Below are 72,089 nucleotides of genomic sequence, written 5' to 3' on the forward strand. Positions count from 1 at the left end.
ATAATTTTGCCTCTTTATATGTCTCTGGAAAGGCCTCACCTTGAGTATGCAGTGCAGTTTTGGGCTCCAGTCCTTAAGAGGGATATTAATGAGCTGGAGAGAGTACAGAGACGTTCAATTAAACTGGTAAAGGGGACGGAAGATTTAAACTATGAGGTTAGACTGTCGAGGTTGGGGTTGTTTTCTCTGTAAAAAAAAAGCACTTGCGAGGGGATATGATTACTCTGTACAAGTACATTAGAGGGGATTATAGGCAGATAGGGGATGTTCATTTTTTCCCATAAAAACGATGAGCGCACCAGAGGCCACCCCTTTAGATTGGAGGAACGGAACTTTCATTTGAAGCAGCATAAGTGTTTTTTCATGGTGAGGGCTGTGAGGTTGTGGAAAGCCCTTCCTAGTGATGTTGTAATGGCAGATTCTGTAAATGCATTTAAAAGGGGGCCTGGATGAGTTCTTGGACAAGCATTGTATCCAAGGCTATTGTAATACTAAAATCTACAGTTATTATTATTGATGTTCGTATATATGGTTTATGTATGTGAGTGTACTCACTATAGGTTTGTGTGTGCTGGGTTTACATGGAAGGGTTGAACTTGATGGACTCTGGTCTTTTGTCAACCCTATGTAACTATGTAACACCATGAGCAGTTGGCAATTTCAGGAAACTTGAGAAAAAAAAACAAGAATAACCTGATGTGTCATAGACTGATTGATTTAGCAAAACTAACGATAACATCCTATTTCCTCTTACTTTGTAAGTCCACTTAAGGAAGATAATTCTTTTGTGTACTGTCTGGACTAACATGCACTTCTTTCAAAAATATTGAGAACACAGAAATCATTTCTGCCACTGACTGTATCTATTGTTGCCCAAAAATTTTTAATTCTCAAACTGATTGTTTCTGTATACAGCTATAAAGAGTGCAGACAAATCAAAATTAAAAAAAGGATAAATACTCTTGATATGGGGACCAGATGTGAAAAAAGATGGGCACAACAAGAGATATAGATTGTGAGCATCAGGAGCAAAGCAATGATTTATAAACTTCTAAGGTGCTGTCCAGGTTTTTGTGTTAGTCACATTTTTCCACACAGAACCATCTTTAGTAGTGCTTTCTACATACCACAGGTCAGGATATCAAAATACCATAAGGATATAAACTAGCAATCCTGAGCCCTGCAAATTTGGCATTTAGGTGCTTGATGTTATCAGTTTACCTTTATGCTTCATATTCTGTGCTTACCAACTATATACCAACATTGCTTGTGTTCCGGCAGTAAAAACAGGTTCAGGTCAGGATATCAAAATACCATCAGGATATAAACTAGCAATCCTGAGCCCTGCAGAATTTGGCATTTAGGTGCTTTATGTTATCAGTTTACCTTTATGCTTCATATTCTGTGCTTACCAACTATATACCAACATTGCAGTGAAAACAGGTTCAGGTCAGGATATCAAAATACCATCAGGATATAAACTAGCAATCCTGAGCCCTGCAGAATTTGGCATTTAGGTGCTTTATGTTATCAGTTTACCTTTATGCTTCATATTCTGTGCTTACCAACTATATACCAACATTGCTTGTGTTCCGGCAGTGAAAACAGGTTCTTAAGTCAATAGTTGTTATCTAATATATATATATATGTAACCCTTTCTTGGCTGTAACAAGCCAACAGCACGGCTAGATAGGCCTTGAGCATGGGGTACACGTGACTCAATCCTTCAGGATGGGCCTTCGCTATGTGGAAGTAACCAAACGGAGCTATGGTGTAGTGCAACTACAACCCACTGTAGCTGTGTGCAGTGCAGAATAACAAATGGGCGCCAGAAGGTTCTTGCAGTTTAACAGTAGAACTGGTTTATTTTCAGCAACAAGCAACTTGCAGGGTTATGCAATATACTCACACACATCAGTTAGCATAGCTTTCTCTGAGGACAGCACAGAGAGGGTGCACACCCGCTCCTCCCAACTCCCCTTGAGCCAGGCAGGATCAGTGCCACCGGTTCAGTTGCTCACTCTGTGGAACAGCTAGCTGGATACCACACTCCTCAGGCCCCACGGCAACTTTGGATTAGGGTTCAATCTACCTGCCTCCTAGGTCTAAACCGTGGCCCTACACTAAGGCTACAGTGCCTGTCTGGAAGGGTACTCCCACAGCTACTTTCCTCTGAGCCAAACTGCTCGTGCTCTCTTCCCTCACTATCTCACTTTCCTAGAAAGTGCTCCACAAAACTTGCTATCTAACTGGTCCTCATTCACGGGGTCCCTGTCCCCGACTTCACCAGAGTGGCTGACCACACTCTGGGGCACATGGCTTTACTGGAGGCCTAGTTCCTTTGCCTCCAGCACAGTGCTCCTTCCCCTGTGAACACAGGCAGCCAAAGAGGCAGACCCACCCCCCTGCTAAACACTATATCAGAGTGCCAAGGGAGTGGTCTCCCTGTGAACCAATAATCACACATCTGAACTCAAAACTGATACAGGGGTCTTTGCCCAGTAACAGCACAAAACCAGGAAGCTGCAGGGTTTAAAGCCATAGGGACTAGTTAACCCTATGGATCCCTACATTCACCCGGGGGAAAACCCATTCCGTCCCGGCAATGGTTCAAACATACACATTTCAAATCAGTGCAAAAATCATGTACAACACACAGTACCAAACATCCTCTTCAGGTACCCTCTCCTGAGGCATACCAGGTACAATGGTTCCTGTGGAAAAACATGTTACAATTTCTCAATCACTTACAACCCCATCGTGTGCTTGGCTGTAAAGGAGAAAAAGTCAGTGGGTGCATGCAATTGTTTAAAACACATCCCACCCAACATCAACTTTATTTAGTCCACTTCTGTCCCACCTTTATGGGCAACAGACATGGTCATCCCCCCTAAGTGTCTCTGTCCTTGGGAGTCCATAGGGGTGACCAACCAGTGGGAAATCCGGGCATAACCTCGCACCTTAGATTTCTCCCACCCTTCCAGCCTTTATCCTCCATCTCTCCAGACGATAAAGCAGGGTCTATGGAAAGTCACTATAGTTGGGGTGTTCCGCCGCCGCAGTAACACCCGGGGGAAATGGCTTGCTTACCCCCCCTCTCACAGCAATCCAGTCCGCAGCCGCGGTCATCTGGAAATAATCTGGTTGCAGTCCTCAGTGGTAGCAACCGCTTACCAACTCCCATTCAGGCAGCATGTTGCGCTTGCATCTGGGTCCGAGGTCTGTCACAAAATGGCCGACGCTCCGCAAAGTCTCGTCAACAAGTGTGACTTCCCGCGGGATCTCACAGAAGCGCGCCAAAATCCACAGCGATTGATTGACGGCTTCAACAGCCAATGGGTACTCTTGGGGGAACCTTCAAGCCCGAACCCACGGCCAAATACAACATAGAATTCACGATCAGCATCCACAGGCACCTTTTTCCTATCAAGTCCGGCAGCCTGTCAGCAAAATTTAAAGTTACATGCACACCAGCTCAGCACCCTCAGGATAATGGCTCCGCCCTGTTCAAGGATGGCTCGAGCCCCACGTTGGGCGCCATAAATGTAACCCTTTCTTGGCTGTAACAAGCCAACAGCACGGCTAGATAGGCCTTGAGCATGGGGTACACGTGACTCAATCCTTCAGGATGGGCCTTCGCTATGTGGAAGTAACCAAACGGAGCTATGGTGTAGTGCAATTACAACCCACTGTAGCTGTGTGCAGTGCAGAATAACAAATGGGCGCCAGAAGGTTCTTGCAGTTTAACAGTAGAACTGGTTTATTTTCAGCAACAAGCAACTTGCAGGGTTATGCAATATACTCACACACATCAGTTAGCATAGCTTTCTCTGAGGACAGCACAGAGAGGGTGCACACCCGCTCCTCCCAACTCCCCTTGAGCCAGGCAGGATCAGTGCCACCGGTTCAGTTGCTCACTCTGTGGAACAGCTAGCTGGATACCACACTCCTCAGGCCCCACGGCAACTTTGGATCAGGGTTCAATCTACCTGCCTCCTAGGTCTAAACCGTGGCCCTACACTAAGGCTACAGTGCCTGTCTGGAAGGGTACTCCCACAGCTACTTTCCTCTGAGCCAAACTGCTCGTGCTCTCTTCCCTCACTATCTCACTTTCCTAGAAAGTGCTCCACAAAACTTGCTATCTAACTGGTCCTCATTCACGGGGTCCCTGTCCCCGACTTCACCAGAGTGGCTGACCACACTCTGGGGCACATGGCTTTACTGGAGGCCTAGTTCCTTTGCCTCCAGCACAGTGCTCCTTCCCCTGTGAACACAGGCAGCCAAAGAGGCAGACCCACCCCCCTGCTAAACACTATATCAGAGTGCCAAGGGAGTGGTCTCCCTGTGAACCAATAATCACACATCTGAACTCAAAACTGATACAGGGGTCTTTGCCCAGTAACAGCACAAAACCAGGAAGCTGCAGGGTTTAAAGCCATAGGGACTAGTTAACCCTATGGATCCCTACATATATATATATATATACACTCACCTAAAGGTTTATTAAGAACACCTGTTCAATTTCTCATTAATGCAATTATCTAATCAACCAATCACATGGCAGTTGCTTCAATGCATTTAGGGGTGTGGTCCTGGTCAAGACAATCTCCTGAACTCCAAACTGAATGTCAGAATGGGAAAGAAAGGTGATTTAAGCAATTTTGAGCGTGGCATGGTAGTTGGTGCCAGACGGGCCGGTCTGAGTATTTCGCAATCTGCTCAGTTACTGGGATTATTACGCACAACCATTTCTAGGGTTTACAAAGAATGGTGTGAAAAGGGAAAAACATCCAGTATGCGGCAGTCCTGTGGGCGAAAATGCCTTGTTGATGCTAGAGGTCAGAGAAGGGTATTTGTATGGTGTTCCTAATAATCCTTTAGGTGGGTGTATATATATATATATATATATATATATATATATATACAAATTGCTGGAAAGCTGCACACCATGATGCACACCATGATGTTGATACCTGGGTGCCTGTGCAACGGATAAGTATACAGGCAGGAGTGACAGCACACACAGGATTTCCACAAAGGAGTCGCAGGATCAAAACAGTTCTAAAGTGCATACCTCTGTTGTGGATGTGAGCGAATTGCCACTTTAGAGGCTCGCGTTAGCGCACTAGAGAAATGGGTTGCAACACTGCGTTCGATTAACAATCTTGACAGAAGTCCCTTGCTTACTGAACAAGAGCTAGCGGGGTCAGATAGTATAGGGGGAGGGAAGCAACGAAAGGATGATAGGGCAGTAAGCTGGGTGACAGTTAGACAATCTAGTGTGGGGAAAAGGAAAAGGGAGGCTGCTCCAGGGTTTACGCATCCCAACAGATTTGCCAGATTGTTTGAAGAAAATGGGAGTGTGAACTCTGGACTGGCAGTTCTAGATGAGGCTGATCTCTCTAACAACCGGGAGACCAGATTCTCTAGTAGTGGTGTGGAGGAGAGCAGAGCTAGGCCTAAACAGATGGTGGTTATAGGGGATTCAATCATTAGGAAAGTGGACAGGGTAATCTGTCGAGCAGATCTTTTCAACTGAACAGTTTGCCGTCTTCCTGGTGCCAGGGTTCAGCATGTGGTTTATCAGGTTGACAAATTATTGGGAGGGGCTGGGCATGACCTGGCTGTCTTGGTACATATCGGTACTAACGACAAAATGAACGGTAGGTGGGGGACCTTAAAGAGTGAGTTCAGGGATCTAGGCTCTAAGATTAAGGAAAGGTCCTCCAATGTAATTTTTTCAGAAATTTTGCCGGTGCCACGTGCAAGTTTAGGGAGACAGCGGGAGCTTAGGGAGCTAAATGCGTGGCTAAAGTTTTGGTGTAGGAAGGAAGGGTTTGGGTTCCTAGAGCACTGGGCTGACTTTTCTTTGGGGTACAATCTATACAGCCGTGATGGATTGCACCTCAATGGAAGGGGGTCCGCTGTGCTAGGGGAGAGAATAGTTAAGAGGCTGGAGGAGTGTTTAAACTAGACAAGGGGGGGGTGGGTGAGCTAGAGTTCTATAGGAAAGCTAGTGTAGACGGGGCAGTGGGACTAGCAAAGGGTTGTGGGGGAAGAGTGAGGGGGGCATATAGTTTATCAGATAAGGAGCTTCCGTTACAAGGAAAACAGTCTAATATTTGCCTTGGCTCTAACTCTCCGTTAGCTAATTTAAACATCAGAGGGAGAAGTAATCTCCGCTGCATGCTGGCTAATGCACAAAGCTTTTCGGGTAAATTAGGGGAGCTGCTAGCTATTGCATGTATTGAAAATTATGATTTAATTGGTATCACTGAGACCTGGTAGGATGAAAAATGCGACTGGGCCGGGAATTTAAATGGTTAAACACTTTTTAGGAGGTACAGAGAGATTAAAAAGGGTGGAAGGGTTTGTCTTTTTGTAAAGTCAGATTTAAAGCCATGTAATAAAGACATTACCAATGAAAACGTCAAATCTCTTTGGGTAGAAATTTCAGTAGGGCTGAAGGTCACAAAGAAAATGATCATTGGTGTATGCTATAAACCACCCCGTATAGATGAGGCGGATGAGACCCAGTTATTGTTGCAAATGGAGGAGGCTTCACAACTGGGTCAAGTTGTTATTATGGGGGACTTTAATTATCCGGACATTGACTGGAGTAATGGGGTGGCTAAGTCAGAAAAATTACAACTTTTTATTTCAGGCAGTTCAAGAACCTACTAGGAATGACTCTATTTTGGACCTGGTAATATCTAATAATACTGAGTACATCTAATAATACTGAATACAAGTTATGATCACTGTTCCCCAAATGCTCACCCACACAAATGTTAGAGATGAGTTCATCTCTAACATTTGTGTGGGTGAGCATTTGGGGAACAGTGATCATAACTTGGTCTCCTTTGAGCAAGCTAAAATAGAGATGGAAAGGGATATTGCAGCTAGGAGTAAAAAGAATCCAAAATTATTTTTTAATTATGTGAATAGTAAAAAAATGAAGCAAGAAGGGGTGGGAACCTTATTCATCTGAGGAGCCAGCTAATGAAGGCATCCCTTTTAATATGCCCAGTTCTAGTAATTTAGCTACTGACGCATGGGTCACTCGGGAGGAAATTCAAAAGAGACTTGAACGTGTAAAGGTAAACAAAGGTCCAGGACCGGATGGGATTCATCCCAGGGTATTAAATGAACTGAGCGCTGTGATTGCCAAGCCTCTTCACTTAATTTTTCAGGATTCGTTGAGGTCTAGCATGGTGCCGAGAGACTGGCGTATTGCTAATGTGGTGCCGTTATTTAAAAAGGGATCCCGTTCTCAGCCTGAAAACTATAGGCCTGTTAGTCTGACATCAGTAGTAGAAAAACTTTTGGAAGGGGTAATAAGGGATAGGGTACTTGAATACATTGCAGTTCACAATACTATAAGTGTGTGCCAGCATGGTTTTATGTGTAACAGATCTTGCCAGATTATGAGGAGGTAAGCAGGAACCTTGATGCTGGAATGGCAGTTGATGTCATCTACTTGGACTTTGCTAAAGCGTTTGATACAGTACCTCACAGAAGGTTAATGATCAAATTGAGGAATATTGGCCTAGAACATAATATTTGTAATTGGATAGAGAACTGGCTGAAGGATAGATTACAAAGAGTGGTGGTAAATGGAACATTTTCTAATTGGACCAGTGTGGTTAGTGGAGTGCCGCAGGGGTCAGTCCTTGGTGCTTTGCTTTTTAGCTTGTTTATTAAGGACCTGGAGGAGGGCATAGAAAGTACTGTATCTATTTTTGCTGATGACACTAAATTGTGCAAAACTATAAGTTCCATGCAGGATGCTGCTGCTTTGCAGAGCTTTGACAAAATTGGAAAACTGGGCAGCAAACTGGAAAATTAGGTTCAATGTTTATAAGTGCAAAGTTATGCACTTTGGTAGAAATAATATGAATGCAAACTATCTACTGAATGGTAGTTTGTTGGGGGTATCCTTAATGGAAAAGGATCTAGGGGTTTTTGTAGATAACAAGTTGTCTAATTCCAGGCAGTGTCACTCTGTGGCTACTAAAGCAAATAAAGTGCTATCTTGTATAAAAAAAGGGCATTGACTCAAGGGATGAGAACATAATTTTGCCCCTTTATAGGTCCTTGGTAAGGCCTCACCTTGAGTATGCAGTGCAGTTTTGGGCTTCAGTCCTTAAGAAGGATATTAATGAGCTGGAGAGAGTGCAGAGACGTGCAACTAAACTGGTAAAGGGGATGGAAGATTTAAACTATGAGGTTAGACTGTCGAGGTTGGGGTTGTTTTCTCTGGAAAAGAGGCGCTTGCGAGGGGACATGTTTACTCTGTACAAGTACATTTGAGGGGATTATAGGCAGATAGGGGATGTTCTTTTTTCCCATAAAAACAATCAACGCACCAGACGTCACCCCTTTAGATTAGAGGACGGAGCTTCCATTTGAAGCAGCATAGGTGGTTTTTCATGGTGAGGGCAGTGAGGTTGTGGAATGCCCTTCCTAGAGATGTGGTAATGGCAGATTCTGTTAATGCCTTTAAGAGGGGCCTGGATGAGTTGTTGAACAATCAGAATATCCAAGGCTATTGTGATACTAATATCTACAGTTAGTATTAGTGGTTGTATATATAGTTTATGTATATGAGTGTATATATTGGTAAGTATAGGTTGTGTGTGCTGGGTTTACTTGGATGGGTTGAACTTGATGGACTCTGGTCTTTTTTCAACCCTATGTAACTATGTAACTTTGTATGTTATTGTGACCAACGTTTCAGCTCCACACAGGAACTTTCGTCAGGGATATAACACCACCGTGGGGGACAAACAGATATACACCCAAAAAGGGTGCCAATGTTGTTGCTAATCAACCCATACACAAAACAAGTGACCAAAGAAACAAAAAACTAACTCAAATATAATAAACCCTATAAATCACACATAGCTTGTTCTTGGCAATATGTGTGTCATACACCAATAAAGTGAAAAATTGGGCACATGATCGCACTGACTCCCAAAGGCGGCACCTACCCGTTTACCTGAGCTCCCATCCGAACGTGCAGAGGATAACCGTGGCTGCACTCTGTAGGCCGTTCCTGTCAAAGTGGACAAAGTCACATACTTGTCACATACTTGGCAAGTCTATACACTGTCATCCCACATGACCAGAGTATAAGAGCAGGCAATAGGGCACTATTCACGAACGTTACTACAAAAATAGCTACTGAATTTTTTACATATCTCCTTGAGCTCATACTCACTAGAAACTTTTTTCGATTTGAAAATAAATTTTACCTGCAAGTGTCTGGCACCGCGATGGGTAGTGCCATGGCACCATCCTATGCGAATCTTTATATGGCCGAATTTGAGAATGCCCACCTATTACCACTACTTCACAAGTCTATTCTAATATATTTTCGCTATATCGACAACCTCTTTATGATTTGGACAGAAGGAGAGGAAGCCCTTCTCTCCTACCACCGCTATCTGAATAACCTTGATTGTCCTATCAAACTGACATTGAAATATCACAAAGAAAATATTGACTTTTTAGACTTTAATATCTTTAGAGAAGGTTATAGACTGGGTACCAGACTATTCCGTAAGCCGACTGATCGTAACTCCATCCTGCATCCCTCCAGCAAACACCCACCAGCAACGATTAGAGGTATCCCGTACTGCCTGTTCCTCAGAGTCATTAGGAATAATAGCTCAACCGATACGGCTAATACTCGACTACAAAGAATGTTCGACAGATTTCTAGAGCGTGGGTACAAGGAGCATACGCTGCAGGCACAACTTCAGAGGGCCCTGTCCCACACTCAAGCAACGTTATTGGATGAGGAACGCAAATCGACACCACTTATCTTCACAACTACTGTACTTTTTCCCCTACCTCCAAGGCATTAACAGAGAGTGTCACCAGGAATTGGCCTATCATAAACCAAGATGAATCTCTGGCCCTCTTCCAAGTCCAGAAACCCCTGATGGGCTATAGAAAGGGAAAGAGTTTGAGAAACCTATTGGTAAAAACTGACTTTAAGAATTGTAACAATAAACAGCTGGACTGGTTATCCAACATCAAGAAACTCGGGTGCTATAAGTGCCCGGACTGTGTAACATGTAGGTGCCTACTTACTGGTCGTCTACATCATCACTTGCCCATGTGGACTGTATTACATTGGGAAAACTGTCACAACATGAACGGATCAGAAATCACTGTTCGGCCATTAGCAAAGGAGGGGGAATCTAAACAACCTGTTTATATGTATTTTGTGGTCACAGCCTCATTGCACCCCTGCCTAATGGCTTACAATTTAGTGGTTGAGCACAACTTTCCCTTTTTCTTGTTTTATTGTTTATACAGGAGTAGTGGCCAGCTCCATGTTGTAGCCCCCACTCTTCCCAGCTACAGTCAGGTGATCTCAATGGAGCCAATAAAAGGGCAACCATATGGGAGTTTTAACCTTATAAGCAAGAATGTTGCTGGTAAAACTTAGTCCCTTTGCTCAGTACTAATCTTAAATTACTTATATAGGTCAGTGTAGGACTGGCCAGAAGGGATGACTTTGACGTAGTTGGCCAGCTTGAAGTATATTTTTTGGAGAGTAGTAGTCAGCACCAAGCCTTGTGATTAGTTAGAAGGTTCCCCAATGGCCACTTTCCATCGGCATATCCTGGTACAGAAGAACAGGAACAGCACCTCTTGTCTTTGTAGATTAAAATGCCTTTATTGCAAAGTTTTTTGGGGCAAACAACAACAGCAGCAACATTTCAGGTCACATAAGACCTTTTATCAAGCTCATCTCAGCTCAGCTTGATAAAAGGTCTTATGTGACCTGAAACGTTGCTGCTGTTGTTGTTTGCCCCAAAAAACTTTGCAATAAAGGCATTTTAATCTACAAAGACAAGAGGTGCTGTTCTTGTTCTTCTGTACCAGCTTGAAGTATATTGCAATGTATGGACAAACAATCCCTCTTTTGGGTCGGGGGGGGGGGCATTTCTTAGTAGCTGAATGCACAGAAATGTCTTAATGTCCAATTTCTACATATTGATAATGGGTGAGTGCAGAGGATCTTTTGCGGTTGTCTAAACAACCTGTTGCCAGACATTTTCTCAATATGCATCATCCTTTACCAACTTTCAGGTGTATGGCCGTCGATCACCAACCCCCGCTATCCAGAGGGGGCAACAGGAACCTGGCTCTATTAAGGAGGGAGTCCCGATGGATATACAAATTAGACTGTGTGGCCCCACGAGGGCTAAATTAGACCTTACCTTTTGGATGCTTTATTTAGATGCATAATGACTTTATCCAACAGCCCTCTTTTTTGAATATTTTTGTGTATACTGTAGCAGACTAATTTGGGTTACTATGTATAACTACCTTAGTTACAATGTTGCAACTCTCCTCCTGGGCCTTCGGGGTGCACTCATGTGCACATATGACCCCTGGTGGTATCAACTCGTATAACCAGCTCCCTAGAGTTAGCAGAGTCCTGTACCGTACTGGCTTGCTGGATTGCAACCCCGCGTGGGGCACATATTCCTATCCATCCTGCATGGTGAATTCTATTAGAGGGGGACAGAAGGCGGCTCCCCCTGATATGGCCGTGCTTTATGAAATATCTTGGATATTCTGATGTCTACTGCTTAAGGAACCGGCATGTGAGTAAGTGTTGGTGGCAATTCCATCCCTATGCAGAGTACCCCTAGCCTTGTGTACTTTTAGGGCGAGTTAACCCATATTACAGCAGCGAGGTGCCGACTTTGTGCCTTCCCTGGCACAGCCGACGACCTCCCTAGCTTTGCAGGAATGCACTCTGCACGGTGGGGAAGTCCTCAATGACAGTCTCTGGTCTTGCCCTAACGTTCGGACCAACGCGTCTGCTCACCACTGCCTGGTTGCCTAGTAACGGCGGGCGAGACGCGCTACCCACAATACACGAGCCATGGGGTGTCCCCGCGAAGTATGTGACTTTGTCCACTTTGACAGGAACGGCCTACAGAGTGCAGCCACGGTTATCCTCTGCACGTTCGGACGGGAGTTCTGGTAAACGGGTAGGTGCTGCCTTTGGGAGTCAGTGCGATCATGTGCCCAATTTTTCACTTTATTGGTGTATGACCCACATATTGCCAAGAACAAACTATATGTGATTTATAGCGTTTATTATATTTGAGTTTGTTTTTTGTTTCTTTGGTCACTTGTTTTGTGTATGGGTTGCCTAGCAACAACATTGGCGTCCTTTTTGGGTGTATATCTGTTTGTCCCCCACGGTGGTGTTGATACCTGGGTGCTCGTGCAGGAATCAAAATGTATTTTGGACAAGTGACGGCACTCGCAGGAATTTTGCACACACGTTCAATAATAGAGAAAAGTTTTTGGTTTATTTGGATTTCATAAACCAAAAACTTTTCTCTATTATTGAACGTGTGTGCAAAATTCCTGCGAGTGCCATCACTTGTCCAAAATTTATATATATATTATGTATGAATAATGATATGAAATCCATTATCTGGAAACTCATTATCCAAAAGCTCTATATTATGGTAAACCGATTTCCCATAGACTCAATGTTAATCAAATAATTCCAATTTTTTTTTAATTATTTCTTTATTCTCTATATTAACTAAATAGTAGCTTGTACTTGATCCCAACTAAGATGTAATTAATCCTTATTGGAAGCAAAACATTACTATTGGGTTTATTTAATGTTTAAATAAATTATACTAAAGGTATCAAGATCCATATTACAAAAATAGCCAAATTATTTGGAAAACCTCAGGTCCCAAGCATTCTGGATAATTGATCCTATAACTGTATAATATACAGTATTAATTAACAATAGGTAAGCTGATTGCATCTGACAGGGACCATATTACAGAAGTTATATTTTACAAAATATTTTTATATTCACCCTCTTAGAAGTTTTCATGTTTATTGTCATAGAACATTCAATCACAGTGAATTTTTATTTTATGTCAAAGTGAAAACAGATTTTTGCAAAGTTATTAAATTTTAATAAGTATAAGTATATACCTCTTCTACTCAGTATTTAGCAAACACACTTTAGCAGCAATTACAACTCCATTGTAACAGTGCAGGCTTCGAAACATGGCCTTTAGGTGGTAACAGAAATAAATTAGATATATATTATATTTTTTTAATATAAAAAAACACTGTCATTTGAATAGCCCTTTAAGGTTTGAAGATGATTGAAACATTGCAATATTTTACTGTGGAAAATACATAACTTAACTAGATTTACAACAACTCTATTGCATAACTGAAGTGTTTTGCTGTCAAGATACTGTGAAGTTGTACACCCAATACTGTCAGCTCAGCAGTTGGTTTACTGTGCCTTGAACAGAATATAGATGTGGAAAGACATCTGACATGTGACCTTTTAAAAATTTCCCTTGCTTGCCAAATCCCTCTTAAAAAAGGGTTGTTTGTAATTTGTTGTCTGCTAAAAGTTCTTCTTTGCTGCATTTTTTTGGGTGCAGGGCAATAATGTATGAGGAGATTTCCCTTGCAAAACTGTCCTCTTTTGTCAGATTTGCTGAGTGCTGGCAAGAACCTGTGGAGACCTGTCAGTGCAATATCCAATAGTCTGATGCTCAATTCACCTGCAATATTTCAGCTCTGGGGCCAAGTTTGTATAGATGCACTTGCTTCCAAATACCTTACCTAACTCTTGCAGTTATAAAAGCAAATGTCATACATAGCTTGAATGTCACCGCAAACCATGTCAGAGATATAATACATATGATAGCAAGTGACCAACTCTTTAACATTCCTGCTCTGTTATTTTTTCTCAGAGCTACCATACTAAACAAGTTAAACAGCTTAAAAAAAGATTTATTTCTTTGTATGACCTAAATCCCACCCACAGATAGACTATAGCGATTAAAGGCATCTTTTCAAGCACATTGCACTCTGTTGTACAATGGATCCACACTTGCTTTCCTTGCTGCTCATAGGCACCTGGTTAGGTAAGTTATATTATTTCTGGGCGCTTCTTAAATGTTTAGAAGAGGGTTTTCATCTTGTCATGTTATAAAAGTTTACTTTTGAACAGAATATCCAGCATTGTCATTTTAGCTGCAGCTTTAGTACTAAAAGAATACTATCATCCAAAAATAGATTTGAACTTGATTAAATTCAGCTTAATTAACATATTAGTTATAATTATATTACTGTTTAAAAAAGGTATAAGCATGTTTTTAGTTGCAAGGGGAATATATTTTATTCTGCCTCTTCCCAGTCACAGTAATCACTAATAATGGTTGGTACCAGGATGAGGAAATACAAACATAACATAATGGGATACTATTAAGCCAATTGTGCATGGTGTGGACAAAATTATGTACAAATTGTGACACTAGGGGCTTCTGGGATAATCAGGAGGTCTAGTAATTTAGAAAAGGATATAAAAGGCATGAACAATTTAAGAGGTATCATTTACAATTACAAAGTGCAGTACTTTGTGCAAATAAAGGTGAGAGAATTGGACCCTTCAGATTACCATTTAGGAAAGTGCTTTCATATATTTGTGTTGCTCTTCAGTTGCATGGTGTGCCAATGAGCTAGTTGCATCTGTTTTACACCTACCTTGAGTAGGTATATAAGGGCATTTGTATAATGAATGCAAAATATAATTCAAAGCAAGACACATTTTTTTACAATACATACATTAATTGTAAATGTAATTGCCACTGAACACTAGGGGGAATTCACAAAAGTGGTGATATTCCGACACAATAAAAGTGGAGATAATTCACAAACATCTATCTCCACTTTTGTGAATTTGTCTTTTAAACAGACAGTTTTCAGATTTTGTCATTTTCCCGACATTTTTTTTATGAATTTGCCTTAAGCTGTTAGTAAATCTGTCGGTGCCATCAAACCCAGTCCCACAGCTACAGGAGCCCTGGGATATGAATTTTACCAGCAGGATTTTGCATTTCATATGCCATTTGTCATTTCACTTTGGGGCATTTCCTGAGGGGTAATTTTAGTTTGCCCAGGGAAACTATACATCATTTTTCAGGACAATCTGGGCTTTCTAATGTTTTCTATATTTCTGTGGAATGCCACTCCTGTAACAAGATTTAAGGGTCTAAATACCTTCTTCTCTAGCCCCTACTCATTACTGGTCAGCAGCAATCCGGCCCCCACACCAACATGCCCAGTGAATAGAGGTCCAACTGGACTAGGGCCCACTGGGTTTTTATTCAGTGCCCTATTGGGGTCAGTCCAACCCTGTACCCCAATATCCCAGTTTGGGGGCCAGTGTGTATGTGCCACCAAGATGGCTGCTGGGAACAGGTGAGGGCCAATGCTGTCAAGCAGCTCTGTAGTTCTGGACATGCTATGGGGGCACAGATAAGTTGGGGCAAATGTCAGTGAAGTGATTAAAGCCTGGGAGGCTTTATTTTCCTTTTAATAAAAATGTTTACGATATATTCACACAAAATTTTTATTATTGCCTCATTGATTAAGCTAAAACTAGCATAGCAATGCAAATGTGAGGTAAAAACTTTTTATATATAAGATATAAATTAAACTTTTTTTATTCAGTGTTTTACTTGTTTATAAAATGTTAATGAGGCTTTTGCACCTATTGTTCTAGGGTTAGACAGAAACTTGTCCCCAAACAATAGTCTGCTAATCCCCATTAATATGTTAATGATCCCCTAATGGGGCCCCTACCTTAGGTGTGAAATGGAGACTGGGGGAAACAAGACAAAACAGAAGAGCTTAGAATTGATCTGACAGAGTTACACTGAGCTTTACTCCATTTTGAAAATGTCACAAAATTCACAAAAGTGTCTGTAAACTGTCTTTCTTTCACCAAAAACGGAAAAGTGGCGGTTGAGTCGGAATTTAGGCGGATTTCTGTTTGGGAATCTGGAGAAAGTGTTTTCCACCACTTTTCCCACCACTTTTACTCCAAAAAAGGGCTACCTCCACTTTTGTGAATTCCCCCCAATGTCTGTCTGTCCATAATCCTAGCTGTTATCTGTAACTATGTAGTAGATTCCAGCTGATTAACAGACCTGGCTGGATGAGATCTGACTCCTGCTAATTTGTTTGAAGAGTCAAAATGAAAATGTTAGAGGGCTTAATTCCTGTGGTTCCCATTGCATGCTGCATGGATAGGACATCTTACATGACAATTGGGTTGCTGTGCACAGCTAGGAAAGCCCACAACAATGTGGCTGCAGCAGCTTGTGACTTATTTATCAAGTAAACAAAACTTTTGCACTATATTGATGAATCAAGTACATGTAATGGCACGTGCAAATTTCGGTTGGTTTGTGAAGGAATTCTGGGTAAGAACAGTACCTTGCGGGTTGAACATGTGATGCATTGTTCATTGTGCTGAAATTTCACACTTTGATCAAAGAACATATAGCTCTGGTACAGTAAATGACCCTTAAGAGCTTTTATTGTTTTTGCATATAGTGCTGCAGTAGCATTTCTTACATATGCCTGATATGGTCCTTGTATCCCCCCCCCTTTACATAGTGCTTTTTAATAGCTGAAAATAAATGTACCGGCTAAAGTGTAGGTAAAAGTTACTAATAATACAACAAAGCATTATACAAACCCAAACTGTAAGGGGCTGATATATTACGCCACAATGTTCATGTGAAACAATATAAAAAAATAAGCCCTTTAACTTGCTTATACTTTTTTGATTGCTTTTTTCCCACCATCATGTCTAAAAACTATATAGCTTGTCACATAAATATGCTCCTATTGCAGTAAGTGTCAGGGGTATTTTTATGCACTTAAGATGCAGGGTTGAGAGCACCTAAAAGCATCAGCTAATTGATTTCATTACATTCTGCTTGTTTGTTCTCAGAATTATCACATATAGGAACGATATAAGCAGGAACTCCGAATTCCCAAAAATGTAGCAAAAAGCAGCCATATTGTACTTAAAAATGTATATAAAGTTATATACTATAACTTATGATTAAGTAACTTATTGGTACGAAATGCGTAAGGCTTTCTCTTATATATGGACTAAATAAACTTTATATATTTTTTTAACTACAATATGGCTGATTTTTGCTACATATTTTTGGGAATTCGGAGTGCCTGCCTATATCGTTCCTATATGTGATTTTCTCAATGATGGCTCCCTATGCTGAAGCTCCGGGGCATGAGCACCCGGACCCACCTTTACTACGGGTAAGATTTGTACCTTGTTTGCTAAAACTGTGATTATCCCTTAAGACGTTTTCGATTACTCAGAATTATGTTTTATTGCATTTGCATTTTTTTGTGTTTTTTAATGCACCTTTTGCATTTTTTTGTGCTTGACGCATATTTAAAAGACAATGGAATAGAGGGTTGCATTTGAAACTCAGATAAATGCACTTAGTTTTGTTTATAGAAATGCATGTAAATGCAATATATGTGTTTTACATGATTGATATGCGTTTGTAAATGCATAAAATATCTTCTATGTGTAAAAGCCCTTATACATGTTTCACCTAGTAATCTCCTGGTAATGTTATGTACATGTCCAAATCAGTCACCTGTAAAATCGACATGCTGCAGGGCTAATTCGTACTTCATTGAGATGTAAACTGTAGAAATTAGCATGCATATTTTAGGGGGATTATGAATCAAAAATTGAGCTGGCATTTTTTTTCTTGATTTGAGAAAAATGCACAAGTATCTTCTGAAACCTCAAATATTCAGTATTTATTAAGTAAAAAAAAACATGAAAAGCCACCAAACAAACTTGTCAAGTAAAAGTCAAAATGAATATTCTCTAACAATTTTATTTATTTTCACAATTAAGTAGAATATTAAATTTTTTCAGGCTCATTGAAAATGAATAAAACAATGAGATAATAACAGGCATATATCTTTTTTCACAAAGAAATGCAAACTTAACCTTTTGATTTGAGATGTTTCTTGATAAGCTATTGAAGGAGGGTATAATTAATAAGCTACAATAGTTACAATAAGCTGTTTTCTTATTTACCAAATTGGAGAATATTTTATCCATGCTACGATAAATTTGGTTCAATTGTGTGGATGGAGTTACCATGAGCCTGGGTTTGGCCATAAAACCATGGCCATGGAGGCAACTTGATTTAATTATGAGCCATGCAAATTATAGACTAATGTGATAATTTGTGCCTACTTAGTTCACTTTGCATTTACTTTGTAAATGAGCTGATTCATCCTTTCTTAAGGTGTGAGAAAGTTGTCTTTCAGAACTACTGAGAACAGTAGAGTTCTGGAATTGTCTTGTAGACAAAGAGTCCATATTCAACTGTTTTAAAACAAGGTTTATACTTTTTTAACAAGTACAAAAAATGCAAGGCTAATTTTTCTTTCCAGTTCTAAGACAAATTGGAAAAAGCATCAGTGGCTTGCACCTCTGAATCAGCTAAAATGTTCCCTTTCAAATTGTATCTAATTAAGCATTGTAATTATTACAATTCAAATTAGTAACATTGTTAGTAGAGCTTGCAAAAGGCAAGGGTCGGACTGGGCCTCCAGGGCACCGGGAAAAAACCCGGCAGCCCAGACCTGATCCCTGTCGTCGATCCCCCGGGTGTTTCTCCCCTGATGCGTTTGACTTATGCGCAATCAGGGGAAGGTGCCAGACGGGTGGCGGGGGCTCCTGCAGGGGGAGTTAGAGGAGTGCGGGGGCTGCGGTGTGGGCTCCTGGGGGGGGTAGCCCCGGTAGGCCCTGCAACCCCCAGTCCGACCCTGCACAGAGCAAGTGCAAACTTTTACTCATATAATTTTGCTAGCTGTAAAGACCTTTCCTAGCTTTCTGTAGATGCTGGATAACTCTAGTATTGGTCACTAGCAAACTTTCTATTTCTTGCTTTTTATCAACAGGTTTAGGTTGCTGCAAGAACAATTGCAGTTATATTAAACTTATGAATGCTATAAATGGTAAATTTCCATCTACGTTTGTACGCCCAACAATGGTGTGGACAGATAGAACTAACGTGACTTTGGATCTGGCCTTGTACAGCATCATAGATCTGGTAAAAATCTTGCATTGCAATAACATGTTTTAGTGAAAAAAGGAAAGCCTTTTTTACCTGCTTATTCCCATTAACAAATTATATTGAGCTGAACCTAATCGCCAAGTTATATTCTGTAAAAAGTGCCTCCATGACTTACATTCACTTCTTTCATTATGTGGTCCATATTTTTAAACTGTGCTGCCATGTTTTCCTGAATGATGCAAAAGGTTATGGGTGATGCAGTGTCTCTGCACATGTGCCAACATAATACGTCCACTTTACCCTGCATGTTGCTGTCTATCTCTTGCTCGCGCTGAATGATCTTGCTCCTGCTGCTGATTTTAAGGTGCATGCTCCAGTCTTGGTCTTTCTAAAACCCCACAGAATTATGAGTAATTTACAAAGAGAAATCAGCATTTTTTTCCAGAGCACTGCTGCAGGCAAAGGACTGAGGGTGGCATGCATTACACAGTTGTTTTTAGGGTTTTTAGTCTATAGGGGATATGTAATATCAGGAGCAAAGTTTGCTACACTTCTTATCACCTATATCAACCAGGAAGCATTTACTGGTCACCTGTTTAAAAACAAGCATCCTATTGGTTGCTGTGGGTTACTGTTCCTGGGCAAACTTAGTGGCATGCATTACACAGTTGTTCTTAGGGTTTTTAGTCTATAGGGGATATGTAATATCAGGAGCAAAGTTTGCTACACTTCTTATCACCTATATCAACCAGGAAGCATTTACTGGTCACCTGTTTAAAAACAAGCATCCTATTGGTTGCTGTGGGTTACTGTTCCTGGGCAAACTTAGTGCCTTTTATTACATATGGAGGTATGTGTTCGAAAGACTTTCCTTGTCCTTTCAATAAAGTACAAATTTCTCGTTAATTAAAGGAACAGCATAACCTTTTATCAATGATGTAAATACATAGGAAGCAGACCCCATGGCCCTGAGGCCAAATATCTTGATTTCCTAGTGACCTGTTTAGAAAGCATATGTGATTTAAGAATATAAAAAGTTACAATTCATTTGTGTACATTTTTAAATTATAGTGAATATCAAAATAGCCAGCTATTGTATATTAAAGGAAGGGCTCTAAAGATAATGTGGGGTTTATTATTACTTTATAATAAACTTATTTTTATATTTTTTCAGGATATGCAACAGCAGATAATTACTACTTATATCTGGTTCTCAATGGTAAGTTGTCTGATGCAAAATAAATGATATAGGGAGGTTGTGGATAGCCACTGCCATGTATTATGTGCACCCCATATGTAAGTTCCCTATAGAAAGAATGGAACCTATCTATATATTTTATAATTAAGTATATTGGTAAGGTAGAGGAGTGGGTGAGATAGGGTAGTCCCACTGATGAAAGGTAACCTATGCCAACCACCTGCATAATTTGGTTTAGGTCGTTGCAAATGCAGGAGGAAATAAATTAGGGGGACTATCCTATAACTTGGGAAATTTGCCACTGGTGCCAATAGCTAGTGGTTCCACTGATCTCTGATTTTGTTTTTAACCACATATGACACTGACTGTTAGGCCGCAGAATCTATTATCAATACTGTATTAATAATTCTGTAGCTGTTTTGGGTACAGACCCAAGGGATGAGACCACTAACTGTTAGGCATGTCTTTTTGGTAAGTTTGGTGACCCCAAAGGTATAAGCATTTAACATTTTGGGGGCCTAGGCATTCAGCTGCAGCACATGATGGGAACCAATAGGACTAAGGAGGCCAGGGACACAAAATAGCAAAATATCACCGACACCCACTGTCACAGGACAGGTTTGTCAAAGGCCAGACATAATTTTAGTCATATTCCTGGCTAAGAAGGCAGGGCAGGTGAAAAACATGAAACAAAATCTAGTGCATAGGCCAAGATCTAATTCTTGAAAATCCAAGCAGGCATTAAATATCAGTTTGGGCATAAGAATAAAAGAAATGGCTTGCATGTCCAGGTGTCAGACCTTGCCACTGTATTGATATGGGGAGGGAGTTTGCCATGGGTACCACTGGAAATAGAACCAGAGTGGCCCTCTACAGTGGGATAAACAGTACATCTGCACCTGCCAAGGTTAAGGTTATTTGGGCATAAACCCAATAAATGGACATAGGTTGTAATTTTCTTTCCTTAAGCATATGTATAATTTTCATTTGTATGTGCTACACAGTGCACTTTTTATTGTATATTGGATCCAACATTTTTGTTTTTTTTACACAAATGTGAAATAAAAAAAATCTGATTTCTTTTCCAGATAAACACTCTGTATAGTGAATGAGTGTGAGACACAGGCAGTACTTAGGTGAAAGCAGCACCTTATTATGCAGAATTTTTGAGCCTCATTTACTAAAGTGAAAAACGCTAGCTCAATTTATCATAATTTCCGTACATTGCAGTTTTTCCTACTGCAATTACAATTCAAATAATTCAGTAATGTGCAGACAATGGACATATCACATCCCTCAATTGCATGCAACTGGGATTTCTCTCTTAATATAACCAAAAGAGGCTTTTTGCCACACCTGCTAACCCGGAGGGACGCTGCAAGTAAAGAAGTGGCAGATTACTCATGCAAAAAAAAACCCCACTTTATAACAACTCTCAAACCCACTTTATAACTCTAAAAATTGTTAAGAATATTGCAACATTATTATTATTATTTTGGGGTATAAACGCCATTTACGGGTTGTGCCATGTCTTCATAATGATTGTATATTTTTGTTTATTATAAAGCAATAGAAAGTAGGGAGAAAATTAACCAATCTTTATTTATGTATTTATTTAGTCTTGGAAAAATGACTTTGTAAATTGGGATTCAAACACCTACTGCGGCATTGAAAAAGTGGTAGTTTCTGATACATTAGTTTGGAGACCAGACCTATACATCTATGAAATGTAAGTCTAAAATATATGATAAAACATAATAAAGCATTCTGTAAAATTATGATGCCTGCTAAATATTCAAAATATACCCTAATGTAAAAGGCAAAAAGTTGTAGCTCAACAGTAGAAATGTGGGAATCAGGAGCTCTTGCCCCAGAACAGCAGGTCAAGGAGGTAATCATACTGATTATATTGCAGACACTCACTGATCCCGCAAACAGGTGTGAATAAAAAAAATAATAATTTATTGTAGAAGAACAGGTTAAAAAAAACTCTTGTTTTCATTTAGTCCCTGTATTTCATCACCCTCCCTTTAACCATTTAACACACTTTTTTTTTATTTCCTTTGAGTAAAATGGCTAATGGCATTAAAGGACATGTAAAACCTACATTTGCCTACTACATTTGCCTACAAAGTATATCAGTTGGGCACATCTCTCCCACCCAAATGGCATCATTTGTACTGCATACTGTATAGCCCCTCCGCTTGCCAGCACCATGACATTTTCCTAAAGCAAATAGCAGCTTTCACCTGGTGGCCATTTTTCCTCTGACATAATCAGATACATTTAAATCTGCAAACAGCATACACACACAAAGACCCTTATACAGTATACATTTCATCAAGAATACAGGCATACACAGGCAGAACTTCTGCTTTGTTTGAGCTGAGTTCAGGAGAGAAGGTTAGGAGAAAAAAATTAAAGCTGACAGCTAGAGCTGAGTTTCTATGGAAACCAGCAATGCCATCTCTTCACTGGCTGCTAGACTGGAGGGCATGTTTAGTAATCTGAGCTTAGAACAACTGAGCATGCCCACAAGCCAGAAGTCAAAGCAAATTCCTGAGGGAGGGGGTCGAGTGGGTTACAGGAGGAGAAGGAAATCTAAGTGATAAAGGGGATGCTGCAGCCTTACTATTAACCTCTGGACAACTAGTGTGGCAGGTTTTGAAAGATTTCAAAGAGGCTGTTCGCTGATCAAATTTTTGTGTTGGGTTTACATGTCTTTAAGGGCAAGCAGTGTATCTATTGTTGTCTCTGAACTACTGCTCAGTCAGTCCAATTTTCTGTGCAGACTGGCTATAAGGTAAACATGGCAGGTTCTGGTCGAGACCCCTGTACTGCCCCCCAGCCTTGGGCTTCTAAGTAATCCTTAAATACATTCTTAATAGGAATTAAGAATTAATTATCTTTCTGTTTTTTTAGGAGATGTTTACCTTTTAAGAAATGCCTGTAACAGTTAAAATAAATACTTCCAATTAGAATCCTTTAATACCTGTTTAGCTTTCAAAATGTAAGAAATTTCTGCATCACTGTAATGAGGCAACCAGTGGTCACTGATGTCAGCATTCAGTCATGAGGTCTTCCTATCTTTGCAATGAAAAGTATAGTTTACCATCAAGTTAACTTTTAGTATAATATCATTGGGAGGAAATCAGAGTACCTGGAGGAAACCCACCCAGACACAGGGAGAACATAAAAACTCTTTGCAGATAATGCCATGGCTGACATTGAACTCAGGACACCAGTGCTGCAAGACAGTGCTACTCACTGAGCCACCACACTGTCCTTTATACAAGCATTTTTCTATTAATCTTCCAATGTCCTAAGAAACCAGTACCTGCTTGATAGGATATCAAACACCTATAGATCTTGTAATAACTTCAAACAATAGAGAAAGGTTTATTTGATAGATTGCTGGATCTCAAAGAATCTGTAACAGTACCTGGTGGTCTAGTGGGGTGGTGGGGACGACTGCCTATTGCGTCTGCCATGTCAAGTTCTGGCGCATGCATCAAATGCGTACATCCTTTCATCTTGATGCGGTGCATGATGTCATTGCGCGCAGTGTGAAACTCAAATATTTAAAGGTGCCTTGCTCATTTTCACTGCCCAAACATAGGTTCACTTTTCTAGTTCCTGGGTGCGTTTTCTGCTTGATTCCTGTGTTTTGACCTTTGGCTGACCTTGACAGTTGCTGCCTGTACTGACCATTTTACCTATTCTTCGACTACGTTTCCTGGATCCTGATTTAGTACCTCATTGCTAGTAAATTTTTGACCTCGGCCTGTTTGTGACCACCAAAAGATGGACACTGAAGGTGCTGCCGCTTCTCCCGTTAACACGGAAGGGATTCTTTCCAATCTCCTCCAGCCTCTCAGGTAACATGTGGGGAAACAAGACCAAACTGTTCAATGCCTTCAGGGACTGTCTGCTAGGCTGGAAGCTATTCAGCAGCAACCAACTGCTTCGATCTCCACTGCTCTCTCTGTGGGTAATCTGCTACCAATGTGTGAAAGTCTGCCAATCTGCTACCAACGTGTGGAAGTCTCTTTTCTAGAACCTAAAGTGCCTTTTCCTGAAAAGTTCTGTGGAGATTATAGTAAATTTTACACTTTTCAGAAAGCCTGCAAATTATATTTTTCCTTTTTACCCCGTTTCTTAACACACTCCTTTCCTACTGAGAAGTCAGGAGTAAATTTTGTGATGACCTTACTGCACAGTAATCCCCAGGTTTGGGTGTTTAGCCTGTCTCCTACATACCGGGCCCACCTCTCTCTAGAGGCCTTTTTTAAAGCCATGGCTATTCTTTATGATGATCCTAACCACTCTGCCTCTGCTGAATCAGCTATTCGTAATTTGAAGTAAGGCAGAAGAATGGTTGAGGATTATTGCACCAAGTTTTACTGCTGGGCAGCGAATGGTACAGCCCTTTGCAGTCAGTTGAGGGTGGGTCTCTCTGATGCAATTAAAGTCTAATTAATTACTCTCTACCAACCTCCCTTGACACCCTTATGCACTTTGCCATTCAAATTGATAGAAGGCATAAGGAGCGGCGTCAGGAAAGGTCCACTTCTTCCCATACAGTTTCCCTGGTGACTGACCCCTTCCCAGATACAGCATCACCAGAGGAACCTATGCAGTTAGGTTCTAGCCTTCAGAGAAGAGGGTCCATAGACGCACTTATGGGTTGTGTATGTACTGTGGACAGCTGTTGCGGAAATTACCAGGAAACTGCAAAGCCTAAACAAGTCTGGTGAGTCCTGTTTGGGTAATGCAGTTTTCTAGTCTCCAACTTTTTTTCCTCAAAATTTTTTTTTACCCGTCCTCCTAGATCCCGGGATCTAGCCTCTCACTCTGAACAGATATTCTTCCATATAATTAACTGTCCTGATACCCCTGTGATTTTAAGTCTCCCTTGGTTACAAAGGCAACCTCTCTAGAAGGGTTACCTCCTCAATATGCAGATCACTGGTAAAAATCGTTATCTCCTCCCCTTGATTTCGGAATTCTTAAATAGGGACACCACAATTTTTACCAAACTTGATCTTAGGATACATATAATCTGATCTGTATCAAGAAAGGAGATGTGCAAAACAGCTTTTAATATTTGTGATGGGCACTATGAATATCCAGTAATGCCTTTTGGTTTATGTAAAGCTACAGCCGTTTTCTGATTTTTAGTGACCTCCTAGTGCTATGTAGTAATATACTACAATATTCTGATTTATTCTTCTAATTTGGCAGAACATTGTTGTCACACTGTTGTCAGGTACTACATAGACTACAACATAATCAATTATATGCTAAGTTAGAGTTGTGTATCTTTTGCAGTTCCTACTGTTCATTTTTTGGGGTACATAATCTCTCAGCATGGGTTGGAGATGGATCCAACCAAGGTAGAAGCAATTCTAAATTGGGCTCAACCCTGTTATTTACATGCCATCCAAAGCTTTTGGGATTTTCCTACTATTATAGACAATTTATCAAAGGTTTTTCTTCCTTGGTGGCTCCTATCACTGCCATTACCAAAAATTGGCAGATACCAGTATTTGGGCTGATGAAGTAGTAAAGGCCTTTAAGCTCCTTAAAGAAGCATTTGTTTCTGCTCCAGTTCTCGCCGCCCAGATTCTGCTTTTCTTTTTCTTGCTGGCAATCAAATGGGCTTTTGAAGAATGGAGACACCTTTTGGCGTGGGCTAACCATTTAATTACAGTTTATGCTGATCACAAAAATTTATATATATATTGATATCTGCTAACGACTAAATCCTAGACAAGCTAGGTGGGCTTTATTTTTCTACAAATTTCTAAGGAAGTGGTTGTGGCTGCGTCCAACAATCTGAGTCCATACCTTTTTGCCTCTCTTTCTAAGGCCCAAACTAATTTGCCTAGAAATGTACCACCTGGCAAGCTTTTGGTTCCAGAAATCTTGCTTGAAACTGTCTTGTCTGAAGCTCACGATTCCAGGTGTGGCATCCTGGCCAAAATAAAATGTATTATCTTTTGTCTCGATCCAACGCTGAGGCAGGATGTTGGTAATTATATCAAGTCTTGTGCAATTTGTCAATGTTCTAAGCCATCTAGGTCGGTACCTCAGGGATTGCTAACACCACTTCCTATTCTTAAAAGGCCATGGACTCTTACTCCAGTGATCAGTCTCTGTGGGCTGAGTTTGCTTTTAATAATGCTACTCATGCATCCACCAGGGAATCACTCTTCTTTACTGCCTATGTACTTCATCCAAGGGCCTTTTCTTTTTCAGGGCAGTTTTCTGCTGTTCCTGCCATTAACTTCAAAAATTTGGCAAATCGTTCAAAATGCTTTGTCCTCTGCTGTGGCCACCCAAAAGAAGGCTGCAGGAGTATCAAACTCTGAACCGACCCAGCCCTACACTGGATTAACACAGGAACTATGTAAAGTAAAGGTGGACAAAACCTTTACCCACCTACATTTTCATGAGACTCATATTACATTTTCATTTTTGCAATAGTTCCTATTTAAGCCACAATTTATTGTGTACTGTGTAACTACCAATTTACTGTACCCTGATTAAATATATACCAAAAATACAGCAGGTATAAGACTGACAAGGATAACAAATTGGATGTATTAGATTGATGAAAGATTCCAATCATTGGCCACTTTCTGTAGACCCCTATGTCCTGAGTCTGAATGTTTTGTTTGGGTACATGACATACACATTACTAGAGGTGAAAAAGGGCATAAGATATGGATGCTTAAGGGGCATATGCATCTAAAAGCTAATAGAAGTTATTTCGGCTAATGATTCTTTTAAAAAGGGCAATAACTTTTGCTACTATGTAGAAAATGATTTATGACTTTTTATTTTTTGTGTTTTTTTTTATTCTGTTCCTTTGCAAAATCTAATAAAACTATGTGCTACCTAGAGTCAAATGCAGCCTAACTTGGCCACCCCCATGTTTTTATATCACTATGGGATACCCCTTGCTAGGCACAGGTATCGGAAAGCACAAAAATACATAAGTGCCTTTTCCTATAGTGTCAATTTTAAGCAAAAATTCTTATTTATAAAATTGTTTCCTTTTCCTATGTAAAAATAAAACAGAACATTATACTAGATGATAACTTAGCCACATGCTAGTGGTATGGTCATGTTAAATTATTTTTGAGCCAGATTATGGAAGACCCCTTGTCCTGAAATTCCCAGGTCCCAAGCATTTTGAAAAATAGATTGCATACCAGCATTAGCCAGTGTGGATTCTACCTCCCACAGGACATGTCTGCATTTAATGAATTTATCTCCTCTCACCAATACCTCACACAAACCTAGTCTTTTGTAATAGGTTATTTCCTAATAAAGTAAGGGTAACATAAATCACATACACTTTTACTCTCTGTAAATCATAGCTACAGAGCTAGGCTTATACAGGCTCCCAGAATTTTTTGTAAATATTGCAGCTACTGTGAGCTAAGCACCGTTTATATGCATGGATGTGCATGAAAACTTTATGATACAAATGTCAAGGTTTTTTTATATGATATCTCATTTATATCCAGGGTAGATGATGACGACAAATCTCCGAAAATCAACTACCTCAAAATTTATTACAACGGTATTGTCACTAATTCCAAGCCTCTTCGGATAGCTGGTTCATGTAGCATGCAAAACTTTAAGTTCCCATTTGATGAGCAGAACTGTTCACTTACGTTTGGATCTTATGTATATAATGGTAGGTATGCTTATGTACCTTAATAAGAACAATCCGCGATCATCAGAATGACATGGAATAAGCCACTTTTAGATAAATGCTAGTCCCAGTTGCAAGTGCAGCTCTGCTAATCTTCATGTGACCCCATACTTCATTCTGCAGGGAAGTTGTCCCCTTTTCAACACTGATCTGTTTGGCAAAACTATTTATTCCAGGGATTAACCCTTTTACTGCCAGCCATTTTGGTCAAAGCGGAACGTGTATTGCCAGACAGTTTTTGAACATTTTGCACTCTTTCAATTTAGGGGCCTTTCCTTGGATGGACTTTTAGTTTACCCAGGAAACCTATATATTGTTTTTTCAGGACAACCTAAGTTTTTCTGTAATTCCAATTCTGTAACAAGATATACGCTTCCAAATGTCTAAAAAATGAAAAAAATCCCATTTTCCATAATATAAACACATATACCAGAAACAAAAATAATTTTATGTACAAAAATACAACTGATTTGGAAAGTCCTATGTCTTCTGATTGTACCAATACCAAATATATATAGTTTTATGGAGATTTCTCACTTATATAGGTCAAAAACTCCCAGCAGTACACTACCAAATTTCCAAAACTGCTCCAGAAAGCTGCATTCTTTAGATTTCAAGGCCAAAACTTTCACTAACAGAAAAATTATACATTTTTGGAAATAACAGATTCTGTGGAATCCAGAATAGGTAAAACTGTCTGTCTACTCCAAACTACCAAGTTGCAATGCTTTCCTAAAGTTATTGGTTTTTATCAAAATTTGTGAATTTTTTGAAAAATCGCTTCAAAGCTTCCAGTCTATAGTATCTTATCTCCTACAGGTCATAAAGTAACCAGATAAAACCCTACATTTGAACGCCAGGGGTCCATTGAACAGTTTGAGACCCAATATGTATAGGTTTACCTAAGCATGTGGCATGTAGGGGCCCCAGTGTGAACATACCCCATGCAAGCTATCATTTCTCTCATGACTTTTCTGAAAAACACCTAAAATGTTGCAATTTGCCACATTTATCTTACAACATTTCTTACATACAATGACACACACCCTAAATATGAATGCCAGAGGTCTAATGAACAGTTTGATGCCCAATATGCAAAGATATGTGGTGTACAGAGGCACCCAAATGAAAATAGTGCATATGAATTTTCTCAGCTGTCAAAATAAGCCCAATGACTGTGTATTATGTGCTGTAAGACCCCCTAACTATACTGAAAAACCCAGAAACCCATATATTTTTTGGAAAGTACACATTCTGACAAATCCAACATGGGTAAAGAGCCCTTCCTACACCAAAGTACCAATCTGCAAAGCTTTCCTAAAGTTAGTTGTTTCTATGACATTCCAGAAAATCGCCTAAAAATGTTGCAATTTGCCGCTTTTATCTCACAGAATTTCTTGCATTCAAAGGCAAATCACCCCAAATAGGAACACCAGAGGTCTACTGAACAGTTTGATGCCCAATATGCATAGATATACCAAAGTCTGTGGTGTGTACTGAACCCAAAATGAAAATAGCGCATATGGATTTCTCACCTGCCAACTCAGCTTTTGCACACTGAGCCCCCTGTCAGGGCATTATGTGCCGTAACACCCCCTAACTATACAGAGACCCCCAGAAAACCATATATTTTTGGAAAGTACACATTCTGACAAATCTAACATTGGTAAAGAGCCCTTCCTACACCAAAGTACCAATCTACACTGCTTTCCTTTGTAGATTCTAGCAAAGGCAAATCACATCAAGGCTTTGATGAATCAGCCTCTAAATGTTTTCCCTCTTTGTCTTTTCTGGAGCTTATGTGCGCTGGGTCTTAAGGTGGCCATACACGGGCCGACTATAGCTGCCGATTCGGCAGCTAATCGGCCTGTGTATGGGGAGAGCAGATCGGCCTGGCCGACCGATATCTGGCCTGAAATTGGCCAGATCTCGATCGGCCAGGTTAGAAAATCTGGTTGGATCGGGGACCGCATCGGCTCGTTGATGCGGTCCCCGATCCGACTGCCCCATAGCCGCCCACATAATCCGATCGTCTGGCCCCAGGGCCAAATGATCGGATTATTATTTTTTTTACCTAAATGGTCCCCGATATCGCCCACCCGTAGGTGGGGATATCGGGGGAAGATCTGCTCGCTTGGCGACATCGCCAAGCGAGCGGATCTGCTCGTGTATGGCCACCTTTATTTCAGGTATTGTTCATCTGCTATAAACATATTCAACAACAAAACAGTATGTGCAGGTTTTGTGTAGATTTCTGTGGTGCTTTGTGTAATTGTGGTTCAGCTCCCAGTAAGAAAAAATATGAACAAGATATAGTTTCCACTAATGGCCCTGCTAAAGCCATTACCCATTTTTTTAAAATCACGTATCTTTCTTTTTTACCAGCCATACTCTATAATAAGTATTTTAAACATTATGCTCTCCTCAGACTTTGAAGTATATATGATGGCCGCATCTAACTCATCACAAGTAACAGAAAATTCAAAAGACATATTTAGAACCAAAGGAGATTGGATTTTACTAAACATCATAGTCAGAAATAATCCACTGCCATCTGGGAACTTTAATCGTGTAACTTATGAGGTAAGATCTTAAAAAACATGTTTTAGTAATTTAATATTCCTTTTTATTTTAAGTGGTCACTGGTCAGCCAATGGTAAAGTAGTTGGTCTGACTGAGACAACATTCTAACAGAGTCATTGCTGTACACATTTGTTTTAGATTTGTTTTCAAAAAAAATAATTCTGAGGTTAATTCTACATAGGGGATTTCTCAGCTTGATGGGGCAGATAAAAATAAAGGCCTTTCTCACAAAAGAAAGAAGTCTGGTGAAGGAAAAGAGACAGTTGCATCCTAGGCACAAGGGGCTGTCCATGTTGAAAGGGGCTGATTGTGTACAAAGAACAATGGAGATCATTTAGACATTAGTAGGCCTCTTTTTAAAAAGCTGGATAAAATATTTTTTCCCCAAAAAATTAGCAAGGGAATTTATTGTGGGACCAGATTCACTAAAAATATATATATTATATATACATAATTTATCATATTGAGAGAGAGATAAAACTATGATGGACTTGCATGTCTCCCTCCCTAACTTAGAATTTTCTTCTAATCTCACCTTGTTTCGTGTTTTCATGTTGTTTCATAAAATTATGGATTGTGGGACTTAATTATGGATTGTGCCCCTTAAGTTTTCAGAGGCGTTATGCATTGTCTGTGTGCAGTGATAGGTGGCTCTCTTTAAAGTCAAGGGTTGCCTGTATGGAAGAAGTAATATGGAGCCAGAAGTGTGACACTAGTCTTTATGGCAAGCTTTGTGGCCATTATTAAGAGATAGTCCATTATCATATCATGACATCAGAATCACCTATTGCCAAGACTGTATTTCCCATAACATGGGATGTGAGCAGTATCTCTATTTAGAATATGGACACATTTTCAAACTGGCAAACTGGCTATCTCCTCCTGGATGACCCGATGCCAGCTCAAACTTAACCTAGCTAAATCAGAGCTCATGGTCTTCCCGCCCAAACCTGGCCCTCCTCCTCCTTTCACCATTACTATTGATGGCATGACCATCAACCCTGTAAATTCTGCATGCTGCCTTGGGGTTATCTTTGACCAGTCTCTCTCCTTCTCTAACCATATTAATAACACTGCCAAAACCTGTCATTTTTTCCTCCGCAATATTGCCAAGATACGCCCTTTCTTTCACAAGTAACAGCTAAAACACTAATACATACCCATATCCTTTCCCGCTTAGATTACTGCAATCTCCTACTAACCGGCCTCCCAGACTCCCACCTCTCTCCCCTGCAATCAATTTTAAACTCTGCTGCAAGGATCCTTCCTGCTTTCTCCGAAGAGGGAACCTGTTTAGCCTCAATTTAGCTCCCTTGCATGGTTGACTGTTAAGCAAAGGATAGCTTACAAAATCCTTCTGCTAACATTCAAAGCCCTTTACTCCTCTGCTCCTCACTACATTTCTTCACTGGTCTCCCTGCATGTTCCTGGTCGTCTCCTCCGCTCCTCTCAGAGCCTCCGTCTTTTTACACCATCCACACCCACTGCGCTCTCTTTAAACCTTTTTATCTCGCTGCTCCTTACCTCTGGAACTCTATCCCTGAATCCCTCCGTAGGGAACACTCACCCACTCTCTTTAAGAAAAAGCTCAGCTGTTACCTTCTGGAACAATAAAACATTATTTTGCCTAGTCCTGCACTTAAGGGCAAATGCCCGTACCTAGTGCACTCTTACCTTCCAGTTTGTGCCTGTATGTTACCCAACCACTTAGAATGTAAGCTCTACGGGGCAGGGACCTCCTTCCTACTATGTCTCATACCACATGGCACTTATATATATATTTATTGTATTTATTTATTATATCACTTGTCCTCCCATGTGTAATTTTGTATTCTGTAAGATTGTTCAGCGCTGCGTACCCTTGTGGCGCTTTATAAATAAAGTTATACATACATACATACAAGAAAGTATGGGAAGGGGGGGGGGTTCATGCTGCTTAGTGCTGTTTCCAATAAAACACTTAGAAAAAGCCTCACATCGTAAACCGGATAAGGTTTCTATCTACCACACATATACAGTATGCAAGGAAAGCTTGCTATACACAGTTCAATATAAGATCCATGCTCAACAGCTCATTGGCCAGTATACAGTATACATGGGATTCCAGAAATCCTGCCTTATCGAAAAGCCGCCAGATATCTATTGTGCAGGTTTGCTCAGTGTTTTGAGGGCAAAATTGGACAGAGTTCCACTTGTTTAGCAACCTCACCAATGAGCAGATGTTAAAGCCCATGGCTTAAAGGGTAGCTGGCTTATTTTAGTGCTGTTTAGTCCACATTTCACACCGTAAGCATAGAGGATGCAAACCCTACAGTCATAGAGGGGCCCAAGTGAAAGAAGGGCCCAGACCACTGTAGCACACCCTTGGGTGAGACTAATATATATGGGTAACTCCAGCACACTCAGTGACACCCCAATGACTGACCACAATAATGGTAAACAATAAGATCCCTTTTCTTTATTAAGCGTAACAAACAATCAGCAGGGATCTGACTATGATTTAAAATATTAAAGCAAGATATATATGTATAACAATATACCAAAGAACAATAACACAATTTAAATTGCCAATATAAAGTATGCAGAAAATATATATGCTAAATGTTGTAACTTAATTCCCCTGTCACAGTCCCAGATGATTTGTGCACGTTGGGGCCCTTATTGAGTTTAGCTTATTGGCCAATAGCACTGTTCCTTTCATTTGCCGGTTAGCAGTATAACTCTATAAACTTAGCGAAGAAACACTTTCCTTCCAGGTGAGAAATGACTTGGCAGAGTGTATAGTTCAGCAACAGATGGATTAGCTCCTATTGGTTAATAATACACAGTTCCCCAATAGTGTGTGGTGTTGCAGGTTACTCACAGTCTGTGCTCCAAATCACTGTATCCCCTTTAGTAACAGATCTCAGATTGGACACAGGCAGCTCTGCCCTCCAGCATCTGTAATCCCCTGGGCCTCTCTGCAGCCTGTCAGCCTGGGACTCTCCTACCAACAGTAGGCAGCTTCCCCCTGCTCCCTTTCTGGCTAGCACTGATAGCTCTTTTACAGGTGCAAGTCCAGAGCTGGGATAGCAGGGTCAGCTTCTCCCTGTAGCAGCTTCTCCTGGGCCAGGATCCCTGCAGGTGTCTCTCTCCCCTCTGGCAGCTCTCACACTCAGAGCAGGCACAGCAGGTAGGCAACAGGCAGCAGTTTTATCCCTGGCACCCACTTCTCTCCACTTTTTATAATCCAGGAGGGTGGTCCTCAAAACATTTTGCGCCTTTCCTTATCATTGGTGGATTCAAAGCCCCAGCAAGGTCCTCAGGTCTGCGGCATGCTGGGATATGTAGTCCTGTAAACTGTCTATGCAATTGTTCATGTTTCTTGCTTTAGTTAGGGGTGTTACACTCTCCCCCCACCACAAATCTTGAGTCCTCTCAAGAGCAACCTTATAGAATATAATTGGCAATGCATAATATATGACAGGTACATACATGTGTAGGTAACATAACTCAAATTTGTATATCTACAAAGTAAGGACATTGAAAATACACCACAGATCTACACTGGGGTGGGGTGTCACCTGAAGAGTGTGCACTAGAGGGAACATGGGCGTGGGCACTTCTATGGGCCGCAATCACAGTCTTTTCTGTACTATTGCCCAGAGAATCATAAGTAAGTCTTTGAGGTGGTCTGATTACTCTGGGTTCTCTAGTGTTAAACACTCTTGACTCTATATGTTCTTCATCACAGTCAACTCTGGAGCCAACATCTGTATCAGTCTCTAGTGTAGGCGATAGGTTGTCTGAAAGTTCATGTACAGATTCATTTCCATTTGTGATAGATGTGTCAGGAGCAACCTCTGAAACCTGGAAAGGCACATCATCCAGATTTTCTGGAATAAACTCTGGAGCATTTACATTTAATTCTGTAGTGGCTTCCTCACTATTAAAAGCAGGTCTCTCTGAGTCTGTTTCACCGAAGAAATAGTTTAAGCCCCATTCCTCCTCTTCAGATTCATCTTCACTTGAATAGATGTGACAGTCAGCCCTGGGTACAGTAGGGGTTTGACTCTGAATTCTCTTTGACCTTCTGGGTCTGGTGTTTTTGGAAGGTTTATCATCTACGGATCTGGGCTCTCTTACGGTTGGGCCAATAGGAAGTAGATGGTTCCTATGCCATGTTTTAATAGGATGATTCTTTCCTTCAGGCCTGATCTGATATACTGGAATGTTTGGAAGTTGAGAACAAATTATATAAGGTTGCGATCCCCATCTGTCAGCTAGTTTGTGTTTTCCTGGTATCCCCAGATTTCTTAGGATAACTCTGTCTCCAGGCTGTAAGTCATGGAATTTCACTTTCTGGTCATACCGGGCTTTATTTTGCTGATTTCTATTCCCTGATGCTACTTGAGCCTTCTCAAAGGCCTGTTGCAGGTTTCTTTTTAGTCTCTCCACATAACTTTGGTGTGATTTAACAGGGGTATCATCCGCAGTAACTCCAAAGGCCATATCCACAGGAAGTCTAGCTTCACGCCCAAACATTAAGAAGTAAGGTGAGTAGCCAGTGGCATCATGCTTAGTGCTATTGTATGCATGCACTAGGGTTGCCACATGATGGCTCCAATGTGTTTTCTGTTCTGATGTTAGGGTACCCAGCATATCTAACAAAGTTCTGTTAAACCTTTCAGGCTGTGGGTCCCCCTGTGGGTGGTACGGAGTTGTTCTGGATTTCTGCACTCCCAGTAGCAGTAACAGTTCATGGACAAGTTTACTTTCAAAGTCTCTGCCTTGATCCGAATGTATTCTATGTGGTAGCCCATAATGAACAAAGAATTTTTCAAAAAGCACTTTAGCTACTGTGATAGCCCGTTGATCTTTGGTTGGAAATGCTTGAGCATACCTAGTGAAATGATCTGTGATTACTAGGATGTTGCTGATGCCACCTTTATCTGGCTCAAGTGATAAAAAGTCAATACACACAAGGTCCATGGGCCCTTGACTTTCAATGTGACCCATAGGGGCATTCCGGGTTGGTAAAGTCTTTCTCTGTATACACCGTAAACAGGACCTGCAGTAATCTTCCACATCTTGCTTCATGCAAGGCCAGTAGAAGCGGTCTCTTACTAGTCCTAAAGTCTTTTCATAACCCAAATGACCATGTTCATCATGTAATGACACAAGGACACTTTCTCTGTGTTTTTCTGGGAGCAGTAACTGCCATTTCTCTTGGTTTTGTTTATTGGGGGCCCTTCTATAGACCATCCCATCTCTCAATGTTAGTCTTTCCCATTGCTTTATCAAAAGTTTAGCAAGGGGATGAGAGTCAGTTTTGAGTACTTCTACTTGTCTCTTTTTAAGAGCTTCCACGGCTACTTTACAGAGAAGGTCATCTCTTTGATCCCTTATTATATCTTCTTTAGAGAGAGGTGGTAGTGAGGTAGCCTGAATAGAGGTAATATTGCAGTAGAGTAACGGAACTCCCTCCAACTTGACGCCTATGTTCTCAGCCATGCTACCTGTTCGACATTCATAGGACACTGCTGAACACACAGTCTTTACACCTGGAGCAGGGATTTCAACCCATTCATCATCAGGGCCTCATGAGGCCGTCTGGACAACCCGTCAGCATCTCCGTTACTGCGACCAGGACGGTAGCGTAGGCTTAATGTATAATTAGCTAAGGCAGCTAGCCATCTGTGCCCTGTTACATCCAGTTTAGCTGTTGTTAAGATATACGTTAGAGGGTTGTTGTCTGTCTGGACCTCAAATTCAGTGCCATACAAGTAGTCATGGAGTTTATCAACCACTGCCCATTTTAAAGCAAGGAACTCTAGCTTATGCGCAGGATAATTCTTTTCTGCAGGGGATAAGCTTCTGCTGATAAATGCAACTGGCCTCAACAATGTTTCATGCTCTTGGTATAGCACACCTCCTAAGCCATCTCTACTGGCATCAATGTGAATAGTATATGGCTTACTGGGATCAGCATAGGCCAGGACTGGGGCATGAGTGAGGCAATACTTTAACTGATTAAATGCTCTGTCACATTCTTCTGTCCACTTCTCCTCTATGGATTCCTTTGTCCACCCTGGAGTTGTTGATTTTCTTATCGCCCTGGTTTTGTCTTCACTCTCTTGGTCTGGGTCGATCTGCAGAAGCTGATTGAGAGGTTTAGCCACTTTGGAGAACCCTTCTACAAATCGTCTGTAATATCCGCAGAATCCAAGGAAAGAACGTAACTCAGTAGAGGTTCTGGGTTTTGGCCAGGTGGACACAGCCTCTATTTTACTGGGATCAGTAGAAATTCCAGCTGCAGACACCACATGTCCTATGTAGGTCACGGAAGGCTGACAAAATTGACATTTGTCCAGTGATAGCTTCAGGCCTTCCTTCTGGAGCCGATCAAGAACTTTCATCAACCTTTCTTCATGTTCTTCCAAAGTTCTTCCAAATACAATTAAATCATCCAGGTACACCAACACTTCTAGTAGGTGCATGTCTCCCACAGTACGCTCCATAAGCCTTTGGAAGGTTGCTGGTGCTCCACAAATACCTTGCGGCATCCGTTCAAATTCGTAGAATCCAAGAGGGCATATAAAAGCAGTTTTCTCTTTATCATCTGGATGCATTGGTATTTGGTAATATCCACTTCTAAGGTCCAATACACTAAACCACTTGCTTCCTACAAGACAATTCAGGACCTCCTCTATCCGAGGGGTAGTGTATTGGTCTGGTATGGTGCGCCGATTCAGAGTTCGGTAATCCACACACATTCGGATGGACCCATTCTTTTTACGCACCACCACGATTGGGGAAGCATATGGGCTTCTTGATGCCTTGATGATCCCTGCTGCCTTCAGCTCTTCTAGGTGTTTCCTTAAATCTTCTAGGTCACCTGGAGCTATGCGCCGAGACCTCTCTCTGAAGGGCCTATCTTCCTTGAGACGAATCCTGTGTTGAGTGCTATTAGAGCAGCCCATATCCAGGTCACTTCTGGAGAACACTTGACTTTTTTCAAGCAGCTGAATCTGCAATCGGTTTCTCCAATCTTCTGGGATAGGTGAGTCGCCAAATTTGAAATCTTCTGGCTTTAACTCCCAGACATCTGAAGTTAGGTTAGTGTCAGGGATAGGGCAAACTGAATGGACTCTACCCAGCAGGGCATGGGGACGTAGTATAGCTGGTACACTGGTCGTATTCTTGAGTCCTACTCTTATGTTTCCCTTTTTGCATTTTAAGCATTCCGCTGGCAAAGCTTCTGGAATAAGTTCAACTCCAAGAGGCAAGTCAACACCTTGTTCACCTTCAATCATGAGGTCAGGGACTGAGTCCTCCCAGCACATCTTTACCCGAGCATTCAAGCATTTTATTTGCCCAGGAGGTATTACTTGTTCTCTTCTCTGTATAAACCATACATTTCCCACACATTCTTTTGGTTCCCGCTTCTGTTTGTGCCTGGAGACCAGTACAGACTGCAGCATGGGGTGAATGTTGACTTTCTTAAAATCCAGTCTTTGTCTTGAGTCTAACAGGCCAGCAAGCATTCGCTTAATCAGATCAGTGTTGGTGCCTACCACTATGGAAGTCTTAGATCCTCCTGGTCTAGGGCACACTAGAGCCAATGCTTCAAAAGTCTCTTTAGATCCGGTCACTGAAGGTGGAAATTCCAACTTGATATTAATATAGCCATCATAAGGGAACTTTGTATCACCTAGGCCCCATAATTCAAGGTTTTCTATTTTTTCCAAAGGGATGTAGCTCAGGTATTTCTTGTAGAAATCTTGGAATAGTATAGTCACTTGAGCCCCACTGTCTAATAGAGCATCTCCGTAGATTCCTTCAATCTGGACTGGAACAACTGGAGATGGACCTGCCAGCCCTTTAGGTAATTCAGGTCCCCGCCATGTGCAAGCTTCTCTAACCCCTTTCTGGGTACGGGGAGGAAATTGTCCTTTGAGCTTTTCCATACTGGTATGGTATAATGCACCTTCTGTTGGCATCTTTCTTACTTGGGTTTTGGAGGCCTCCTCGCCATTGTCTACCCATTGTTTAAATCTATTGGAGCTTCTTTTAGGCGGGCTTCCAGTTTGCTCCTTCACTGGGGCCCTCTGAAGTTTCCCTGAGCCTTCCCTTTCTCTTTAGCCAGAAGTTTTGCTATTACCTTCTGGGCATTTTCAGCATTTCGGCACTGCCTCTTGTAATGGCCATCTTCACCACACCGATGACAGAACCCCAGTACTCCTTTTGTCCTATTTAGGTGAGGGGGCCCAGGTGCTGGGGTATTCTCATATGTGGGTTGACAATCTTGAGCCTGGCTCGAGATAGGCTTCTCACAGCATACAATATCTGACCTGCACTTAGTGTCTTTTTCTAATGCAGCCAGTTGAATTTTGGCTATCCTTTCAACCATCTCGCTCAGAGCATCCAGCCGGATGTGTATCTCACTTTGCTCTGGGGCTATAGCTCCAGTACTTGCTTGAACACTTCGGGTGGCTTCCCTTCCTGGTTCCAAGTTATTTGAAGTCATGCTTTTACTGGTAGGCAGTAACTTGGCTTCCATAAGGGCCTCTTCCTCCCGTACTTGTTTGATTAGTTGGGGGTAAGTGGGGACTGCACGGTCTTCCTTTGGCATCCTTAGCTTCCACATGATGGGATCATTCGGTTGAGCACCTTTCAGGATTTGCTTTACTCTAAGCTGGTCAGCCATATAGGGATCCATTCCTTTCTTTAATATTATATGGTGCAGTATCTTCTCTAGCCGTGGGATATAATTGGACATCCTTTCATCTTTCTCTTGGTAGGTGTGTTCAAACTGATACATGAGATCAGCCACATTCTCAGTTCGGCCATACACATCATGTAAAGCTTGCAAGTAATCAGAGGCACAACAATCCCTTTTGCTCTGCTTCAGGGCCCGAATTACATCCGCAGCTGGACCCCTCAAACTCTCAGTGATTATCTGTTTCTTCTGTGACTCTGGAACATCCCATTCTTCAAGGGCTTGGGTGGCTTGATCCATCCAGGCTTCAAAGTCATCTTCCCCTTCTGGCGTGGGTTGTTTTCCTGAGAAAATGTGTAGTTTTCTGTATCCAAACCCGCTGTGAGGCTGTACAGGCCGAACACACTTCTCTACTAAGTTTCCTAGTGCAGTAAGGATATCTGCCCCAATGGCAGCAGGGGGCCCACATGGATTTGCTGAGAGGGATGGGTTACTAACTTCTTTGTTTCTGGCTGCTGGATGTTCAACATCTCCTTCTGGTGTGATAACTGAAACTGGTGAAGCAGGTACAATCAAGTTACACTGATATTTCTCACTGCCGAATGTCATCATGAATGGCACATCATCAGGATTGATAGGATCCTCCATTTGCAGCAAAATACATGTCTTTACATCCTTGTTATCTGTTTTCCTATCAACTATCAGGCAGCGGCCAAAAGGTGACATTTCATCCATTAGCTGGTAAATCTGCCTTGAATTTAGGTTTGTCTCTGCTATTATCAGAGCTAGGCAATACGTGGGGTTTGCCTGACGGTCATGACACCAGTCTAGCACGGCTTGTGGCTCCATCTTCGCTTCTTATGGCAGGATGCTATACAACTGGTGAAAAGGGGCGGAGTCAGTGATGTGGGTGAAGTAATCCCGGACGAGCCCCCAAATGTAGCACACCCTTGGGTGAGACTAATATATATGGGTAACTCCAGCACACTCAGTGACACCCCAATGACTGACCACAATAATGGTAAACAATAAGATCCCTTTTCTTTATTAAGCGTAACAAACAATCAGCAGGGATCTGACTATGATTTAAAATATTAAAGCAAGATATATATGTATAACAATATACCAAAGAACAATAAAACAATTTAAATTGCCAATATAAAGTATGCAGAAAATATATATGCTAAATGTTGTAACTTAATTCCCCTGTCACAGTCCCAGATGATTTTTGCACGTTGGGGCCCTTATTGAGTTTAGCTTATGGGCCAATAGCACTGTTCCTTTCATTTGCCGGTTAGGAGTATAACTCTATAAACTTAGCGAAGAAACACTTTCCTTCCAGGTGAGAAATGACTTGGCAGAGTGTATAGTTCAGCAACAGATGGATTAGCTCCTATTGGTTAATAATACACAGTTCCCCAATAGTGTGTGGTGTTGCAGGTTACTCACAGTCTGTGCTCCAAATCACTGTATCCCCTTTAGTAACAGATCTCAGATTGGACACAGGCAGCTCTGCCCTCCAGCATCTGTAATCCCCTGGGCCTCTCTGCAGCCTGTCAGCCTGGGACTCTCCTACCAACAGTAGGCAGCTTCCCCCTGCTCCCTTTCTGGCTAGCACTGATAGCTCTTTTACAGGTGCAAGTCCAGAGCTGGGATAGCAGGGTCAGCTTCTCCCTGTAGCAGCTTCTCCTGGGCCAGGATCCCTGCAGGTGTCTCTCTCCCCTCTGGCAGCTCTCACACTCAGAGCAGGCACAGCAGGTAGGCAACAGGCAGCAGTTTTATCCCTGGCACCCACTTCTCTCCACTTTTTATAATCCAGGAGGGTGGTCCTCAAAACATTTTGCGCCTTTCCTTATCATTGGTGGATTCAAAGCCCCAGCAAGGTCCTCAGGTCTGCGGCATGCTGGGATATGTAGTCCTGTAAACTGTCTATGCAATTGTTCATGTTTCTTGCTTTAGTTAGGGGTGTTACACCACGAAGACTGCTTCCTCTATGGAAGGGAAGTAGACAGCTGGAGGGCCATGCAGGAGTTCCTGTCTGCGCTGGGCCCCTCCATAAATTTTTTTTGGGGGGGGGGAGCCTGGTGCAGACTAGTTACATCACTGGAATTCAGTATCAGTATCTGGAGTGGGTTGGAAATAACCAATGTATGAATATGGAATATAGCATGCTTGCAGAACTGCACATATATGTAAGAGTCAACCACTGCCACCGTCATTAGTATTACTTCTTTGACAAAAAAAAGAGAAGCAACACAAAGGAAATGTTTCCATGAAATTGTCCTTTTTATGGTGGGGAAAAAAGGATTGTTTGTATTACATTTCCTGCACCAGGCTAGGCACAACAAAGATTCACTTTACACAGTCTCTGTCTATTACACTTCTCCAGTAACTTGATTTTATAATCTAATTTTTTTTTCCTCCACAGATCCATATAAAAAGAAACCCAATAATTTACGTATTTAACCTAATCCTTCCAGCCTGTTTTCTGGTAATACTGGACATTGCCAGCATGTTTATGGAGGGAACTGAGGGAAGACTCACCTTCAAAGTTACTATTGTACTGGGGTTCTCAGTACTTCTGCTGATCTTAAGCGGCATGCTCCCTAATTCTGATACCCCACCCATGTTGGGTATTTGAAATCTATTTTTATATATTCTTCATTACCTAAATTTTCAAATGTTATTGATGCATCCAGGACATGCTGCACACTGCTCACTTCTATGTAAAATGAGAGTGGTCACATGTGCCAGAGGCTTCAGAAAATTCTTTTCGACCTGTATGTTTGTAGTTCACATGAATAAATTTATAGGATATACATGCAATATATACTGGTTTGGCTGAATTTGGCACTACTTCCTGAATATGTATCACAATATGGGGGCTAGTATTGACAGGCCATCATGCAATATTGTTGAATAACTGCTGATGTCACATTTAAAATTCTCATCTTCTGATTGGCCACATTGCCAAACATATGGTACATCAGCAGATGTCTAGAAGTTGGATAGTAATAATAGAATAAAATGTATTAAAATATGGGAGTAATTTAAAGAGAGTATTTGAGTATTAGAACTGCATCACTACCAGTATATCTTATAGCACTGTGCATCCGCTTGCGAGTAAATAAGCCATCAAACTGGCTTGTCATGGTAAAAATACCTGAAACTATCCAATCCAAAATTGTTTTTTTAACATTAATGACAGGATTTTATTAAGCATTAAGCATATGAAGTCCTTAAGCATTTCAGCCCTTTAACATATTGATTTGTTAAACTATAATTAATATATGGCTGAGCAGAAAACATTTTGCATTAAATTGATAAAGAGACATTTGCAAAGGTTGCAAATCTAAGCCTATATTGATCTGTAGTAATAATTTATGAGTGTAAATGTATCTTCTAACAATATTTTTAGGACTTATTTAATAATTTGTCTGGTTTGTGCAGGTATATTTTTCAGTGTCTGTATGATAATGATGGTGCTGAGTATAGGGGGGTGCATATGCACAGTCTCTATGAGGACAAAGTGTGCCACAGCCAGTGTCCCACTATGGATAAAAAAGTGGATAATTGGATATCTGGCTTGTGTCCTATGTTACGAAACAAAGTTTATCAAAGAACATCTTGTCAAAGTGGTCTCCAGAATCCATAGTAAGTACAGAGGAAAGTGAAACTAAACAATATTTGACATTGTATAAATACATCTACTAACAACCTGTCTCATTCACAGCCTGTGAGCATGACCAGAAGCCAACAAACAAAATAGAAGTAGAGGAGAAAAGAAGAAATCTCGCAGATGAGGATCCAATAACCACATCAGTGCAGATTTTAAATAAGATGTTGGTGGGGATTAAAAAGATCCATCATGAGATAGCTGTATCAAAGCACAAAGATGATTCCAGCTTAGAGTTTTATATAGCAGCGATGGTGCTGGACAGGTTTTTTCTGATCATTTACCTCATCACAGTTATCATCACCACCAGTATTATGATCAATGCTTGGCTCTCATAAGCCTTTCAAAGTATATCTGATTATAGTTATAATACAAAGAAAGGAAGGGGGGAAGAAATTACATGTTTAAGACTTTCCATTAAATAATCTCCTGGTTTATACCAACATTTGTGCTATTTGCAACTGCTATTTTATGTTAAAAAAGCAATTTTGCTAAACTGGAAATCGACTACTGCCCCCTCACTTACCTTTTGGAAAAAATTAATCAACGACGTGCTACCTAAGCAAAAACTAGTCTATACCTCTAGAGGCTGCCCAACCAAGTTCAATGCAGTGTGGGACACCTGGTTATCTGTATAACTCTGCCAGGCTCGCCAAAGCTCTATATACTCTCTCCTTCTTTCCTCTTTTCTTCTTTCCTTCTTTTTAAATTTTTTTTTCTATTGTTGTTTAAAAATGTTAAAACCTTAAATAAAAACTTATAAAAAAAAAAAAAAAAAATCTCCTGGTTTCAATTCCAGTTAGATAATGTATGCTTTTTAATTTTTAGGATTTCCTAGAGGCACACTTAATTAGAGATGAATGAGAAACTGTAGAAATTAGTTTAAAATCTTTATTTTGATGGAGTAAAAGTTTGTTCCAAAGTAACATGGACATAAATTTCAGTCAAATGACAAATAAATTGTGATAGTTTGATTGTTGTTGTGAGAATTCTCTGGGGCAAAGATGGTGTAAAAATGTTGGTCTCTTTTAGAGGCTTCAGAATAGAGATCAAAGCAAGAGAAAACTAAAGAAATGTCACAGTTAATGTGACAGAAGGAAAAACATTCAGAGGAAAACAGGGTTTTAAAAAAAAAAAACCTGCAGTGTGAGACAGTGACTTACTGATGGGCATCTCTGGCAGGACTATAGTAGCCTTGAGAGGAAACCTGTGAAAAGAGGACACAGCTACAACAAATCTGAGACTAAATAAAGAGGAAGACAAAAGGGCTTAAATGTCAAGGAGTTCATCTTCTTGTCCTTCACAGAATGTACCTAGAGTTGCCACCTCTCTGTTATTTTACCAGCAATGTAGTTGCCCTCAACTATAACCCCAAAACAAATACTTAAAGGAGAAGGAAAGGCTAATAAAGAGTTAATCTAAAGCTGAAGGCATACCTGCAGTTCTTTCAACAGTGCCCTTAAGTCTCCCCATATTTCACTTGTTCAGATGATCAGAAGCCAAACAGGAAGAAAAAAACACTGAGCTGTGTAAATAAAGTTCCCATAATGCCTCACTCCTGCACCAAGACCGTGACCAAGTGTACACGGTCAGTTAGTTAGACTTTGAGTCAGCTTCCTGCTGATTGGCTCAGATTCCTAAGGGGGGGAGTGAGTTCTTAGCATTCTTGAGGGAGGGGGGAGCAGGAGAGGGAAGAAAGCAGAGAGCTGTGTCTCTGGCACATGAATTACAGAAACAAGAAATCTTTTGACAGAGAAGTCAGTGCAGCATTTCTATAAGTGCTTATGGCTGTATTTACATAGACCTTTCTGATAAAGCTTACTTTGTTTTTACTTTCTTTCTCCTTTAACCAAAAGATAGTTTATATTATATTAAGTGACCTGTTAAAGAATCTTGTCAAACTGAAATATGTATATCAGTAAATATTGCTCTTTTGCATCTTTTCTCTTGAGCCACCATTTTGTGATGGTCTGTGTGCTCCACCAGGGATCACATGGCTAGAAATAATGCAGCTCTAACTGTAACAGGAAGAAGTGTGGAAGCAAAAGACAAAACTCTGTCCATTAATCGGCTGATGTGGCCTAGCATTTATGTGTGCCCTGGATTATTTGTGTGCACCGAGAATCCTATGATCCCACGAGGCAGTGCACATATATATATATATATATATATTTAAATCCAAATGGTGTCCGCACTCCAAGGCTCAATATTCTGCGGGGTGCATAGACAAAAAAATAATCATCCGTGGCCAGCACACCCTTCAATGCCTTATAAAAAATTTATTGAAAATATATTGTTAAAACCGATGTTTCGGTCCTCATTAGGACCTTTCTCAAGGATAAAAAACAATAGTGTATCACATCTAAATACCATTACACTCTAACAAGTGGAAATAAGTGCCCAATCCCCATTCTCTGACCATTATGCAATTAACCAATGCTGTTATATGTGTACAAATTTGAATAGTCCAATGTGTGGCCATTATCTGTGCATGTGTATATCCATTCAAAAAAATATATATCATTATATCATGACATAAGTTATTCTAATCGCATATTATAAATAATCGCATGATATAAATAATTTGTTATAAATAATCAAAGTGCAATACCATAAGATACAATTATAAAATTATAAAGTGCAGTGTACATTCTCACCATACGGTGTCACTAGTGCATCAGTGAGCTCACATAGTGTCCATGTTAAAAAATTCATTCATGAGATACCCTGTAGAAAAAAATGCCATTTTATAATAGTGCTGGGCGGTATACCGCCATATACCGAATACCGTTTTTTTAAAAAAAACTGATATTCATTTTTTAAATACCCCCATACCGGTTTGGAGATCGGGGTTGCGCCCCGTGACCTAGAGAAGAAAATCTTTTACTGTTCCGTTACGAACAGGAACGCTTGAGCGCTGGCTGTGGGGAGCAGTATTGCAGAGGGACTGCTCCTCCCACACCCGGAAGTAGCGGCGCAGTGCGAATAGAATCCTAAACCAAAGCACGAGATTTTGAATATTTCCATTGTAAGTGGCTATAGTTCTATCGGGGCTTTGTCCGCTAAAGTAAGTAGTGATGGCAGTATCGCTGTACAGTATAAGGCAGGAGAGTGTAACCTGTGACTTCTATACAGTTCCCAGACTTGTAATGAAGCAGCCTGAGCATCATTGGTGTTAAGAATATACTGTCCTTACTGGCCTGGCCCCACACTCTAACATGGGGGAATGTATTAAAAGATGCAGTTTGCCGCTGGCGTAGTAACCCTTAGCATCCCAAAGGGGGGCCAACGTTGCTGGTGATATGTTTAAAAATAATATAGGTTAGTAAACCTGGGCAGTGTGGAGAACATCTCTTTGTGAACAGCTGCATACCTAAAAAAAAAATACCGTCAAATACAGTGACACCGATATAATTTTGAAAAATACCGTGATATAAATTTTTGGTCATACCGCCCAGCTCTATTTTATAATACCATCTCAAAAAATGTATATCAATAAAATATTCTTTAAAATCATATATGACACATTCCGGAAATACTACAAAGTTATATACAAAACATATCTCTGATCAATATTTTGAAGCTTGCTTATCTATGTAAGAAAACAACTCAAATTCAAACTTCCATTTAAACCTTGAGGATACACGCAATTTAATTCACTAATCCAAAAGGCCTCCCTCTTGAGAAGTCTTTTACCACTATCACCTCCCCTCGGATGTAGCTCAATCTGCTCTATCGGCATGCACCGAAAGGAGGAGGCATCGTGTTTTGCCTCAGCCCAGTGCTTAGCAACCGGTTGCTGAGCAATATCTTGCTTATGCTCCTGCGTTTTTTTTTATTTTAGTCGCCCGCTCTGGATCCAGGACGGCCCTAATGCTTGCTCGGTGCATGCCTATTCTTTCCTTCAGTTGCCTGACAGTCTTACCGCAGTACAGTAATCCGCATGGACATTTTATGATGTATACCACATTGACATACGTTGCCTGATCCTATATGTTTTTCCAGTATGTGGATGTGTGAACTGCGTCCCCAATATTAGACAATTGCACATCACACACCCTGTGCACCTGTAGACACCGGGGCGCGGGCTTAGGAAATGTGTGTGACTACATGTTGCATATTTATCCCTTGGGTCAGTGGGGCTCAGAATTTCTTTCAAATTTCTTCCCCTTGAGTAGCTGAATTTTGGTCTTCTGCCTACTTTGGACTTTAATTGTTCGTCAGTGTATATCACATCCCAATACTTCATAATGGTATTCCTCACCTCTCTACTATTAGGACTAAATTGACATACATAATATACCTCATCATTATCTACCTTCTGGTAGATAATGATATAGTATATATATAGTACACAGGGAGGAGCACACCCTATACAAGTCCAAATGCCCTTGGTGCAGGTCAAAAACAAAAATATAATAGAGTGCCGCACACACACAGGGACTTGATACAAAAGAAATATATATATATATATATATATACACACACACTCTCACCAACCTATCTATACACTCATATATATAAGCTATATATACCAATATCTATACTAATTGTAGATGTTAGTGTCACAATAGCATTGGATATTATGCTTGTTCAAGAAATCATCCAACCACATTAAAAGCATTAGTAGAATCTGCCATAATAAAATAACCCGGAAGGGCATTCCACAACCTCACTGCCTCACCATAAAAAAAACAGCAACACAGCTGTAAATGAAAGTTCTGTTCCTCTAATTTTAAGCGGTGGCTTCTGGTACCGTGGGATGAATACCATCTGGCCCCAAACCTTTGTTTGACCCATGAATCAGGTATACAGTATTTCTGGAATTAGGTCTGTTAAAAAGGAAGCCTTCATTCCCTGGTTCCTTAGTTATGTAGACAGAGAAAACAATTACAGAATTTCTGATTTTGCTGTTTTTGCTTTCATTTTTTTTTACTATTTACATATTTAACAATTTATTTGGGATTCCTTTTACTCCTAACTGCAATACCCTTTTCCATCTCTATTTTATCTTGCCTGGTTTTTTTGCATTTATTGTTGGCTTCCTTGTACCTGATTTAATTGTCTGCTGTCGCAGCTAATTTGAATGCTTTAAAAGCAGTTTTTTTTCTTCCCAAACAATTGGTATTTTATTTATTGCAGAGATTCCCTTATACTGGCAAAGTTTGTGCATCTAAAATTTAGTGTTTTAGTTACTCCATTATAGAATTGTCTCTGCAGCATTATCTCAAAGGAGACCATGTTAGGATCACTATAACTTTATGTTTTTACCTCCTGTATTTATAACTCCACTTAAAGGGACCCAGTAACTGCTGTGTTTATAACTCCAATTACAGAGATCCATTTAAAGAGCAGCCATCCACTTGAGCAAGCTCCACTGGAGTCCCAATGGTTCTATTTATACTGTCTGTTCAAGTGCAACTGATAAAACCCCATTTTCCTCAAACTGAGAGAAATGTTACTACAAAATAATACAGGTTCTGGCAAACTTTCTGTGAGCCTTACAGTGTACCAAACTTTTTTATTTAGCATCTAGCATTTAAGGGTGATGATAGCAAGAACTACTGTTATATCTAGTATAATAAATCTAAAGCAACTAGACTTGTTAAGTAATCATTGAAGACGTTTCACTACTCATCCGAGCAGCTTCTTCAGTTCAACTGACTAGTATGGGAAGTCCTCAGCATATGAACTCTTCCACTAATCCAATCACAATGGCACATTGTAACTCTTCAGAAAGGTGACATCTGAAATATCATGCAACTAATCAAAACAGGTGTTACTTGTAAGAGTTGCATGAATGGTGTGAAGGGTTCTGAAAGTGCCGGGGTACAGATGTTAGAACAGCATTGTATGTAGCAGACAGATGGTGTCAAAGGCCCCGTCTCTATTTAGGGATGGTTTCTCCACTTTAACATGAAAAGCCTCTTTTACACCACTTTTAAACCAGCTGTCTTCTTTGTCCAAAATTTGGACGTTGCTATTTTCAAAGGAGTGTTCCTTGTCTTTTAGGTGTAGAAATACAGCCTGTCTTGGCCTACTATTTTGAGCCATTCGCTTGGAGAGCATTTGCTTTGTCTCCCCAATGTAAAGGTCTGTGCTACAATGTGCCATTGTGATTGGATTAGTGGAAGAGTTCATATACTGAGGACTTCCCATACCAGTCAGTTTAACTAAAGAAGCTGCTTGGATGAGTAGTGAAACATCTTCATAGTCAAGAACTACTGTTATTAAGTGTTACTTTAAGTAACAGTTAATAAAAGATATATATCCATTCAGGCCGCCATCAGAAGTTTGGGGCCCCACACAAGTTATTTATATGGGGGTCCCCATGAACAACGTGCAGTACCAACATTTTGGCCATGCTCCTTGTGCGTGCAATATAAATAGCTACTCTATAATAAGTAGTTCATATAAAGAATTTCATTGATTACTGTGCTTATAAGTCATTCAGTTGATAGGGGGTCAGTGGAGTTTGCCCTAAGTTTAACCCCTTCCCACATACCTCCCCCTGCTCTGTGCTGACATGTGCTGATTTGGAAGTTACATAAGTTTTTGCAGAAGTAACATAAGTTTTTGCAAAAGTACCTTTAGGGACTCTTACGGACTGTAATGTAGAGGAGCTTGTAACTGCCAGGACTGTAGGAGAGCCCTGCCAGCCCTGATATTCCCCAACGCCCTTTTGGGGCCTCAGACTTTCTGTGGCAGAGGTTGACAACGATCCTATACATGGCCAAGATTAATCCAAAAAACGAGGTACCAAAGAGATCAGGCAAAGACAAGGTCAAAGTTAGGCAAATTGCAGTGGCAGGTAGCGGAGATTATTAGTCAGGGACAAGCAAGAGTCAAAAACAGCAAGAAAAAGGCTTTAGCAAAGTCAGAGTACACTAAACCAGCTGAAACAAGCCAAGGAATGCCATTTGAATTTTACGCAGGAGTGGAGCACACGCTGGAGCGCTCCTAAGCAGGAGAGCCCAGGGACCGGGGCATCTAGAGGTAGGATTGGTCCTCTGGTGCTCCTTACAATGATCTTGCTGTGAGGCCCAATAACTTGTCAGTAGCTGTTAAAAAAAATGTCAGTATTTTAATTGAGAGGGTCAGTGCAGATTATATGTAAGTTACACAAGTTGTTTGAAAAGAATGTAAGTTTTTGTAGTTATGTTATGTAAATTGTGTAGAGGCCCAATAATTATTCACTAGTAGCTCATAAAAATAGTAAAAATAATAAATGTGCTAGTAAGTCATTATTTTAGTAACATACATTTTTTGAAAATAACATGTTTTTGTATAAGTTATGTAAATTGTGTAAGCGTAGGGGCCCAATGAGGTTGCTGTGGGGCACAATAATCAATTATTCCCCTGCTGCATGTAGAAGATGCTGATATAATTCAGTAAATAGATCCCAATATAAACAGCTGATGTTACTCTATAATATGCAATTCATATAAATAGTTAAAATGAATCATTAATGTGCTCATAAGTGAATCAGTTCATTGTGGTCAGTGGAATAAAGGAGAACTAAACCCAAAAAATTAATATGACTAGAAATGCCATATTTCATATTATAAACTGATTGCACTGGCTTAAAGTTTCAGCATTTCTATAGTAGTAATGATTTAGGTTGTTACAGTTGTTACAGGAGCTCCCCATCTTGGATTCTGTCCCCCCCCCCCCCCCCCCCCCGGGACAGTGCACACACTCAGTGTGCTCTAAGCAGCTGAGCTTAGGGGTCCTTGCAAATTATCAAGCAGAAAAAGGGTTTTCTGTCATATAAACTGATGCTACAGGGCTAATTATTCAATTCTGATGCAATTGCCCTGGTTTTCTTATACAGTACAGACTGATTCTCCACAGCATGGATTCCTGGCTTAAGAAGATCACTCCGTGGCGCTTAGACAGAAGTATCCCGGCTGGTGCAGCTTTCTGCTAGCAGGAATACTGCCTGGGGTATCAGTTAAGTGATTATAATCACCGGGATGCCTAATATTTGGCACTCAAAAATGCCTTGGATGTGTTTTGCTTGTGGTGACCTGAATGCAGCTGTTGAGAAGCTAATCTTAGGGGTCATCACAAATTATCAAGCAGCAAATGAGGCTGGCCTATCATATAACTTGATGATACTTTACACTACACTTTACACATTACACTGCTTTCAGAACTGTTATGTCATGTGAATCTGCATAAATTACTAACTAGTAACATAGTAAGTTAGATTGAAAAAAGACATACGTCCATCAAGTTCCACCTTATATTTAACCTGCCTAACTGCTAGTTGATCCAGAGGAAGGCAAAAGACCCCATCTGAAGCCTCTCTTAGTTGCCACAGAGGGGGGAAAAAATCCTTCCCTGGCGATTGGGCCAGTCCCTGGATCAACTTGTGCTAAGAGCTATATACCATGTATTTACCCACTTGCTAAAAAGCCCTCCAACCTCTTCTTGAAGCTATATAATGTATCAGCCAGTATGACTGATTCAGGGAGGGAATTCCACAACTTCACAACTTTCACAGTAAAAAATCTGAATATTTAAACGGAACCTCCTTTTCTTTTAATTGGAATGGGTGGCCTCACGTCAGTTGGAAGGACTTTCTTGTAAATAAAGCAGATTAGAAAAGAGATTATTATATGATCCCCTTATATAATTTTACATAGTTATCATATCACCCCTTAAGCGCCTCTTCTCTAGTGTAAACAACCCTAACTTGGCCAGTCTTTCTTCATAACTGAGACTTTCCATACCCTTTACCAGCTTAGTTGCCCTTCTCTGGACCCTCTCTAATTCAATAATGTCCCATTTGAGTACTGGAGACCAAAACTGAACAGCATATTCTAGATGGGGCCTTACCAGCGCTCTGTAAAGAGGAAGAATAACCCCCTCCTGCCGTGAATCTATGCCCCTTTTAATACAGCTCAAAATCTTGTTTGCCCTTGCAGCTGCTGCCTGGCATTGCTTGCTACAGCCAGCAAGGACACAGCCTCTACAAGGACTCCAAGGTCCTTTTCCATTATGGATTTGCCTAGTACAGTCCCATTAAGTGTATAAGTTGCTTGCATATTTTTACATCCCAGGTGCATGACCTTACATTTATCCACATTAAATCTCATTTGCTGTTGCCTGGTATTGCTTGCTACAGCCAAGTTTATTATCTACAAGAACTCCAAGGTCCTTCTCCATTATGGATTTACCCTCCCCTAAGTCATTTATGAACAAGTTAAACAAAAGTGGTCCCAGTACAGAACCCTGAGGGACCCCACTGAGAACCTTACTCCAAGTAGACAATGTACCATTAACAACCACCCTCTATACCCGATCCTATGGCCAGTTCTCTATCCATGTGCAAACAACTTCACTAAGACCAATAGACCTTAGTTTAGAAAGCAGTCATTTGTGGGGAACGGTATAAAATGCTTTGGCAAAATCCAAATAGATTATATCTACTGCATCCCCACTGTCCAGCTTCTTACTTACCTCATCATAAAAAGCAATTAAATTGGTCTGACATGACCTGTCCTTAATAAACCCATGCTGATTACTGCTCATAAGGCCATTCTCCAGTACATAATTTTGTATGTGATCCCTTAACAAGCCTTCAAATAACTTGCCCACCACGGATGTCAAACTTACAGGCCTATAATTGCCAGGCTGAGATCTTACTTCCTTTTTAAATATAGGAATGACATTAGTATCTCATTCATTCGGGTGGCCTTTTTACATGGATAATGGATTTCTGACAGGTTACGAGCATTGTTGGTGGTTTAATAAGACTTGGACATTGAAGGTGAACAACCCCTTCAAAGGATTTATCTAGACAAAATGAAGCCAGCAGTAAATGAACAAGGATTTAATATAGCTTTTTGGATTCCCCCATTTGGTTCAAAAAGGACCCCTATAATATGTGATAATCTTGGCTCTATCACAATCCTAATATAAATAGAGAGAAGATTGTTATAGAGTTTAATTTAAATAGAGGTTCCCTTTGATGAACTGCCTTTTAATAATTTTTTATTGATTTTGAGTCTCACCATTGGGCTTAGTGCCTTACCATCCCCTCCCATCTCTTATATCCAACAGGTTAATCAGTAAATCATGGAATCTCTCCTAGCTATTGACATTACTAATCTTTGTGGTAGTGAAGCATGGCTAGCCAAGAGCAATATCCAATCAGGGTTTTATTTACTACCAATTCATCCATCATGCTACCAATTGTTAGGTTTCCACTTTGAGGGTTACTTTTACTATGACAAGTGTTTACCCATGGTGTAGTATTTCATGTCATTACTTTGAGGTCTTTTCTAGAATGTGCTGTGACATTTTCAACAGGTTCGGAATTTATTATGCATTATTTTGGTCTACATGCCATATTTTTTTGAGAAATTTGGAGCTCCATTGAAAAAACGTTATCCATTTTTAGAGATTGAAATACAGTGTATACTCTTTCTTTGGAGTTTAGGCTACCTGATTTCCTTAAATAATAAATTGTATATTGTAAAAATTAGATTTGTTCAGCTCACATAGCTAAAAAGATTAAACTCAAACATCTTCACTTATTAAGCATCTTAATAGGAGATTGATGGCATTAATTGTGCTGGCCCATGTGCAGGCACACATGGCAGATATCCTGTCTGAAATGCAAACGCTTGCGTCTCCAATATCCACTGCATGCTCCTGCACCTGGGCAGACAGAATGGTTCCAGGTGTAGGCAAAGAAGAAAGCTAATGTCAGCGTTGGCACTGATTCTCGGCCTGTGCTCTTCCATAAGTATGTACTGCTTATCTCAGTGGGAGCTAGTCAGTTGGAATTTGATCCACTAGTTAGATTCATGATGGTTATACCACTAATTTGTAATCTTTATTAGTGTTTTTCCCTTTAATAGCTACTTTAGATTTACGAGGCATAAATTTACAGATAAAAGACTACTTTTGAATTGTAATAATTAAGGAGTAGTTTAAGTAATCAATAATATTATGGTTTAAGCCAGTAATAACAGTTCTCAAACAGATTGTTTATAGAGCATTAAAATTTAATATTTGGATAATCGTGTACAAACGATTATTAATGGGACCAAAATTTTGATTATATTTAGCTTCTATTGGTGAATGGAATACACAGATACAGCAACAGCAGAGTTCCTGACCCCAGGAAATGTCAGGTACTAGGGACTAGGTATGAGCAGGTTTGAAGGGATCAACACTATACACTGCTTCCGCACTCCAGGTGAGTCCTGGAGTAAATGGAGGGTGAGTAGCTTAGGTCCTCCATTCCATACTCTAGTTTAGCATTTTGATTTGGCCAGCTGCCTGATTAGGCTGCAGGTGAACAGCACATAAAAGAGCTGTGCGGTTAGGCTGATGCCAGACGTGGCGTAGGGCTGATATTTTCAGCAAGCGGAAAAACGCTTGGCGAAAATTCAGCCCTACGCCTGCTACTTGTGCCTGCACCTGAATGAATGAGATACGCTCGGGTGCAGGCACATGTAGCCGATATACGCATGAAAACACGAGACTTTGCATTCTCTTGCGTTTTCATGCGTATATCGGCTAAATGTGCCTGCACCCGAGCGTATCTCATTCATTCGGGTGCAGGCACAAGTAGCAGGTATAGTTTTTTCCGCTTGCCGAAAATACCAGCCCTATTCCACGTCTGGCATCAGCCATACACAGCATGGGGGGTGATTGGTGATTAAGGTTGGGAATTTAGAGGGGTTCACTCTTAGAGCGGGGCACAGGGCATATTTTGCATGTTCCTTGCTTGGGAAGCAAGAGTAAGCTATCCTCCTACTATCACTAACTTTGAGATAACTGTAGAAGTTCACAGTCACAGTTTTACAGTTCAGTAAAAATTCAAATAGCCTGATTTGTATTGCAAGGTTACTTCATCATGGGTTAAAACTGGTGTTGTGTAACTATAAATCTATGATATAATCCTCACAAGCCCAATTTACATTTACCATTTTGTTTGCTTCACTGCACCCATTTCCATGAAGAGTATTAATTTGATAATATATTTGTTGAGCTCAGTATTCTATTTCTTTTCTCAAAAAACATGTTGCAGAAGTTTCCTATGAGACAGATATTACCAGGTACTGCCAATTGGGCAAATCTTGGAGGGTATGTCTTAAAAGAGAGTGTTAAGAGAGTTAATTATAAGTAAAAACCTATAACAACACCAATGTTAGTTAAACTATTGCAAGAGCTAGGACCAATCTGGTTTTTTTTCAGAATATGAGCAGAAGATATTTATTTATTTATTATTTTTCCTAGCTTTAAGAGTGAATGAAATAGTTTCTAGTTCAAGGACAAAAGCAGGAGGTTTGTTTATCGAGATGCCCATTTAAAAAGTTACAAACTGAAAATTTTCATAGAGGGGAATCTCACTCAAACACAACTTAACTTTTTAAGAAATTAAAAATAATTTCAAGCAACTTTGCAATATACATCAGTTAAAAAACATGCAGTCTTCTCATAATTTTTAATATAATAATATGTTTGGAACAGTTACTTTGAGACTTAAAAAAATTTAGCAGTAGTCGACTGGCCTCAACCCGCCTTCAGCCTGCATCCACCAAATCCACCTACACATACTGTATAATGTCAATAAGGAAAGGAACATCATAGAGCAATGCATTGTGGGTTATGCAGTTCCTGCATGCTGTCTATAAGCTGTGGATGAGTTGTTACAATTTGTAATATAAATGTTTTAGTCCCTCTTCCCCTGCCACGATTTCAAATGATGCAGAAAGGGAAACTGTTTTACAGCTGTATTTAAATGGTATTTATTTATACATTTTGAAGGATTACAGTAACAGGTGTATTAGTGGATTCTGTGTTGTGTCAGGCTCTTTATCAAACGTTGGTTCAGAAGCTGGAAATCTGAAACAAACATGGCAGGCAGAGGTAAAATATTATGGCTTGGCACATTTACCCGTTTTGATCTTTGTCCCATGAAGGCTCTTATGAAGTTTGTAAAAATTTGGGTTCAGCCTCCAGGTCCTTTATTTGTTCATCAAGATGGATCCTTTTATCTAAATACCAATTTAGGAAGGTTTTACAAAAATGCACAGAAGAGTTAGGGATATATATAAAGTAATAAATCCACCAGAAAAAAAAGGTCCGCACTCACAGGTCTTACATAGAAACACTTAGGTCATTTATTAGTGGAGACGGATGTTTCAGCTACAACAATAGCCTCTCAAAGTGAACAGACACAAAACAACCCATGTCTAATCACTATGTTTTGAAGGGAAAGGTGCTAGTAGAGATGTCATATGACATCACCAGAGTGAGACACAACATTAGCATATAGCATTTGCATAATGAACACAAAAGACACTGCAAAACCACTACAAAATGTGCTAGAAGTGTCAACCTGTTTTGTCATCAGAGGGGCACATGAGGATTAGTTGATAAATAACCATTGAACTGTGTCAGTAATGGTCTAATGTTCAAACACTACATTTTGCAGTGTTTATATTTCAAACATGACATAATGGTCTAATCTTCAAACACTACATTATGCAACAAAATAAGACTTTTATTAAAGAAACCTAAAAGTGCAGTGTGATAAAGAATATAGTCAGAGGAGATCAAGCAAAAAAGAACCCAAACCTATGCTAGCCACGGTCTTGATAGTATCAAGAACTGATATAAAAAAAAGCAGAAGTGCTACTAACTATTATAGCACTGACATCATGTTAGGCTCAAAAAATTTAAAGTTAAAGAAGTCTGCATAACAGTTATAGTCAAGCGGAACAGGACAAAGAGTGCTGGATACTAGGGTCAGTAAATCACCCTTTGGCACTTAAATTATAGATTACTGATGGCACTTATAATTATTATATTACTTATAGAGATATAGAAGTACTATTGTTAGTATTTTTATTATATTGTCAGGAGATAGTGACATGGCCTGTCCAAAATAGCGCACTATTAATTCACTAAACAAGGCCTTGGTTTACAGAGGATTGTGGGTATAGTAGTCAAAAGAAAAGAAAGAAAAATCATAGCATTACTGCAGTACCTGTTCTTACAGTCATAATGTTGCATAAATAAGACAGATGGCACTGGATATTGAGGTCAGTCGATCTCCCTTTTGGCACTTGAATGGCACCTCATAGTATTGTTGGTAGTATTATATTTCAGAGTCAGGGAATACTGACTTAGCCCGTCCCATATAATGTATAAATATATATATATCCCCAGCAGCGCCTTAGACGTCAGTTCAGACACAAACTAGTGAAACCACTGAACGCTGTTGATACAAGCTCAGGCGATTCGGATGGCGATGAGACTGTAGCTAGTAACTCACATACTGCATCTATAGATACGGAGTGCACTGTTTCTGGTTCTCCCTCTTTTTTGGCAAACTCTCCGGCCATGAGCAATAAATCTCTCTCGGGACAGGGAAACATAAGAGGTACCCAACGAGGAGGGGGCAAAAGGGGCCGAGACGCAAAGTTTAGATATTCCAATTTTCAATCTGTCTAAGCACACTTTTTCGTTGGGGGAAATTAGTGTGTTACAGAAGGGACTTTCTTTTCTGAAAATAAGCAAACTGACATAACATCATTGAAGTTAAAGAGTCTGTTTACACCACCTGTCACCAATCCTGCTATTAAATTGTTTAAACAAGCGGTTGAAAAGGAGGTCTTAAATAGTGTTAAATCTCATTATAGAGATAATCTTACTCTGATCCAGATGAACGATTGGCACTAAAATCCTTAATGGATGATAAAGGTATTGTGATCCACCCTGCCCATAAGGGGGGTAGTATTGTGTTATTGAACTATTGTGACTATTGAAAGGAGATATTGGGCCAATTGTCCGATGATACTGTATATAGACGTTTGCCTGGTGACCCTATTTCTTAATTCAAGGGGAAGGTATTCAGGGTTATAGATGCAGCAGTAAGTACGGATGTTGTGAGTAAGCAACTGGGGGAATTTTTAAAGCTGGAGCACTCGGTTTGCCCAGCTCTTTACACTTTACACTATGATTTTTATTTACAGGTATTGGGTATGGCGATTGGTGCGACCATGGCACCCTCTTACACCAATTTGTTAATGCATTGTTTTGAACAACAGTACATCATTCCTAAGTATGGAGATAACCTTTTGATTTTTCGCAGCTACAAAGATGATATGATCCTGTTCTGGTGTGAATCCTGTTATGGTGTGTCCACTGCCCATGCACGTAGTAGCTCTACTAGTAGGGTCCCTAAGACTCATCTGGGGATTGTTTTCAGCACCACCTTCAATGACAGATCTGACCACGTTAGAAAGGAATTGGAATATTCTTCAGGCTGACTATGAATTTTTGTTGCCTAAGACCACCTTGGTTAATTATAGGAGGGGTACCAATTTACGACACCTCTTAGTACAGAGTGATCCTGTTGCATGCTATCAGAAGAAGCTTGGATCGTGGCTACGCAGTGACAAACGGGATGTTTTAAATGCCCTAATTGCACTCCGTGCAGATATATGACACCAAGGGAGTCTTTTTTTTACATCCACAGACTGGTAAACGTCTCTCTATTAGGCACCACATCACTTGTACTACCACGCATCTGGTTTATTTGCTAACCTGCCCGAGTGGCCTTTCTTATGTAGGTAAGACCAATCAGACTTTGAGGTTACGATGGATGGCCACTGCTTGGCTATCAGTACTGCTTTTAGAGATGGAGTGACTAATAAACCAGTGGCGAAACATTTTTTGGAATGTGGGCATAGGTTACCCTCTTTCCGCTACATTGCCATTCCACCCATTAGGCGGGGAGGTGATAGATCTCAGCTTCTCTTAAAAAAGAAAAGTGTTTTGGATAAAAACTCTAAATACACTATCCCCATTTGGATTAAATAAGTACTGTTCATTGTCTTGCTTCCTCAATCAGCGATAAGGGTTATGAAGATTATTATGTATTATGCTTTATGCTCTACTGCCAATTTACTATATACCTATATATACCTATGCTTTTTACTAATGGATTGAGTATTTTGGTGTTCTCTATGTTTTCTCCTGGGTGCTGTTTGAATCAGTCACATGACTAGATGGAAACTTGCTATTGGGTGTGGGTCTGTGCTTTTAACTTAGGAGACCGAAACGTTTACCTGATCATGCATTGTTTGAATTAAATTAATAAAAGTTATTTTTCTATATCTATATATATATATATATATATATATTCATAGGTTCAGATACTAGGGCATTAATTTATTCATTGGGCAGTGTGTTGAGCTTAAAACAGAAAATATGGACTAAACCTTGATTTTGTAGACAAAATGAGGTTGATAGTTCATTGTGGAGCTAAACGGTCAGATATTTTGACAATACTATTTCAGGTGCCAACACAATGGGTCTTTCTGAAAATTTTTAAATAATACAATCTGGTGGCAAAAATTTAGGTAGAATAAAATCTCATTTAGTGGATCAGATGAAATTTGGCCATTTTTTCATGCCTGAGTATTGGTATGGTCTAAGGCAGAGATCCCCAACCAGTGGCTTGTGAGCAACATGTTGCTCACCAACCCCTTGCATGTTGCTCTCAGGTACCCCAAACCAGGTAGTTATTTTTGAAATCCTAACTTGTTGGCAAGTTTTGGTTGAATAATAATAAGATTTACTACCAAATAAAGCTTTCTGTAAGCTGACAGGTTTGGATATTTTGTGGTCTATGCATTTGGTAAATATAGGCAACATCTACAAAACAGTTATTAAAGGGGGATGAATGGGAATCTGCTTAACTCGGCTCAGTTCTGACAGGCACCTTGTGTTCTGAACATAGAGTAGTGTGAGGGTCCAGCCATTCTTGACTGACATCTAAAGTTTAGCTCCTACCAGCCCATCTTTCCTATCAGATAAAAAACCTGGAAAAGACTTTGAAGGTGGTCTAAAAATTCAAAACAAACTTCCATTACATTGTCTGACACTTTATTATGTTCTTGCTCTCCCGAATCACTAACAAACACCTAGAACTGTATTTCCCAGGCCATCCCTGGTCAGCATAAACCTTCGGGTATTCCCTCCTGCTCCGTGCATATGTGTCCCTAGCAATCTATAAATCCTCCTACCCGCCCCCCCCCCCCATTACATGTGTTTTATTTCTAATCTTTGTGACAGGGTGTGTCCCTATTGTATGTATGTATGTTTGTATATCTTTATTTATAAAGTGCTACTTATGTACGCAACGCTGTATAGTAGAATAGATTAATACAAACAGGGGGTTATTAAGATAATAGATAAATACAAATTAAATCAATAAATGCAAATAAATACAAGGTACAGTTGCAATAAGTTAATAGTCAAAGACACAAGAGGATGAAGGCCTCTGCCCCATAGAGCTTACAATCTAGATGGGAGGGTAACTTACAGACACAAATAGGAGAATATAAGTGCTGTAGGTTACAGTGGGTGACACTGCAATATAAGTGCTAGTTCCCAGATCAGGGGCTGTGCGAGTGCTCCAAGAGGTAGTCTTTAAGTTTAGTTTTTAAACGACCGAGTGAAGATTTTCTTCGGAGGAAATCAGGGATGGCATTCCAAATGTAAGGGGCAGCAAGGCAGGGGGGCATGGTGGGGGGGCGCAACCAAGCGGTTGCTCTGTGAGGAACGGAGGAACTTATTGAGACGCAAGAGAAGAGATGTAGCGAGGGGCAGAGGAATGGAGGGCTTTGAAGGTTAAGAGAAGGAGTTTGTAAGTTATTCTTTGTTTAATGGGAAGCCACAATAAGGACTTTAGCAGGGGAGGGGCCTGAACTCTCCTGAATGAGAGAAGAATTTTGGCAGCAATATTTAATACAGACTATAGGGGGGAGAGATGGAAGTAAGGGAGGCCGGTTAGTAGCAGGTTACAGTAATCAAGTCGGGATAGGATGCGAGCCTAGCTGTTGCAGTAGAAAGAAAGGGACGGATTTTGGCAATATTGCGTAAGAAAAAGTGACAGGTTTTGACAGTGGTGTTAATATGGTCAGAGAAGGAGAGACAGTCAGAGATCACCCCCAAACAACGGGCCGAATCAACAGGGTTGATGAAGGTGCCATCAATAGAGATAAGCAAAGGGGGGGTAGGACCAGGCTTAGATGGAAAAATCATTAGTTCAGTTTTCGTTAGGTTCAGTTTGAGGTGGCATTGGTTCATCCAACTGGAGATAGCGAGAGGCAGTTAAAGATTTGAGTCTCAGTTTCAACTGGGTCGAGAAATAAATTTGGATATCATCAGCATACAGATGATAATTAAAGCCAAATGAAAGGATAAGATCTCCCAAAGACAGTGTTTAGAGGGAGAACAACAGGGGCCCGAGTACAGCGCCTTGGGATACCCCATATTAAGTGGAACTGGAGATGAGGTTTTGTTTGCATAGGAGACAGTGAAGGATCGGTTAGAGAGGTAAGAAGAAATCCAGGATGCAGCCTGATTACGGATACCAATTGAACACAAAATTTGCATCAGGAGGGAGTGGTCGACTGTATCAAACACAGCCAATAGATCGAGAAGGATTAGTATAGAAAAGTCACCTTCTTATGCATTCTTATGGGAGGGGGAGCAGGAGAAGGGAGGGGGAGGCGGAGAGGGAGAGAGGAGAGGACTGAGCAGACCCAAGCCCCAAACCTGAAAGAACCCTAAAAGAGAGGAAGTCTGATACCGAGGAACATGTTCCCAAAAAAGGAGACAAGAAATAAAGTGTTTCTTTTAATAGAGGACTCAGTGCAGCGTTTCTGTGAGTGCTTATGGCTATATTTACATAGACCTTTCTGATAAAGCTTACTTAGTTTTTACCTATCCTTCTCCTTTAAGCATCCAATGGAGAAGAGGATGGAGACGGAACTTAAGAAGGCTTATATGGTGGCACGCACTGTATGCAGACCGCCAGTAGCGCTGATTTCAGTGGTTAAGGCCATTTCCTTGTGGTCAGAGGAGGTAAGCCATAGCATAGAAAGGGCTATAGAGCAGGAGTCATCTGTGCGGATTTTACATGACATCAGGATGGCGTTCAATTTTTGTCTTGAAGCCTTAGCAGATCTAGCAAAATGGACAGCAAGAAGTATGACCTTTTCTATAGATGCTTGTCACGCTCTATGGTTGAAAGCATAGTGCCCAAGAATGTCCTGTGTAAACATCCTTTTGAGGGCAAAATTGGAAAAGCGTTGGATGAAAAGAGCACCTTCATACCCAGGCGCCAAAGCGTTTCAAGAATTGGTATCTTGGGCAGCAGAAGCAGTATCAACTGATGACATCTGCATAGCAGCTACCTGGGCTAACTCAAATACCTTCATAAGGCATTATCAAACTGACGTTAGAGCCAAAAAGTTGACCTCTTTTGGTCGAAAGTTAATTCAGAAAGAGTCTGAGATTGATTAAAATTATTCAGCATTATTCTTGTTGCCCCCCCTTGTCTGATTGCTTGTGTAATTACCCAAACGGTTATGCTGACCAGGGAAAGGATAAATTCCTTTCATACTTACCATGATTTTCCTTTCCTGGCCACCCCCCTGATCAGCATGCCCACCCTGGGTCACTGGCTTTGTACATAGACACACATAATAGGAGGAAGGAGGATTTATAGATTGCTAGGGACACATCTGCATGGAGGGGGACAGAATATGTTGACCAGGGGGATGGCCAGGAAAGAAATGATCCTTTCTTTGTTATTTATGAAAAAACATGAAATAAGCCACATATTACTTGCTTTTTTGAGCAGCAATAATAACTAGAAAGGGAAGTTTGAGAACAAACTTCATGTTGGGTTGAAAAACATGAAGTCACTGAATGAAATCTGATCTGTTGTTGGCTCCACCCACTTTTTCTAACCTTGGACCACAGTTACATAGTAAAACCACTGTGCAAAGTTTGGGGACCCTGGTTTTAATAGTGTCTGAATGGCAGCAATTTAAATTTCCCCACTGAAAGTCAACGAGTGACATCTGATTGGTGGCTCCGCCCACTTTTTCTAACTTGGAACTGCAGTTACCCAGTGACTCTGCAAAGTTTAGGGACCCTAGGATTAATAGTTACAGAACGGCAGCAGTTTAAATTTAAACCAATAAAAGTCAATAGGTAAATTGTGATTGGTGGTTGGTGGGTGTGCCCACTTTTTCTAACCTTGAGTCGAAGTCACCCAGTGACAAAAAGTGGGCATCCTGGTATAAATAGTGTGAGAATGGCAGCATTTTAAATTTAAATCAATAAAATTCAATGGATGAAATCTGATTAGTTGGGCTGTTAGTGGCCCAACACGCTTTTCCTATTTTTGAACTGCAGTCCTCCAGTGACCAACTGTGCAAAGTTTGGGGACAGGCATAAAAATTGTGAGACTGACAGCATTTTACACTTCACCATTGAAAGTAAATAGGTGAAATGTGATTGGCTGTTGGTGTCTCCGCCCACTTTTTTTCTAACTTTGAACGGCACGGTTACCCAGTGAGTAACTCTGGAAAGTTTAATAATTCTGGAATTAATACTTAAATAATGACATCAGTTAAATATAAACCAATGAAATTTAATGGGTGGAAATGGGTTGGCTGTTGGTGGCTCTGCCCACTTGTTCTAAACCTGAATATGTAGTCATCCAGTGACTGACTGTGCAAAGTTTGGGAACCCTGACATAAATAGTGTGAGAAAGGCAGCATTTTAAACTTAAACCAAAAAAATTCAATAGGTGAAGTCTGATTGGCTGTTGGTGGCTCCACCCACTTTTTAAAACCTAAAAATGCAGTCCCCTAGTGGCCCTGGTGTTAATACTGTGAGAATGGCATCAGGTTGAATTTCCCCATTGAAAACCAATAGTTAAAATCTGATTGGCTGCTGGTGGCTCCACCCACTTTTCCCAACTCTGCAGAGCTAGTCACCAGGTAACTGCTGTTCAAAGTTTGGGGACCTTAGTATTAATATTTAAAGAATGGCAGCAGTTTAAATTTAAACATATTAGGGCTGATTCACTAAAGTGCGTTAAAATGTGAGCTATTTATAGCATGCGTTAAAAATTTTATCGCGTCTAATTTTTCTCGTCTTAACGCACGATTCACTAAAAGTATATTTGCGTTAATTTAAACGCGATGCTGCTTGCGTTATTTAAGTCGTGAAGGCTATTTTTGTGCAGTATTTGACGAAACACGCGCTAATCAACGCATCGCGCACAAATAGTCGCCGCGTGCAAAAAAACACATGCCATATTAGCCATACACACCATTACTTTCATAAAACTACTTTTATGAAAATGACCATTTCCCTGCAAACTGGAGGCTGCATCACTCTAGGGCTAACACAGACTTGAATAAATAACACTGCAAAGTCCATATTTTATTATAAGCTCATTAACTGTACTTTTCTATAATTACCGCCTGCCTCAGATAGGTGTTAGTTTTCGCACAGACTAATGCGATATTTAGCGCGTCTAAGTGTTTGTGAATCATGTGTTAGTATGATTTCTGCGTGCTAATTAACGCAATGCGGTAAAATTATTGCATGCGGTTGCGCGTAAATTAACGCACGCGATATGCGACTTGACGCATGCGATAATACTTTAGCGAATCACGCATTTTTTTTTCCGCGTCAATTTTAATGCAAAAAAATGTACGATAAAACTTATCGACCTTTAATGAATCAACCCTATAAAGTCTATAGGTGAAATCTGATTGGCTGTTATTGGCCCTGCCCACTTTTCTAAACTTGGAACATAGTCACCCAGTGACAAACTGTGCAAAGTTTGGAGACCCTGACATTAAACATGTGAGAATGGCAACAGTTAAAATTTCCCCACTGAAAACAATGAAAGAAATGTGATTTGGCTTTTGGCGGCCCCGTCCACTTTTTCTAACCTTGAGTACGAAGTCATCCAGTGACTGAATGTGCAAAGTTTGGGAACCCTGGCACCTAACCAATAGAATTCAGTAGGTGAAATCTGATTGGCTGTTTGGGGACCCTGGTGTTAATTCTGTGAGAATGGCAGCAGGTTGAATTTCCCCAAAAATCAATAGGTAAAATCTGATTGGCTGTTGGTGGCTCCACCCACTTAAAAAATACAAAAAACCTTAAATGCGTAGTCACCCAGTGACTGACTGTGCAAAGTTTGGGAACCCTGGCAACAAACCAATAAAAATCAATAAATCTGCCCACTTTTCAAAAGTAAAACTGCAGTCCCCTAGTGACCAACTGTGAAAAGTTTGGGGACTCTGGTTTTAATTCTGTGAGAATGGCAGCAGGTTGAATTTCCCCATTGAAAGTCAATAGGTAAAATCTGATTGGCTGTTGGTGGCTCTGCACACTTTTTCTTACCTGGTGCCTAACTCTGCAAAGTTTGGGGACCCTGGTGTTATTACTGTGAGAATGGCAGCAGGTTGGATTTCCACCAAGTCAATAGGTAAAATCTGATTGGCTGTTCACAGCTCCACCCACTTTTGGGCATCCAGCAATCAAATATTTTAATTCAGGCTGACCCCATGACTATGTGATTCAAGTTTGGGGAGTGTAGCCTCAAAGCTGTAAGATTGGCAGCAGTTTCAATTTCCCCATAAAAGTCAATGGGTAAAATTTGATTGGCTGTTGTTGGCCCCTGCCACTTTGCGTTTTAAAAAAAAAACTTGAATGCGCAGTCACCCAGTGACTGACTGTGCAAAGTTTGGGAACTCTGGCATCAAACTAATAAAAATCAGTGGCTCCACCCACTTTTCAAAACTAAAACTGCAGTCCCCTAATGACCAAGTGTAAAAAGTTTGGGGACCCCGGTGTTAATACTTTGAGAATGGCAGCAGGTTGAATTTCTGCCAAATCAATAGGTAAAATCTGATTGGCTGTTCACAGCTCCACCCACTTTTGGGAATCCAGCAATCAAAATATTTTCTTTCAGGCTGACCCCATGACTATGTGATTCAAGTTTTGGGTGTGTAGCCTCAAAGCTGTAAGATTGGCAGCAGTTTAATTTTCCCCATTAAAGTCAATGGGTGAAATTTGATTGGCTGTTGTTGGCCCCTCCCACTTTGGGGTCATCCAACAAATGTCGCTGTTTAATTTGGGGTGACCCCATTATTATGTTATTCAAGTTTGGGGGCTGTAGCTTCAAAGCTGTAAGAGTAGCAGCAGTTTGAAAATCTTCCCTTCTTCGCTTAAAAAAGCACAAGCAACCTGCTCCGCTATAGGTCGAAGAAGTGTGGGGAGTTTGGGTGTTGTACCCCTAAAACTGTAGGAGGAGTAGCGTTTAGAAAATGGGGGGCGCTTAAGAAGAAGAAGGAGCCGAAGAATAAGCCAAAGTCGAAGAATGTTTGGGTTTTCAACCCAACACAATAACAAGTTATTTAGCACAAAGGCCCAGCAATTTAAAACATATATGCCACGTGAGCTGGCAGGTGATGCTGGCAGTTGTAGTGAAACAATAACTTTAGGGCATATTATTCCAATAAAATTACAATTTACCTTTTGTATAACTTATAAATAAATGTTGTTGGAACAATAACTTGCACCTTCTGTTAAAATAAACTCTTTATACACATGTAAGCTAATCAATACAATATATAGCCATTTCTTAAGAATACTTAAGGACTGGCTTTAGGCTGATGCCACACGAGGCTAATGGGCTGATATTTTCGGCAAGCGGAAAAAGGCTTGGCGAAATTCAGCCCTACGCCTGCTATTTGTGTCTGCACCCGAATGAATGAGATACGCCCAGGGGCAGGCACATGTAGCCGATATACGCATGAAAACGTGTGAGAATGCAAAGTCTCGCGTTTTCATGCGTATATCGCCTACATGTGCCTGCACCCGAGCGTTTCTCATTCATTCGGGTGCAGGCACAAGTAGCAGGCGTAGGGCTGAATTTTCGCCAAGCCTTTTTCCGCTTGCCGAAAATATCAGCCCTACGCCTCGTGTGGCATCAGCCTTAGCAGAGTAAATGCTACAGACTGACCAGATGGCCTGATTAGACTCAGCTGGCCAAACAAGCTAAGGCTAATGTCAGCTTAGGCGCATATAAATACCCCCATACGCCTCCTACCTGTGCCTGCACCCGAATGAATGGAATACGCTGGGGTGCAGGCACATGTAGAAAAAAAACGCATAAAAACGTGAGACTTTGCCCGAGTGTATGACACTTATTTGGGTGAGAGCACAGGTAGGAGGCGCATGGCATTATTTTAGGCAAACATTTTTCAGCTTGCTGAAAATATACGCCATATGCCTGGTCTGACATTAGCTCAAAAGACTGGCTAGTCAGTCTACAGAAGAGCTCTGACTGAGAGACATAGAGAGGCAGTGTCGGACTGGGGTGGTAGGGGCCCACCAGAAAACCATAAACTGTGAGCCCACTCTTCAAACATTTTTCCTTTACTCTTAACTCGCCTTCTTTTTTTCAATTCTCTGTACAATTCTCTCATTCTTTTTTCTTAGTTCTCATATAGAAATGAGAAATGACCATGGTATAGGCATACAAAGCAAATGGCTGGATGAGCATGAGGGCCCACTGACACCTGGACCCACCGGGAGTTTTCCTGGTATCCTGGTGGGCCAGTGCGACACTGTAGAGAGGTGTCTGTAAATCCAACATACAGGAGTCTATGTATGTATGTATATTTTTATTTATAAAGCGCTACTTATGTACACAATGCTGCACAGTACAATAGATTAATAGATAGAGGTCCCTGCCCCATAGAGCTTACAATCTTTTATACACTCTTTTGTTACACCTGTATCTGGCTGTTGAAGTAAGATTTGTATCTGCATGTGTAAATTGCAGGAGGGTGACTGGCAGCTGGTGAGCAGCATAAGCCCGAATGCAAAAGCCTGAATTTCTTTGTATATGGGTATATGTGGATATAAAGAATAAGATGCTTTAATGCTATATGTACAAATGCAGCTTCATCAGCTCCCAGCCCAGTCAGGCACCATTCCTTTACTTTCCCTCTGCACATGTTTGGTGCTGAGGGGGCATGACATGCCACAGCAAATCAGCTTTCACTCTGCTCTGTCACTCACACATTTCTGCATCACTGACGCAGACCAGGGAGCCAGAGCTTCTGGAGGTTGGGGAGTGGGAGGCTGCGTTAATAATTAGCCATAATTTTGTAATGGTGCCAAATTTTCAAAAGCTATACTATACATTGTCAAAATGTTTGTCTATCAATGTTTGTCTGTTTTTAATATTATAAAAATAAATTTCATGATTGTTCCCCTTTAAGCAATTTTTTTGTAGCCTCCCATTAAAACAAATGGCATGTCCTGCTATAATCTTGGATTTGAGGTCTGTGTACCAAAAAATTGGACCAACAATTTATTTTGCCCCTCTCTCTACGAAGAACTGCAGTCATAAATATCTGAATTTTTCTCTGTATTTATACTTCATTTCTAACTTAGCTAAATGCAATCTATAAGATAATTATACAACCTGTAGTATTTTAGATCAGCTAGGCCAAACATTTTATGTTCTGCATACATTTATTTATAATCGTGGAATAATCTCTAAACGTGCAACCTCTCCAGATTTCTATTTTCTGAGTGAGAGTATAAGTGTCATCTAAAAAAAAGAGATGAAACAAAATGTGGTTAGTGTTAGGCGGAAAGTGAGATTAAATCAGAAGCACTTGAGGAGACAGCATGACATTTTAAAGGTTAAGATTCACATAAAAATGTGATTTTCCTTTATAACAGGAAGCAGAATATTGGTTTAAAAACAGCTTATAATCATAGTAAAATGAGATCATTAATATTGGCTTTTGCAGACTGTCATAGCTAATCCTGATGATGGCAAACATGCTTCCAGTATGGCTATCAGCATATTAATCTTCCTATTTACAAATATGCCAATTGGATAATTGGATTACAGATGTGTAAGGGATTTAATAGGCTTTTGATTTCTTAGGGCACACTGAGCAGATCATCCACTTTCCTTAGCCGGTATGCCTCTGCCTTCATTGTGGTAATGTAATTTGATTAGTTTTTGTTGCACTGTGTGAAAAACTAGCCATAGATTACCACAAGAATAATTGTTCTATTGTTCTATTGTAGATATTTGGAGCATGGAAGTGAATATGATAGGTCCAAGGGCACTGTATAACGAGTGATCTCTTTACTAGTTGGCTGTTGTTGTTTAGGTAATAAAATGTTGGTGTGCTGTTGTCTCTTTATTGGGTTATTCCTTTGTTATTTATTGGAATTCCATTTGCACCACACCACAGAATAGGTATAGGATCCATTAATCAGAAACCCGTTATCCAGAAAGCTCCGAATTAAAGGCCAATTTCCATAGACTCCATTTTAATCAAATAATTCAGATTTAAAAAAAATTGATTTTTTAATAATAAAACAGAGCTGTGTACTTGATCCCAATTAAGATATAATTAATTATTACTGGAGGCAACCATCCTATTGGGTTTATTTCATGTTTAAATTAACTTTTAGGAGACTAAAAGGATGGAGATCCAAATTACAGAAAGACCCCTTTATCAAGAAAACTCCAGGTCCTGAGCATTCTGGATAACAGGACCCATACCTGTTTTTGTACTCTATTTACACCACTGACAGAGGTTAGTCCTTTGTCATTAAGTAACATAGCAAGTGTCTTGAAGGGAGTATTAGGTCAGATCCTGGAACAGCAGTGAACATACTCCATCTGGGACGCCGCCTGAAAATGACTAAACTCACTTCATTCCTGTTGATTATATGCCTGGTGCTCCCTAAGGTAGTCTCTTCCTTTAACCCTCCTGTTGCCTGTCCATACTCCATTCACATAGCCTCCTCCCTGCTCCCATCTACATACTCTGGCTCCTTTACCCTTAATTAATTACTTTCAACACCTCTGTTCCCCAGTCACTGTCCGTACGCGGAGGCGCAATCATTTTAAATCCTCTGCTCACGTCTTCTCACTCTTTTTCCTACTACTGCTGGCTGCAGGGGATGTCTCTCCAAACCCTGGGCCCTGCTCCATACCTACTTATATTCGTCCTCGTCCTTCTGTCCCCATGCCTAAAGCCTGTCGTACCTCTGCTGCTTCTAACCTTATTCAGGTTCCCACTCTTCCCTCCTCCTGCCTTCCGTTTTCTTGTGCCCTTCTTAAAGTCTGTTCCTTAACTAACAAAGCTACACTAATCCATGATCTGTTCTGCTCTAAATCATTTCATCTCCTCACACTAACAGAAACCTGGCTGTTGCAGAATGACACCGCCACTGAAGCTGCACTCTCTCATGGCGGTCTGTCTTTCTCCCACACCCCCCGGGCCACTGGACGCGGTGGGGGAGTTGGAATTCTCCTCTCCTCCCGTTGCCGGTTCGCATCTATTCCTATTCCCCCAGCTTTTTTGTTTAATTCATTTGAGGTGCATGCCATTCAGATCTTCCATCCTCTCTCTGTACGGGTGGCTGTCATTTACAGGCCCCCGTCAGCCTCCTCCCCTGCTACCTTCCTCTCTGATTTTGAAACCTGGCTCTCCTTTTTCCTCTCTACTGACAGCCCTGCAATCATCCTTGGGGACTTCAACTCCCACATTGATGACCTCTCGCAACCCTGGCCCTCACGTTTTCTACGCCTAACCTCCTCTTTTGAGCTCCAGCAGTGGACAAATGCTTCGACTCATAAGGATGGCCACTTTCTGGACTTAGTCTTTACCAAAAATCTGTCCCTTTCTGATTTTAACAGTGTCCCCTTCCCCTTCTCTGACCATCATCTGGTTACATTTTCTGTCTCTCACTCTCCTTTCCAACCTGCTCCTTCCCCCACTGTATTAATTAGAAACACACGTGACGTAGATCTCCCAGCTTTAACTCGCTCTTTCAGGTCCAGTCTCTCCTCCTTTAATGAGATGTCTGACCCTGATACCCTGGTTAGCGAGTACAACAGCATTCTAGCCTCCACAATTGACTTATTTGCACCCCTTCAGCCTAAGCGCACTCGGGTGCAAAACCCCCGCCCCTGGCTGAATGTGCAGACCAAATTCCTACGCTCCTGTGCGAGGTCTGCGGAACATATGTGGAGAAAATCCCGTACGCAAGCAGACTTTATCCACTATAAATTCCTATTGGCCTGCCTCAATTCTGCCCTGTCGAAGGCTAAACAGGAATACTACAACACCCTCATAAACAGTAATAAATCCAACCCTAAACGCCTATTTTCCATATTAAATACCCTTCTGCGTCCCTCGCAGACTCCATCACCTGACTTTATGCACTCTCCCCAGGACTTTGCTGATTTCTTCCTGAACAAAGTGGAGTCCATTCGCAATCAAATTCCCCCCTTTAATAATACTAACCAGCTCCTCCTTCCTCAGCCCCCCTCTGCATGTCTTAGCTCATTTGGTCCTGTAACTGGCTCTGAAGTCTCCCGGCTTCTTTTGTCGGTTCTGCTCACCACTTGCTCTCTAGACCCCATCCCTTCTTCTCTGCTCAAACACTGTGCTGCTGAGCTTACTCCGGCTCTTACTCACATCTTCAACTCTTCCCTGTCTTCTGGAAGTTTCCCTTCTTCATTCAAACAGGCCTGTGTCAAGCCCATCCTTAAAAAGGCCACGCTGGACCCGTCCTGTCTCTCTAACTACCGTCCTGTCTCGCTTTTACCGCTCGCCTCCAAAATCTTAGAGCGCATTGTCTTCTCCCGTATAACTAACTTTCTAAATGCACATAATTTACTGGACCCGCTGCAATCTGGCTTTCGGCCTTAGCACTCTACTGAGACAGCGCTGTGCAGAGTTACGAATGATCTTCAGGTTGCCAAAGCCAATGGTCACTTTTCCGTACTAATCCTCCTAGATCTATCGGCTGCGTTTGATACGGTTGACCACTCCCTCCTGATGCAAATTCTGCATTCGATTGGTCTCCGCAGTCAGGCTGCATCCTGGATCTCTTCCTACCTCTCTAACCGTTCATTCACTGTCTCCTATGCTAACAAAATCTCATCTCCAGTTCCTCTTAATGTGGGGGTACCCCAAGGCTCTGTACTTGGGCCGTTGTTGTTCTCCCTTTACACACTGTCTTTGGGAGATCTTATCCGTTCATTTGGCTTTAAATATCATCTGTATGCTGATGATACCCAAATTTACTTTTCAACCCCTTCATTAACAGTTGAAACTGAGACTCATATCTCTAACTGCCTACTGGCTATCTCTAATTGGATGAACCAACACCACCTCAAATTGAACCTAATAAAAACTGAACTAATGATCTTTCCGCCTAAGCCTGGTCCTACTCCCCCCTTTTCTATCTCTATTGAAGGCACCCTCATCAACCCTGTCAATTCCATGCGTTGCTTGGGGGTGATCTTTGACTCCAGTCTCTCC

The 72,089-nt window shown here is 40.8% G+C and overlaps 1 protein-coding gene across 1 annotated transcript; it reads left to right on the forward strand.

The window, feature by feature from the left end:
• Positions 1-13,908: 13,908 nt before the first annotated feature.
• On the forward strand, positions 13,909-43,589 carry LOC116410385 (5-hydroxytryptamine receptor 3A-like). The gene is made up of 9 exons (XM_031900744.1): positions 13,909-13,958; positions 18,847-18,998; positions 20,137-20,181; positions 21,780-21,889; positions 27,699-27,871; positions 30,318-30,472; positions 41,602-41,806; positions 42,624-42,827; positions 42,907-43,589. The coding sequence occupies exons 1-9, from the start codon at positions 13,913-13,915 to the stop codon at positions 43,185-43,187; spliced, it is 1,371 nt and encodes a 456-aa protein (XP_031756604.1). The 5' UTR covers positions 13,909-13,912; the 3' UTR covers positions 43,188-43,589.
• The last annotated feature ends 28,500 nt before the right edge of the window (positions 43,590-72,089 follow it).

The sequence above is a fragment of the Xenopus tropicalis genome, chromosome 4, assembly GCF_000004195.4.
Source record: "Xenopus tropicalis strain Nigerian chromosome 4, UCB_Xtro_10.0, whole genome shotgun sequence".
In the NCBI taxonomy this organism is placed as follows: domain Eukaryota; kingdom Metazoa; phylum Chordata; class Amphibia; order Anura; family Pipidae; genus Xenopus; species Xenopus tropicalis.

Excerpts from the sequence above, each read along its gene's own strand:
- LOC116410385 (XM_031900744.1), top strand. The coding sequence starts at position 13,913 with ATGGATCCACACTTGCTTTCCTTGCTGCTCATAGGCACCTGGTTAG. Across the intron at positions 18,999-20,136 it reads TGTACAGCATCATAGATCTG|GATATGCAACAGCAGATAAT; the intron begins GTAAAAATCTTG and ends ATATTTTTTCAG. Across the intron at positions 30,473-41,601 it reads TTAATCGTGTAACTTATGAG|ATCCATATAAAAAGAAACCC; the intron begins GTAAGATCTTAA and ends TTTCCTCCACAG.